Below are 71,730 nucleotides of genomic sequence, written 5' to 3'. Positions count from 1 at the left end.
ACATTTTTTCCCAAAAGAATAGGAGAAATATATGGCACACACATCTTGAAGAATATTAAAAAGAGAAAAGGGTATATGTGATGAGAGAAAAGAAAGTCTCGTACCAATAAAAAAAAGAAATAAAAAGTTTAACAAAATTTCAAGGGTTTTAGTGAGATTATTTAATAGATATTTTATACTAAAAAATATGATGAAATCCATCAAGATCCTTCTTTTAAAAAATCTATCAAAATTCATATATTTTTTAATATTAAAAGACTTTTTATAAATTATAAAAAAATCTTAATTAAATATCACAAGACTTATTTATATTATTTAAAAATCTTAATTGAATATCATAAGATTTTTTTTAAAAAAAAAATCTTTTAAAATCATTTGTAATCCTAATCCAATACACCCATTTATTCATTTAATTCTTCCAAAAAAAAACTTTTTCATTTGATAAATAATATTATACTGATACTGATATCATTTGATTTTAAATTTATATATATATATATATATATATATGAGGGCGAGCCCTGGTGCAGCGGTAAAGTTGTGCCTTGGTGACTTGTTGATCATGGGTTTGAATCCGGAAACAGCCTCTTTGCATATGCAAGAGCGAAGAGCCTCTCGGCAATGTGGTACGAAATTATATATATATATATATATTTGAAGTATATTTTATAATATATACTTTAGTTTTAGTTTTATTTTTTAATTTAATAATTTAACTATCCACAGTGTTGTTAAAATTGATATTTTATATTTACAAATAGGTTAATTCAATCTCATAGATTTAATATCAATGATTAAGAAAGATAATAATTATATTTTTACTAGCCTAAAAAGTTTATATATAGATTAATGACGTATGGAAAATATAAATTAATTACCCTATTAAAATTTTATAAACAACCTTTATTCCTCTTTTTAATTTATTTTATTTTTTTGCCGGGACTCCATCCTTTCATAATTTATTTAAAAGGAAAAAAGTTTTTAAAAAATAATAATCAATTGATACTTTGAAAGAGATAGAAAGAGAAGAGAGGAAAATATTGATATAATAGATGATGAAATATGATAATAGAAAGAAAAATATAAAAAAAAATAAGATTATTAATATAGTATTTAATATTTACGGGTGTTGAAATATAAGGACTTTATTTAAAATCGTAAAATTCTAGCTTGCATTAGTAAAAAAAAAAAAAAAAAAGAGAGAGAGAGAAGAAGAAGAAATCATTAGTAATTGATGAAGCGTTTAAGAAATGTTGAAATGGAGTCCATGGATGTTGGAGTGTGTTTAAGAATTGGGCTAGGCCTGGGCCTTTACCTAAAGTTTCTTAGAAATTGTTACGATTAAAGAACAACTTCGGTTTCTTGTTTATGCAATGTGCTTCATCAAATATGAAAATTTCAAACATTTGGGAGAAAGTCTGATATTACTGTATCAAATTATAGAATTTTTTTATTAAAAACAATCACTTTTTTATTAGTTTAAAAAAATGAGAAACGATTATTTCTCTTAAAGTAAACTCATTCAAACATGTTATAAGTCGCGTCATTACACGCATAATTTAGAATAGGCAAGTGTTTGGGGTACCTAGTATTTTTATTGGTACATCCAACAGTTTTTTAAAATACCGAAAATACTCTTATGGGTATTTTTTGGTTATAAATAACATATTAATTTTTGTCATTTTTGCAACATCTTTTTATTTTTGCAACATTTTTTTAAAAATATCGCATTCCCTTAGTGTAATTTGTTTCTGTTAACATCTTTTTGTGAGCGTTTGTTGTTGTCGATAGTGTACGTGCGTTGTTTATGAATATACGATAAAATTCGATGATTTTTCATCGTCAGAGAATAAGATGTGCATATTTTTTTTCAAAACATGAATTTCCAATATGTATATTTTGAAATTTTTTAAAAATTATAATTTATGTAGAATTTTTTTATACATTTAATTTATTTACAAAATTTGATATTTAAATGAATATTGTATTTAGATATTTATTATAGTAATTAATAGTTAAAAAATTTGGTATTTAATTGAGTGATGTATTTGGATGTTTATTATCGTGATTGAAAATTAAACAAATATAGTATTTGATTAAATGATGTAGTTAGATGTTTATTACAACAATTGATAATTAAATAAATTTTATATTTAATTGAAGGATGTATTTAAATGTTTATTACAGTGATTGAAAATTAAACAAATTTGGTATTTAATTGAATGATGTGTTTAGATGTTTTTATATATACATATATATATATATATATATATATAAATACTATTAGATAAAAATTAACTATAATAAGATAAAAAAAATACATTAATAGATTTATGTTAATAATGTATTTTTTTTACATCTGTAAATTTTTATTAAACCTATAATTTTTATTTAGAATTTATATATGTAAATAAATTAATTATTAAATAAAAATTAATTATCATAAAATTTATTACATAAAATTACATGTGCATTAAATATACATTAGAAATTTTAATGTTATATATAACAATATTAATTATTTTATAATATAATTGATCTATTAACTCAATTGATTAAAGTATCGTGTTAATAATATAAAAGTCACAAGCTCAATTCTTAATACGGATTGATAATCTGTATAAGACTTAAGAATTGTCGATCCATATCAATTTTATGAAAGGATAAAACTAGAATTTCATATATTATATTAAGTATTCCAGTAAAAATGTTAGATGTTTAAAGTAATTTCTTTTAGAACATTGTTACTTGGTTCTCTATTTTTTTTTCTTCTTAAACTCTGTACACACTGACTTTGCACCAACATAAATTATTTAAGGGATTGATCTTTATTTTAGGAAAAACCGATTGGATAAATTATAAGTCGTGACTAGATTACTATATACAAGTGGATTTCTTATTTTGGGATGTTCAAGTTGTTCAACAGGAGGAAAATATTTTTTAGGCGAAGATTCCAACGACTTACATATTATTTTTATTGACTTTAATAAAAATTACTTGAACACAGTAATGTAATCATGACTTACATTTGGTTTTTACGGAAATTGATGAAAAAGTATTGAAATAAAGAAATAAACTTACATTTGATTTTTATTCACTTTAAATTTTTTTATGATTGAGTGTCAAGAGAAGTATTATGGTGAACTTTAGAAAAGAAAATTATTCACGTGGTCTATATTTGGGGTATACAAGACATGAATAAGCAATAACTACTTGTGTGAAAACACTAAGAGGGGAAATTAAAAAATTTTCTACAGGAATATGATTACACAAAAGCTTAGCCTTAACTCCTTAATTACTTGTTTAATTTGATCACGGATAGCTTTACTAACAACATGCAAAAGTTACTTAATGTATGTTTTCACCAATAATATAGTTTTGGTTAAGGAATCAAGAGAAGTGGTTACATGTGCATTAAATGTTGTGGGATAAGCGGGTCATTTCATCAGATTAACGAGTTAGAAGGGATGGGTTGATAAATTGAATCATCTTACTTCCCCTGCCATTTTTGACAAGTTAGGTGGGATAAACCGACTTTGTCACTCCTATCTATGACCAGAGAATATTCATCAAATTCAAAGGTAAGTTTTATTATATTATTATATGTTTAATTACATTTTATGGCAGTAAATGTTGTACTTTGATGAGAAAAATATAGGAAAAATATTAACTATTAATTAATTTCTTGTTAATACCACTCATTTTATTTTAGGGAATAAAATATTTTTTGTTCTTCTAAAATTTTTGAAGTTCGATTTTAATCCCTCTAAATAATTTTATTCATTCTTTGTTCCTCTAATTTTAAAATACATCAATTTTGTCCTATAGTATTATTTAAACCTTTTTTTCTCCTCTATAAACCACTTTAAAGAGAATTCATTAAATGAGAATTAAATCTTATAATTTTTTATTATTGGAAAAAATTAATTAGAAATAAAAGCTGTGTTAGAAATTTCATGTATTGCTATCATTTTTCATCTAAATATTATCTGTTATGTATGCTCATGCCAAATTATTATGCACAATACAAAAGTCATTGCCCTAAAAATAGATGGTCGTCCTAGATTACACGAATCTTATTAAATCTTTGCATGATATGCAATAAAGTATTATTAGTTTATTTTTGTAAATTGAAATACTTAAATACATGTCATGTTAAGATGTATTAAAACTAAAAGACACCTGAACGTCTACCACTTAATAATTTCATCATTCCCATACACAAATTCATGTATAGTATTTCCATCATTTAATTCCTTTCTATATCTGGATAAAATATTCTCTATATAATTACTTTGATATTTCCCCCTCTCACATAACCCCACACCAGGTAGGTAGCTCTTTTTTTCTTTAATAATTATACCCCTTTATGAGATTGAAGATAAAAAGATGTTAAACTCCACGCTAAAGGACAGCAAAAGATCCTTAGGATACGAGAAGCTCTAATCTTTATCTAAAAATCAACGTACAATGGCCCCATTTTCAACTTTTCGGATACTTTACCATTGAATTAAACGCACGCAAAAATCTTGGAATCTCCCATTTTTTTACTCCCAAAGCCATAACCAAGGAAAGACGAGGCACTTAATTTCTTTTATACTTTTTTTAGGTGACACTATTGATTACACTTCTTTCTAGCACAAACTTTTTTTTAATATATATTGCAAGCTAGTCGTGGCATTTTTATTTTTTAATACACAAAAATGAAGGGTCCCACTATCAACTTTAAGATACTTTACCATAAATTAAACAACAGTCTTAGACTCTTTGTCTCAAATACATACAATAACCTTATTAATCATGAGTGAAGTTAGTAAAAATTTCACACTTATAAGTTACAACATAATAGTAGTAATAAGTAAAAAAAAAAAAAAACATTTAACCCAGAAGTCTTTTTTATTTCTCCGTGACCTAGACACAAGCATCTATAGCAGCAGTAGACATTTCAATTATTGTGACATAATGAGAACAGAAGTAATTAACGTGGTCTTTGATTTCGAAGCTCAGGGAACATCCCATGCACCAATGCTTGTTCCTCTTCACTGCATGTTGTCGTAGCCATGCTGGTGCTGCTAGACGCGTTCATCGATAACACTTTCCCAAATTTGTCGTTAAAGTCACCATGGTGATCCTCAATTTTGGTCAACCCTATTTCCCCTTTATTTTTTTTATAACGTTGTTGTAAATTTAATGCATACTCCAACCCTTCCACAACATCGCTCATCATGGGCCGTTGCTTCCCCTGATCATTCAAACAACTCAACGCAATCTCCAGAAACTTCTTCAAACACTTTGGGTCTATGGTACCCTTCAGAGCCGGATCCACCGTCTGATCAACATTCCCATCATGATAGCAATTCCTGAACCATGTCACCAAGAACTGCTTGTGCTTGTCCACCTTAGTCTCGATGGGGGACCTCCCACACAATACCTCCAGCAAAACGACGCCGAACGAATACACGTCGGATTTCTGAGTCAACCAAAGACTCATGTAGTACTCCGGGTCCAAATACCCGAAACTACCCTTCACGTCCGTCGTCACGTGGGACGCGTTGGGCCCCACCTTCGACAACCCAAAATCCGACACTTTTGCCACCCAATCCTTGTCCAGCAGGATGTTCGTGCTCTTCACGTCGCGGTGTATCACGCTCTGCTTGTCCACGCCCGCGTGGAGGAAGTGAAGCCCACGCGCCGCCTCAAGACATATGTTCAGCCTCCTCTCCCACGACAGCTCCGAACCGTACAAGTGGTCGCGTAGGGTCCCACGCGCCATGAAATCGTAGACGAGGATCATTTCTCCGCCATCGTTGCAGTACCTGTTGATAGATATGTATGATGTCTTTAGTTTTTTTTAAAAAAAATAATTTAATTTATCTCTTAAAAATATATTATTTGTTTCAAATGTGACATTGTTTACAATTAAAAAATCATGGGAAATGTTAGGGATTTCTGATACTGGGTTAAAATTTATTAAAAATTATTAATTTGATAGATTTTAACTTTTGCTTATAAACTAAGAGAAAGAATGATTTAATAAGAAATAAAATATATAAAAATGATGATTTAAAATAAATTCTAACGAATTTATGTAATCATGCAGAGAGTTGAGGGTGTGAGAAAGAGGATTGTTATTATTTCTGAAAAAAACCATATGAGTAGTACCCGATGAGTGAGACCAAGTGCGCGTGGCGGAAGCGCGAGAGCATCTTGATCTCCGTCTGGAACTCGTTCGCGCCCTGGTCCGAACCCGGTTTGAGGCGCTTGATGGCCACGGGTTTGTGACACGTGCGGACGTGGCCTTTGTACACGTCCCCGAAGCCTCCTTTGCCCACGATTAAACCCTCGTCGAAGTTGTTGGTGGCGGCTCTTATCTCCGTCAAAGAAAAGTTGCGGCAGCGCGTGCTCGAAGGTTCAGGGTTGCTGCTATCTTCCGCAGCGGAACCTCTTCTTACGTATCGGAAGATTAAGTATCCGATGATGAATGATAATAATAGAAACAACGATGCGGCCACAGCGGAGGCTATTATTAGAATTTTCATGCTTTTGTTGTTTGGTGTTTTGGGTGATGTTGGAGGTTGTGAGGGATTGGAATTGCTTCCGAGGTTGTTGTTGCTGCTGCTTAAGATGATGTTGATGTAGTATTCTTTTGTGAATGTTCCTGCGGGTTTGGTGTTGTTAACGTTGTCTGCATGAAGTAAAGCTGTTGAATTTTTTTAAAAGGGTGTGATGATTAGTTTTGAGGGAGAAGAGTATGAAGAAGGGTATGAAGAAGGGTAGAAGCTTTGGACCATAGGTGCTATGTGCATTTGAGATGTTGCAGCAAAGGAGGCTTTGTTACTTTGAGGTTAATAGCAAATCAATGACTACCATATGTAGTACTATCTTATTTACTTCTCTTTAGCTTATTCTTTTAGGGGTGGTCTAACTGCCTCTGCTGATAAAAATGGGTTAAATAAATTCATCCTAGCTAATTCAATAAAATTATATAAACTTTTGTGCATAGAAAAATTTAAACAAATGGGTGTAATTTTATTGGGTCACATAACATAAAATTATTTAATTCTATTTTTAGTTTAAAATAGTTAGAAAATTCCTTTTTTAATATATATATATATATATATTATCCACAAAAATCAAATACACCTACAAGAAAATTTAAATAACTCATGAATTCCAACAACTAAGTTAAACTTTCTTCATGATTAGTTGAATTTTATTGAAAGTAACAAATGAGACACAATAAATAAAAAGTAGAGTTTACAAATATTTTAAATAAATTTCATCTAATAATTGATATTTCCTCTGTCCCATAAATGAATGACTGTAGTTTTATTTGAAAAAAAAATCTAAATTGATTGATATTTTTATTTTTCAATGAAATATTCAAACATTTATTTTAATTTTGTCATATAATAAATAATATTGTTTTGGAACACTTAATAAAACACTTATTGAATTAAGAGAGAACAATGATATTTTTGTAAAATTATCCCTTAATAAATGTTAATTTTCTTCTTGTTTTCTTTGTTCTCTTGGATATTTTTGGGATGAAAATAGTATGTAGTATGTACAAAATAGTATATTTATAAGCAAGGATGAAGCCAAAAGCGTAGTAGAGGGGGGCAATTTTTTCACAACTATTTATATATTTAACTTCTAGCACAGTAAATAATAAGTTTAAAAAAAAATATTTCTTATTTATTTTATATGTAAAATTAGACATATGATTCACTATTAAAAATTAAACAAATAATAACTCAAAAACTTATTTTTCTTATACATTTCCTTTATAAGTATTTTTTATTTTCTTTTTTCTTTTTCTCTCATCAATGCATAAAATGTCCCGGGGGAGAAGGGGGAGAAGGATCCTGCTTTCCGTCCCTTGGATCCATCCCTGTTTATAAGAGTCTATCATTGGCATTTCTGAAATACCTAGTTAAGGAAAAAAATATGTATTAATAGTCTTCAACTATATATACTATATATGGCTCCAAATAATTTTCAAATAACACAAATAAATTAAGTTTATTAACTCTTTCATAAATTAAAAAATTCGACTGAATTTCTCAAAAAAAAAAAAAAAAACTCAACTGCATGTTACATGAAAACTAACTAGGATCATGAATACCTTGTAGTACATGGACTATATATATACCTCCTAATCAAGGCTCCTTATTTTTCTTTTCTTTTTTCTTATCAGTTTTCTTTATTCAATTTCTTTCTCTTTTGGGGATCGAGCTGACAACCTAAGGCGTATCCAACAAAAATTTCCTATTACTTGACTCATTTTTCATTTTTTTTATTTCTATCTCATTTCATCAATTATATACATATGTAAAGGGAAATTAATCAATCATTTTCTGAAAATAATTATTGTGAAGAGTTTGGAGGTCTAGACACCTGAGGTGTATCCACCAAATATTTTCCTATCACTTGTTTCATTTTCCATTCCTATCTCATTTCACCAATTATATAAACATGTACAGGAAAAATCAATCCTTTTCTAAAAATAATTATTGAGAAGAATAATGTTTAGTCTTACGTCTCATTTGAAGATAAGAAAGATCGACCTTGAGATCAAAATCGAGGTATCTTTTATAAAAATAAAATCATGATCATCAACCTAATATTTAAGCAAATAATACATCATATATGAGGATTCTAATTTTTTTTGTCAACAAAAGTATAATGCTAGGGCCAAAAAATTTCTTCAAAATATTTGTCTATTCTTATATTTTTCTTCAATTAAATATTTAATTATAAATTTTTAACACTTATCTTCGATTTTTACTAATAAAAAATATATTTCGTAAACAAAGTTTACCAACAAAAGTAAAATATATGTAACGCGAAAAAAGTGCCAACAACTCTTTATCCTTTCTTATTTTGTCGTATGTCTATATTTGTTTTTTTTTCTTTCAAAATTAGCAACCATTTTAATTTAATTTTTAAATTTACATTTACTATAGAACATAATTTTAAAGAATATATATCATATAAAGTGGTCAAATATTAAAATTAAATCAAGGGTTAAGATATTATGCAGTTTTTTTAGAGGCCGGATGTTAATCCTTAATTTTATTTTTTGTTGAAAGAGGGGGGTTGGTCTTTATCTTTATTAAAGTAAGAAAAAAAGTTATAAAAGGGACAAGTACCACTTTAAGTTAACAGGCAATAAAAAAAAAATTGTACGTGGAAATTAACTGGAACACATGCAAAATAGCTTTTTGAAGAAAAAGTCGTGGGCAGGTGGCAAACATTATTTTGTCTTCAACTCTTAAAAGAAAGACAGGCACGACACAAACCGATTGAAAAGCATCCGATTAATTTATCAAATATATATAATTTTTAGAATTTAATTAAAATGTGTGATAAGTATAATTAGATACTTACACTGTGATTTTATTACATATTTTTATAATAAATTTTTTGTCTAGTAATTTTTCTTTAGTTATATTTGAAATAATTTTAAAATGATTAATAATATAATATTTTTACACTAATAATACATAAAAATTAAAATCAAATTTTATTCTTCTTCTAAATGTATTATTATTGACTTATTGTCGTTGTTCATTGATAAAATTATATTATCATTGTTACAAGAATCAAAATATATTAGAAAACAACCTAAACTATGTAGAATTAATTTACCTTCTATTTGGATCAGAAATTTCAAAATTTCAAGAATTTTGAAATGTCTAAAATTTGAATTGCTTTGATTTTAATTTTCTTCATTTTTTAAATATTTTGTTTGGATAAATCAATTCAAATTTCTTCCATTTTAAATTCTTTGTTTGGATAGGGCAATTTAATTTCCTCCATATGTAAAATTTCAATTTTATATTTTAAATAGATGAAATTTTAATATTAAACTTTATAGAAAATAAACACAATCTAATTTTAAAATATTAATTAAAAATTATTTTCAATTTTTAATAATTTATAAATACAAAATATTGATAATTTTAACTAGGCTTGTTTTGTTTGATAACAATCAGTGATGTTTTTAAACCGACATCAACCAAGACCATTTAAAATTCTAAAGAATTTAAATTCTGAGAATTTCAAATGCTTCAATTTAAATTCCTTTATTTTTAAAATTCTGTGTTTGGATACAACCTCTTTCTTTAACAATCATAGAATTACCACCAAATGACAACCACATATTTCAAACCAAAACCAATAAGTCAAACCCAAATTCTTCTCTCTCCCCTAATACTTCTCCTCTCTTCAGCTTTTGACCACTATCAATCGTGCAACCACATTCACTCTTCCTCCTCCACATTTGGAAAATTCCTTCGCCAGCACAGCAACGACTTGTCGTCCACGATCAACAAGGGGATCTCTACGCTGAAGCACTCCATCAACGACCAAAACGACTTCAAAAAGAACCAAAAAGACTACAACTGCGTGATGGAGTTCAACCTCTCGGCGCCAACGTACGGATTCGACGAGGCGGTGGAGGTGGAGGAGGCAGTGGTGGCGAAGGAGATTGGGAGGGTGGTTAGGGTTTTGAGGCAAAGGTTGCCAATTCAGGATTGGTTGATGAAGATGAAGATTGCGAGGAACTGCTTCGCGGGGAGCGATTTGGTGGAGTTTCTCGTTCGATACCATGGTTGTGCTCCTTCCAAGGTACATTGAGTTTGAGAGAGAAAAGTTAAGAGTCAATTACAAAATTTTCAAATTCACTCTCTTGAAAATAGAATTTGAAATTCTATTCTTTCAACTAATTAAAATCTCTTTTAAAATTCTAAAATTTTGAATTCTTTTTACTAAAATATCTAAACAGTTACTTTTAATAAAAAAAATTAATTCCCTATAAAAAATACATTACCTAATTAAATTATCCTATACAAATACACTCTTAAGGAATTATCAACCATGGCTTAGATGATTTCATTTACACAGAGAGAAAAAATAAACAAGAAAGGAGAAAGGGTAAAAATCATACGATTGCTTAAACACACTGCCTTCAAGTCGCCAGATAGAGCTCTAGGCTTGCAATACACTCTGGAAAACTTTATTTAATAGTTACAACTAAAAAATATGCCAAAAGTTTGTAAAAAGTCTTATGCTTCCACTGGTAGAGGTGGATGCATTTTGACTTTACATCATCATTTGTATTATTTGTGGGTATACATAATTTTATCAATGTCTCTTTACAGAGCTTGAAGTCTCTTTTATCCTAAAATATTTATCTTATAAGACATAGAGACTTGGGTCTTAAATTAGGTTGAACTTGACTTATCATATATTACTTAATACCATGAATTGTCTGATGTTCGAAAACCACCAAAATTAAACATGGATAAATGTCCTACACCTTAATTGTATTACTTTCAAGTTTCAACTAATCTTAAGAGACTTTTTTTTTTATCCAAACTACATTTCGTTTAATATTCTCGGTTTAAATTAAAGGTCTTGATTAAATAAACTGTAGTTCTCATTACTTTGCCCCTATAAGGAATCAGGTAGTTTTACATGAGAAAACAAACTTTGTTTTTCTTTTTTCTGTAATCGTCTTGTTCATCCCTTAAGCTATTCTATTTCATCTGATGTATTATGCCACGAGTTCTACAATAATCATCAAATGGTACTTTATATTTTTCCATTGTTATTAATTCGTTTAAAAGCATTTCAATTTCAATCATATGAGCACTCTCTATATATATTATTTTTGTTGACAAAAAAAAATATGAGCAATTTACAAAGACATGAAACTTCTCGAAAGATTGAAAAACTTGATCCTTCATCTTCAATGGTACATACACCCACATCTCCTAGCTAGAATGATTATCAATGAAGCTAACCAAATATTGAGCACCAACAAGGGGACTTAGTTTCATCTTTTTTCCATCTTGAATTACGTACATATATTGAAGTAATAACTCCCCTTATATATATGAGCAATACCATTGTTAAGGAAAATGAGGAGATTAAAACATTGAGAGATCTCTATAAAACAACTACGAGTAAAGTATACAAGTAATTAACTTCAAATTATATTCAATTTAAAATCGGAAGATATTAGGTGATATATATATATATATATATATATATATATATATATATATATATATATATATATATATATATATAGTGACTGGTTAGCTACCTCACACTTGTTATTCTGAAAATAAGAAAAAAACTAGAGTCTAATTGTAATAATTTTTTTAATTCTCATAATCATAAAAAAATGATGAAAAAGCAGTGACGGTGCCTGACATAAGCAAAGTGAGATATATGTACTAGTATATGTTACTAGGTATATTCCACAACTGCTAGTAACTTTTGTGTTCGCTTATTTTTAATTGGATTAATTACTCTTTAATTTATGTATAATTGTTTTTAATTTTTTTATATATTTAACCTATATACTTTCTCAACTATTTAAACTAATTTCCTTCCTCCTAAAATTTCATTTAATAATTAACAAAATATATATAATGGGGATCGCTATATAAGATATATATATCATTGATTTATATAATGAGAATTCGAATTTATGACCTATTATTTTTTCCTTTTCTCTTTCAATATCATAACTATCTTGCAAAGTAAAAAATATATAATTTAAATAAAAATGAAAATATACCTTTAATTACATTTTATTATTTTCATCCAAATAATATAGAACAACAAATATATATACTAGTAATATCCTGCTAAAAGAAAAAGAAACCTTGAAAAGCACATCCACAAGTGTCTTTAAAGGTTTGTCCAAAGGTGATTAACAGGGACTTGGTGCAACTTTTTGAAAGAGAGAAGAATTTGGAATGGTGCATGATGATGATGATGGAGCTTGAGGCACACTACCTTCTCATAGCAACCAAAGGAAGCCCTCATGATGGCCCACATAATAAACTAAAAAAATTCTTAAATATCAAAAGATATATGTAACGATATATAGAAATATGATTTCATGATCATAATTCATAAGAATTGGAAAAAAAAAAAACAATGCAACGAATTAGAGTTTCTTCAAGACATCCCTCATCAAACTAGGGTTGGCAGTATGAAATTCAATCAACTCTTCGAGTGTAATGTATCCATCACCATCTTTATCTATCTCTTTCATTCGACGCTCAACTTCCTCCTGTGAAGTTAAGCCTAGCACTTTGAGAGCATCTGCAAACTCGGACAAGGAGATGTTGCCATCGCCATTCACATCAAAGCGCTTGAAAACGCGCTCACACTCTTCTCTTTCAGACATAATGATTTAATTTTCTTCACGATCGAGATCACGAGAGGAATTGAATTAATGTCATGTACTGAACTAATATTGAAATGAGTGAGATATTTATTTAAGAAGTAATAAAAAAAACAACAACAACAAAGGGTGCCTCTGGCTTGAGACTCGGTCTTGATGCTATATGATCGGATAATCTTTGAAGTTTCAAGCCATTGACAGGAATTTGTATATATTACCATACTAATTTTCTTGTCTCCAACTTTCCTTTCGGGGTTCTATGACCAATTATTGCTCGAGATTCATGGACTTTCCTTCACATACTTCTTCATAATTAACCAATTTTAGTTTTCTCTGATTTTTTTGACTAGTTGTATTTGAACCCACACAAATTGGAAATATTCTTTTGTGAGGTAGCAACCTATATGCACCTTGGGAGGCTAGGGCCAGTTTTAAGAATTTTAAGAAGGTGATATGTATAGATCTAGATTAATTAGCAATTCATAATAGAGTAGCATGAAATTGAATATAGTTGAATGGATGAGATATAGCTCTATTGAAGAAAATGAGAAAACCATTAGTTTAGCGAGAAAATGAAGAAAATTATAATTAAGTGAAAATAAGAGCCAGAAAGTGAAAAGAGGTCTAATTTGTTTGATATCCTTGAGGGTGCATGTACGCTGCATTTAAGAGATAAAAACCAATATTTTAAAATCAAACATATCATTAATAGGATGAAGGTACTGATTTAAGATTTAATGATTGAGTTGAGATTAAATCAATATTAATAAAAAAATGTTAATTAAATAATACATAAGCTAGTTAAGAAAAGAAGATAAAAATAAAGACAAAGACAAAAAAAATTAAAATTTGAAATAAAAAGTTGCTAATAGTGTAAGACTTGTGTTAATTAGGTCTTATATTTTACTTTTCTTGTACGGATTAAAATTGTTATTTTGTGGTTAATTATCTCCATTTATAAAAAAGGATTAAATATAATTTTGATCCTTCAAATATTGGTTGATATTAGTTTAGTTCTCCAATTGCATAAAAAACAAAGTTTTATAACTCCTCCAAAAATTATTTTATTGCATTTAGTACTTGAAACAAGAAAGAACATATTTTACACTTATTAAAGCTTGAACGAAAATTGTTCTATAAAATGTCCAACTAAAAAGTGAAATGAATAAAGAAAATCACCAAAAAAAACTAATAGAATCTAGTAGTAGTTGTCGTGAGAAGTGTAGCAGGTTGAGGAAGGCAACAGTTGTACCCTTCCGTTTCATCTTCTCCCAATTTGGTTGAATATTCAATTCATACTTTACTTCTCAGCAAAAAAAAATAATCTTCAATATATATTGTATCCTTTTTCATGTAAAAATAACTCTTCATGGTTCATAGATCTTTTTAACTTGAGTAGTGTTTAAGTTAAAACCAAAAAAGAAAGAAGCAAATGAAAAATCTTTTGTCGTTTAGCTGCATAGACGACAAACCTCAAGAAAATAACATGTCGTAACAAATCTAGAGAAAAAACTAAGCTTTCTCTCAGAGAAAAACATAACCATTCAAAACCACCAAGAAAGCTACACTTTCTTCCAAAAAAACACCACTAGAAACTCTTTCAAAGACAAAGATACTAAAAATTCAATCATATATTCACAAAAACCCAATGATACGTTCTGAGAAAAACATCAACAAAAAAATACCAAAAAAAATAATACTTAAGCTAAAGATGCTCTACCAAACGTCAAATCCGTTAGAAGTTAAAAAAAATCAACCAAAAGTTACAAAAAAAATTAGAATAATTAAAAAAAAGGAGTTAAGCTAAAAAAACCTTACTAAGCGTGGAGTCCCTCAAAAGTTGCGGAATGAGAAAAGAAAGAAAGTGAGAAACAATAATCATTCTGGTTTCCCAGTGTGGCAGTTAAAAAGCCAAGAACGCCTTGTCTCATTGAATGTGTGTTCATATCGCGAAACCAAATGCTCACTATCGCTTTGACAATGTGGCCGAAAATCCAATAATCTCTGTCGTTCCACTTCTACCTCTGACAATGCCTCGTGCCACAACAACCCAATCGTAGAACATAAAGTAGAGGGTGCTCATGTGAAGAAAGAGAAAGATAAGAGAAAAAAGAAAAAAGAGAAAGAAGAAGATTGTTGAGAGCACAAAGAATATTTTTTCAGAAGGAAAAAAAAACACACAACACAAAACACAGGGGGAGTAAAGGAGGCATGGGGTAGAGGACGGATATGCGTGCCATGGCGAGGGAGTTTAGGATTTAGGAAGAAAGAGAAAGATAAGAGAAAAAGGAAAAAAAGAGGAAAATAGGGACGAAGAGAAAGAGAAACACAGAGGAACGAGTAAAGAGAGAAAAGAAAGTCATATGTCATTCAATTTGATAATGGAATAGGATGGTGAAAAGCCCAAATTGCCCTTGTTCAAGTGACATGTCAACATATAGGATGTCCATTTTAGATTTTTCTACAAACTATTCTTTTATATAGATCTATTTAGATTTAGATGCATGATTATTAAACTCAATAATCATTATTCCAGGTCCATCTTATGCACAGAAGAGACTCTTCCACTACTTGTTCTACCTATTCAACTTGACTGAATTTTCCCCCCAATGAATGTTCATATTCCAAAACCTAAGATAAGTATGAATTGAATTATTATTGTCATGTGATGGCCACCTTGATATTTATTTAATGATGACCACTTCAATGATGGCCATCTAGGAAAAAACAAATTACTACTCTCATCTGATTCTGAGAGTAGTAATTTATTTTTTCCTAGACTATAAGTGTCTTTTAGTGGACACAATCTTGTTTGAGGCAAATAAGACTATTCCGGATAACAACGTTGGAACAATCTAGAAGTTTGCGATTTTAATCTTTTGTAAGATATTTTATATCTCCCTATCCACACTCTAGTATCATTCTAACTTCTAAATTTTAATGTTGTTGGACTTTGATTGCATTTGAGATGTGATGTCATGTGTTACCTTTTGACAATTTCACTCAAAGCCAATTAATTAGTGAGTTGCTTTAGTTGTGTGTTTGGAAATGAAAATTTGTGTTACTCAATAAAAGTGGGAAGAATTACTTGACAATTTCACTCAAATGTCTATAGGATTTTATGTCCACGTAAATCAAAACAAACATTAAATCAAGCTGAAATGATGACTATATGAATCAACTAATAGACGTCTTATTTTAAATGTGGTAAAAAAATGTTATTTGAAATCTGACATAAACAAATTTGAAATAATGAAATGGACCGGTGAAAAGTTCAAATTGCTTCTGTTTAAGCGATGTGTCATTAATATAAGATATCTATTTTTAACTTTTTGACGGACTATTCTTTTATCTATTTATTTAGATCTTCAAATTTTTGTTTAAAGTTATTTAGTAAAAAATTAAAAAAAAAAAAAAGAATAGAAGTGAGAGTAGGAATATAACTAGTGAGCCATGAACACCCATACCACGTTTTCATGGTTCAACTCTGTTTTCACTTGCTCTAGTACTTTCCATTTCCTTCCTGTGGAGGCAGCAGAAGAGGCAAGTTGAAGGAGTAATGGTTGAGTGCGATGAAAACGTTAACGAAGCAGCAATGTCAATGTCCATGGACCCTCGCGCGAGGCACGCACAAGCCATAACATCACACATCAAAGACCGCGCAGTGTGGAACAACCTCATAACCCACTACTCCAAATCCGACCTTTCTTCCTACGCCGTTTCTCTCTTCCAGCGACTCCCTTTTCCTCCCAACGTTGTCTCATGGACCGCATTAATCTCCGCTCACTCCAACACCCTCCTCTCCCTCCGCCACTTCCTCGCCATGCTCCGCCACAACACTCTCCCCAACCACCGCACCGTTGCTTCCCTCTTCACCACCTGCGCCGCCCTCACTGCCGTCTCTTTCGCCCTCTCCCTCCACTCACTCGCCCTCAAACTCTCTCTCTCCCAACACCCCTTCCCCGCCTCCTCCCTACTCTCCCTATACGCCAAACTCCGCATGCCCCTCAATGCACGTAAGGTGTTCGACGAAATTCCCCAACCAGACAACGTTTGTTTCTCCGCCTTGATCGTTGCACTCGCCCAGAATTCCCGCTCTGTCGACGCTTCATCGGTCTTTTCCGAAATGAGGGGTCGCGGTTTTGCGTCCACGGTTCATAGCGTGTCCGGGGTTTTACGTGCTGCTGCACAGCTTGCTGCATTGGAGCAGTGTAGAATGATGCATGCACATGCAGTTGTTCTGGGGCTTGATTCTAATGTGGTGGTGGGTAGTGCGCTTGTTGATGGGTATGGTAAAGCGGGTGTTGTTAACGATGCAAGGAGGGTTTTTGAGGATAATTTGGATGATATGAATGTTGTGGGGTGGAATGCAATGATGGCTGGTTATGCACAGCAGGGGGATTATCAATCTGCTTTTGAACTGTTTGAGTCTTTGGAAGGCTGTGGACTCGTGCCGGATGAGTATACTTTTTTGGCGATATTGACTGCCTTGTGTAATGCTGGAATGTTTCTCGAGATTGCTCCGTGGTTTACGAGGATGAGAGTGGATTATGGTTTGGAACCGAGTTTGGAGCATTATACGTGTTTGGTAGGTGCAATGGCGCGTGCTGGAGAATTGGAGCGTGCAGAGAGGGTTGTGTTGACGATGCCGATTGAGCCGGATGCTGCAGTTTGGCGAGCTTTGCTATCGGTTTGTGCGTATCGTGGTGAGGCTGACAAGGCTTGGAGTATGGCAAAGAGGGTGTTGGAGCTGGAGCCGAATGATGATTATGCTTATGTTAGTGTAGCTAATGTGTTATCGAGTGCAGGGAGGTGGGATGATGTTGCAGAGTTGAGGAAGATGATGAAGGATAGGAGGGTGAAGAAAAAGGGTGGGAGAAGTTGGATTGAAGTGCAGGGAGAAGTTCATGTTTTTGTGGCGGGGGATTGGAAGCATGAGAGGTCCAAGGAAATTTATCAGAAGTTGGCAGAGCTTATGGGGGATATTGAAAAATTAGGGTATGTTCCTGTTTGGGATGAGGTGTTGCATAATGTTGGGGAGGAAAAGAGAAAGGAGGCCCTTTGGTATCATAGTGAGAAATTAGCAGTTGCATTTGGAGTGTTGTGTGGACCTGCACCACCAGGGAAGCCGTTAAGGATTGTGAAGAATTTGAGGATTTGTAAGGATTGCCATGAGGCTTTTAAGTACATGACAAGAGTTATAGAAAGGGAAATTATTGTGAGGGATGTCAACAGATACCACAGATTTGTGAATGGTAACTGCACTTGTAGTGACATATGGTAGCATATACTATAAACATGTTTGAGGCTTGATTCCAGTGACAAATTATTAAGAGAAAGAAAACTGATTTCCCCCCATAACAGTAAGTCTCGTTCTGACTATACTTTGTGTATTTTGCTTTCAATGTTTTTGTTTGCATTTTGACTTCTTTTTAGTTAGATCAACTGATCAAGTTTAAGATCATCACAATCTTTCAAGTGAAGTCTGACTGGTGAATTGTGACTTTGAAAATTTTAGTATACAGATTTCTCTTACAACAGGATGTATGGAAATCGTGTTATTCCCACAGCTAGTTTATTGTTTTCTTTATGGTTATTGCACGAGATGCAGTTAAGGAGGCTGGGTGGGGCGGTACTCCAATTAATCTACTTGGCATATGATGAGTGGATAGCATTCTGTAACTCGAGGTGACTACGTGAGTACACTTTGTGTCTCTTGTTTCTGAAAGATTGTTTATATGAGACATGTTATTTAAATCCCGAGCTTGTTCCATTTCTTGATTGAACAATATATTAAATAGAGCTATACAGAGTTCAGAGTCCTACCTACAGAACAATTATACAAAACTACATATGCAAGTGCTGTACAAGCGAGTTTTACATCCAACACTTGAGTCATTACAAAAACGTAAATAATGAGCCATTATTTAGGAAGCTAGTCAAGGAATATGGTTTGGTAGGATTTAGCAAATAAAATGTCCTCCATGGTTAACTCCGCCCAAAAGACTCCTGGGTTCAAAGTGGGGAAGTAAATCCAGTTAGAGGTCAAGTTAATAGGACTCACTTATAAGCACATTATTATTTTATAAGAAATGCTAGTAACAATTTTTATTATTAGCTGAAATTTGTTATAAATTACAAAATTTTGTAGGCCACAGTTCTTATTTAATGAGTTTTATTCATAATTTTATTCAATAATATAAAGAGTGTATTGCCAACACTCCTCTATTCTATAATTTTATTATGGATTGAGTTGCGTTTGCGTTTGGGAAGTATATCTGTAGACTGTATCCTAAGCCCACCCCGCTCCGCCATGTAGAAAAACTTACCTGGCCAAGACAACTTAAGTATTTCCTGTCAAATTTGGAGTCAGTTGGGGCCAGTGCCCTGTAGTGTACCAACAGCTGCAGATATGGGTTTTTTTAGCCCTGTCTATGCGGGGATAAAATATGATATTTTCTTCATCCAAAATGCTATTTACACCTTTGGCAGTTTTTAATTTGAATAAACAAGATTTCAAATTGTTCTTATTAAGCTTTATTCTATAAGAAACCAAACACACTCTAAGGTTGAATGCCATTTAAGCCATTAAAATTCACACATAATCCAATGCCATATTAGCGTCAAGCAACTTGCTTTTAGGTAAATAATGATGAATATATATATATATATATATATATATATATATATATAAACTGAAAATGGAGAACAATCAAAAGCAACCCTGTATTTCAATTTTATTAGAACTTCGTCTTACTTTTTTCCCTGTTTCCACAGTTTTAATCACTTGAAAGACTTAATGTATTCATGCTTCAAATACAAAGAGATTGGGGAGAATGAAGTGGAGATCGCATGTTTTTGGAATCAGTGAGGAAGTGCTTAGAGGAGGAAAGTTGAGACTGGCATTGTCAAAACACGCCCTCATAACACTGTTAACAGCTGAAGAAGTGAAGATTTCAACACCATTTGCTGCCCTTGGGGAAAGTATTATTCATTCATTTGAAAATTGGACAGCTTATACAAAATTCAAAAATCGCTTCATACTTGGCATAAAAAATTAATTGTATTGGCTTCAAAGGGTAAAGTTATTGAAAGATGCAATATAAGTGATTGATATTCTTCCATGAATTTTTTTTGCTGAATATATTCTTCCTTAGATATTACTGCAGATTACTACTATAAAATTTCCAATAGGATAATTACAATGACCTCTGTTGAAGTTAGCGGTAAATACACCTAAATCCATTAAAAAGACTTAATTATTGTTTTATTCTTTAAATTTAGAGTGTGTACTTTTTTAGTCCTTGAAATTTAAAAATATTTTTTTAATCTCTAAATTTTGACAAATTATTCTTTTTAGTTTCTTGCATAATTAATTAAAACTTATAAAATACAAATTTTAGCTGTTAAAAATAAAATTATTTTATGGTGGCTAACCATAAAGAGAAATATGATGATTAATGTAATGAGATAAAAAGACAAAATTTAAGGTGTGAAAAAAAAATTCTGAGAGGAAAAAAATTTAGGATTACCCTTTGTGCGTCAGATAATTTGACATTTTATAAAATTAATTGTCATGATGGTATTATTTGGATCATGTGCATTTATAAATGACAATTCATTAGTATATGTATGCATTGACGCAGCTGTGACGTTAACCGCGTTATTGCGATCTTGAGGTATATCATCGTTGGCTCATTGCTTTGCTAGTTGTATTTTAAGCTTCCGATCCAATATTTTTTTGAAAAAATAAATTAAGTTTGTGGTTGGTGAATGAAAATAATAAGTATTTAGTATTGTTTGTAATTTTAGGGATCTTAATAAAATACCAATAATTATTAAAAACATACTACATTATAGAAGAAAACGGTTGATTTTCTATTCTTCCTCAACTAAATTTTTCTCTTGGGTTGTCGTAAAAAAGAATACAATTTTTCATTTGGTGTAATGGGACCGCAACCTTATTTTAGCCGTCTCATTATTTCGTTATGGGCCAAATTGATTTTAGTTTATCAAACTCATTAATTTGTGATGATAGTCTAATAGGCTCACCATCAAATTAGATCACTTTTATTAGTTCCATAAATATAAATAACTAATATAAATGATAAATATAATATGTAATTAGAAATTATAAAATTTCTAATAAGTATTAGTTTTTAAATTTTGATTTTTTAATCTTTTTTTCATTAAATTTTTATTTGACTTGGTTAAGATCCCTAACATTTTTAGTACTTAAAGTTTTGTTTGATAATATGTATTTATTTCAATAGTTATATAATTTTTAACTTTTTTATATCACATGTATTATTATAAGATAACTAATGGAGTCATAAATAACTACATTACTCCTTCAAATAATTAAAAAGTATATGAGTTCGCGAAATATAATATGTAACGCTGATATTTTTCAGATAAAATTTAATAATAAAAATTCAAAATATATGATGAGATTTGATGAAAATCACCACTCGTTTCTTTTGACAAAAAACCTTTTCGTAACATTTATCATTTCTCTAAAGATAAATGTCACTTAATTTCTTTCCAAAGGAAAGCTCATTGCTGTTCTAGTTGCAATTAATTGAGTTGTAGCCTTAGTGGTTACACAGGTATATCTAGAAAACGTGATTGTCCCCAAATTAATTAAATTGTAGGCTTTCTCCATATATATGATCTAACACCTCTCAACTTGTTTTTCTCCAAAATTCTCACGACAATTGCACCCCACAAACTCATATGATCAGATTGCTATTCTCAATCATGAATCTTCATTTACTTATTTATTTAAAATAAATATTTTAATGAAAAGGTGCATATGTTATAATATATATACCAAAATAAATCATTTAGAACTGTATAGTGAGTTTACAACAAAGAAGTTAAAAGGGTTCGCTAATGCATTTTGTTCTGTTCGTTAATTTCTGTTGGAGAAGTATATTTATGTTAGCTAGTGAGTTTAACCATAAATAAAAAAGCTGATTAATAAAATAATCATAATTCAACGAGAAACGAGAAACTAAATATGAAAAATTTAATAATACTCGGTGTCAAATTATGAAAAGGTCAAAATTCAGCATGGTTATCTGTTTTCAATTACTTATGTTCAGTATACTTGTTTATTTTTAAATTTGGAAAACATGTCAACAAAGTTAGATGCAATAATAATAATAAAAAAAATAAAAAAGTACTCTATGTGTTTTGCACGTTATAACAAATTGTTACGTGTTCGAATTTGAATGTACAAAAAAAAAAGTATAGGTCCAAGGTTGGAAAACGGGCTATATATATATAGTTATATATAATTCATGACATTTTTTATGTAAGAAAAATTAACCAATTAAAAATTACAAAATGAATAATTATGATGGGCCAACCTATTTACTCGTTAAAATGGTGGGTTTATATTACAATATTATTATTTTCTATTAATACAACTTTTTTATGTTATTTTAGCTTGTCTTGTATATAGTCTACAAAATGTGATATGGCGGGATGACTTATATAGTCTAAGCTGGGTCAAACACACTCAAAATCATATTTTATGAATATTTTGGTGGTATAAGGGGGTAAGCGGTTTTAAAAAAGAAAATAATTAAGCAGGCTGGCTATATTAATTAATTTTGGAGATTAAGTTGTAACGAGCTTAATCTAAAAAAATTGTTGTAAGCATATACTCCTTTTTTTAAAATTAACTTCAAGGAGTTAATAGATGTTAAAAAATAAGTAATTGATATATATTTTTTTTTTTACAAATCCTCTCAATATTTTATGAAGAAAATATTAAATAAAATTAATTATATCATAATGTTTTAGAAATTTCAAAAGCATTTAATACATTCTTTATTATTTAACAAATAGAAGGATTAATAGAATTAAGTATAAGGAGATTCGGAATTATTTCAAAAGAATATCAGAAGATATGCAAAGCTATAAATTATGTCTAAACACTTTTCCCGATGATCCCGTGAAAAAAAAAAAACAGTTTTTAATTACGATGATGAGATATTAATTGCGTAACTCGAATACGAGCCATGCTATGTATTTCGTTGACCGGCAAAAAAAATTATATCTAAACTATCTTTATTACAATAGCTTTCGTTGTTTAAAATGTCAAAATATCTTTGGATATATTAAAAAGTCTGCAAATAAATTTTATGTAGTTTGATGGAGATGACTCTTTATAAATCTGTACGGAATATGTAGATTTATAAAGTCATTTTGACATGTTTTAACAAATTAACTTGATGAAATATTGTGAAAAAATAACTCATCATATGCATATATTTTTCTTGAAATCCATATTTTGAATGGTTTAAATGGAAAAAGAACATGACAATACTAATTTTCTTGAGTTTTTAATGTATGAAAACTAGACAAAAGGGAGAAGCTTTAAATTTTTATGGATTCGAACTTTGACCTTAACTCCTTGTTAATTAGTTTTTAATACACACTCTTTGTTGTGAAATTTAGTTTTTCTGCTGCTGGAATGGAACCACCCCCTTCCTTGCTTATGCTTTTTGGTACAATCCTTTGCAATTTTTTTTTGAAGTTAGACGGTTGAAATACTTCCGGTCGTAATAAAAAAGCATTTGTTGCATCTTTTTGTTTTTGCTGTTGTTTAAATATGCTTAGTTTCCTTTAGTTGCTTCACTTGAAGGTGAAAACTATAGATATTGGAATTTATGGTGTAGATTGATTGCTAAACCAGTAGGAGATCCATTCATAGTTGAATTACTAGTTATAAGGTTGAAGGTGTTCCTCACGTAATGGCTTGGGCTGGTTTTTGCTACAAGTATCTCTAAGGATATTTCATATTTAGCGGCCAGAACATAACCCAAAATTCTGACTAGGCATGACCAAGTTGTAAACTCTTGCAGTTGACCATATCCTTGTGACAGTGAGTAATGAAATAAACAAGGAAATTCGATGCAACGTCAAACGGATTTTACAGATATAATTTGTAGTTGGCAAATGCTACCCTTAATAATGCTCATGCTCATGCTCATGCTCAACTCAGTCAGTGATTTAACACAGAAGCAACAGAATTGAATGATGCATACCTTAACGACAGTAGATTTTATAAGTGTTGGGTGCCATGAATTTCTCAAAAAAACAATTGTAAAAGGGACAGATCCTTGTCTTGTGTTATTAAGCTTGAACCAGTCATCTACTCTAAGAAGTATTGAAATATTGAGTCACCGGTTCATCCAATGAGCTATTGGATGAATCGGTAGAATCACACACACACACTATATATATATATAAATATTGTAGTGATTTTTGTTAATTTTGTCAAGTATGTAATCGACTGGTCAAATAAGCTACCTGGGTCAATTACTTGACCAATTCAGATAACATATTTTTTATCCCTTTCCTGCATGTCTCAAATGTTTAACATTTCTAATGCAATTTGATTTCCAATAGAACATTGATCAACAACCTTTTTATCTGGGAATTAGGTTAATAAATTATTAGGAAATGATGCAACCATTGTTGTTTGTCTGAATCAATCATGATCAGAAATTTAGCGCTTAGGGAGGGAGAGAAACTACTCTTATTCCACTACACTCTGTTAGTGTCAACGAACTAGTACATACTGATGGTCAAGAAGTCCCCTTCGTAGTTATACATATTATAAGTAATTAACTACGATAGTGATCAGTTATGATAATATGCTTAAAATTATTTTATAAAACATGGCCTAGTTCTAATCAGGAAGATATTCAGCAATCTCTGGTCAGGCCTAACTCTTCAAAAACCAAGGCATACTTGATAAAATCCCTTATTGTTCCGTAAAGGAGTCTAACTCATCTAGGAAAAGGAGTCTTGTTCCGTAATTATTTATTGTTGCATGGAAAATTTCATAAGAACGATATATATAAAATCCACATATAATTACCTATATAATTATGATTAATTTTATTCTAAAAATTATTATTAAACTATCTAACAGAAGTTAATTATATTTATACACATAATTAACAATCTATTAAGGTGAATGTTAGATATTTCTCTTAAAAAAAGTGTATGTTAAGTGTACATTCTCGGATGTACGTTTATCATTTTTTTCCTTGTAGGTTAGTTCTTCTTAAAAAAAGTGTATACACATAATTAACAATCTATGTAGGTTAGTTCTTCTTTTTTTTCCTTTTTTCATTTCCTCAATGAGAAAAAAATAAAAATTGCTCTCTAAAGTCTAGGGCCAAGTGTCAACTGACATGTTGCATCATTGAATTGGGCCATGGTTAGATAAAAACAAACATTTTTATTCCTATTACAATTAAGAATATTTGACCAGATTTTTTTTTTGGAATTACCAGAATATTTATTTTACTCAAACCTGTTATTTTAATTTTATTTACTTATTAGTATTTAGTCATATTCATCTTATTTTTATATTTTAGTCAACCCATAGATATTTAATTTGATTTTAATAATTATTTTATATCAAACTAATATTAGGATTTAACTATAGAGTATTTATTTATTTTTTTATGAAATAATTTAATTATGCATAGCTATCCTTATATGTCTGCAGTCTGCCAATTGAGAAAACAAGATCATCATGTGTTCTCAATCTTCAAAACTTCTCGAAAGGAGTTTTTTAATTTCTTCGCTCTACTTGAAAACAGTTACTTTTGAAATAAAATATCTAACAACAATTAGGTGGTGATCATGACGATTACTTTTGAAATAAAATACCTAACAACATTGAATATTCACCCACTGGGGGCTACTTGCCTACTATAATATGATGTAATTTTTCTATATATTATCTCCACGAGCGAAAGCACCTAATCAACACCAACTCAATAAACTTATATATTCATTCCGATAAAGTAAACGTAGAAGAAAACATTTTATCATCTAATCTGAAATTGTGCTCTCAATTGAAGCAATGGAAGTAACAGCTGCTCCAGTGCCTTATGTCCAAGAAATTGCAAAGGAGGCATTGACCATAGTGCCTGAGCGTTATGTTCGACCAGTTCATGAACGTCCTATATTATCTAACTCTACACCTTTACCTGAAATTCCTGTCATTGACTTGAGCAAATTGTTGTCTCAAGACCACAAGGAGCATGAACTCGACAGGCTTCACTATGCATGCAAAGAATGGGGTTTCTTTCAGGTTTGTCATAAATAAATAGAACATGGCTAGATCAAATTTTGTACTACTATATTGGATATAGACATAATATGTGTTACTTTTTAGTTTATGTAGGTCAAACCAAGGACTTTGATCATGAATTTGGTTTTTAAATTTTATGTATGATTTAGTCTATTATTTTTAAGAAATTTTCATGTTTCTTTAATAAAAGACTAAATTTATATGTTTCTTACTTTTAAAGTTCATGATCAAATTTATAAATATAAAAATACAATGATCTTAAACATGTTTAACTAAAAGTACAGGCTGAAGACATATTTTTTGCCAGGATGATTTACTTATTACTCATGTTGTAATGTTTTAGCTAATATCATGCCCAAATTAACCATGATTACAGCTAATTAATCACGGAGTGGACTCTTCATTGGTGGAAAAAGTGAAGAGAGGTGCTCAAGGATTATTCGATCTTCCAATGGAAGAGAAGAAAAAGTTTGGGCAGAGAGAAGGAGAAGCTGAGGGATATGGTCAACTCTTCGTGGTTTCAGAGGAACAGAAGTTAGAGTGGGCAGATTTGTTTTTCATGTTCACTTTGCCACCAAACAAGAGGAAACCCCACTTATTCCCCAACCTTCCCCTGCCATTCAGGTTCTTCATTCTAAATTTCCAATTTGTCTCTTGTATCAGCATGTAGAATACTAGAATTTGCCTATTTGTTAAAGTTTTGCCATGTAATTAAACATTGGTTATTTGTGTGGATAACTTGATACCTTCAATTGATTGCAGGGGTGATTTAGACGCCTATTGTGAAGAATTAAGAAAACTTGCAATCCAGATCCTTGACCAGATGGCCAATTCTCTTGCAATAGACCCAATGGAAATAAGAGAGTTATTTGGTGAAGCAGAACAATCAATGAGGATGAATTATTATCCACCATGTCCCCAACCAGAGCTTGTGATGGGACTCAATCCTCATTCTGATGGTGGAGGCCTCACCATCCTTCTCCAAGCCAATGAAGTGGAAGGTCTTCAAATAAGAAAAGATGGACTGTGGATTCCAGTTAAACCCCTTCCCAATGCTTTCATCATAAACCTTGGTGACATGTTGGAGGTAATTAATCCTTTTTTTTTTTTTTAACAATCTATTAGCTTGATAAAATAAGTTTTTTTAATCATGTTATTAGTGCAAAATATCTATTGATTTTACTGATAAATAGTTTTTGCTTGAAAACATTTAATGTCTCCCCTCTTATCTATGTTTTTTTTATCTATAAGTCTTGATCCTAATATCTTAGTTCAACTACTCATTAATTCATAAAACAGTTTAAAATAGAGAAAATAATTTTTTTTTCTAACGTTTTCAATTCTTACAAACAGTGATTAATTTGTTCTTACCTTATCAACTAATTAATTTGGCAGGTGATGAGTAATGGAATCTACCAAAGCATAGAGCACAGGGCAACAGTTAACTCAGAGAAAGAGAGACTTTCCATAGCCACATTTTATAGCACTGCTATAGATGCAATTATATGTCCAGCACCAAGCCTTGTAACTCCAAAAACACCAGCAATGTTCAAACCAATCAGCGCGGGAGATTACTTCAAAGGATACCTTGCACAAGAACTTCGCGGGAAATCTTTCCTTGACACCATAAGAATTCATGCTGAAAATGAGAATAGCTCTTAGAACTTCAAAAATGGATGGAAAACATTAAATTTTAATGTACGACACAGGCTTCTGTATTTGGCAATGCATTTACTTTTGCAGTGAAGCATGTCATTCCAACAGCTATTGTATGAGTAAATTGAGGCCATGTCCAAAAATGAGAGGCTTTTAAACAAAGTTAATAAATCATTAATAAAGATAATTATTATAAAAATTATTAAGATGGAATGTGGATTCCGGTTCAATCTCTTCCAATTGCTTTATCATTAAACATTGGAGACATTTTAGAGGTATTTGAACAAAACTATTCACAACTTTTTGTGTAAGTTGAGTATCTATCCATTAAATCATTGTAAAATAGTAGATGTAAGATGAGAATAAGGCCTTTATAAGAAGCATCTATACTTGTGATGATTTTGTTGCCTTCATACTGCTCAAACCCCAAACACCACTCAATGACTCAATTGCCTTTGCAACATACATGGTTTTGCAAATGGTAACAATGGGATTAAAAAAAGGAAGATAACAAGAAAGCATTTCTCAACTGTTTTTATTTTTTAGTTTTTATATACATGTTTTAGAAGTGATTTTTAAAACTTAATGTATTTTACATGATAAATTTATTTTTGAGTAATGTGTAAATATTGCTTTAGAGAATACTTTTAAAACAAAAAATTTATAGAAAAAAAAATCAAATATGGCCTAACATTGTGACTTTTAAATTTTTGGGAAACTATTTTTTTCCAATCAATCACCTCCAAAAATAAAGTACTTTAGAAATTAGTGTGCAGTTATTTTTGGAACCAAAATAAAGTATATTTTTTTTCTCTCTCTCCTTGATGTGTTCTCTCCATAGTCCCTACCTTCAAAAGTCAAATCATATCATATTATCATTATCATTTTCAATGAAATTCATTCTTTCAAAACACATAATAAGGACTTTTAAAAAAATATTTTTTATAAGCAAATAACATTTACTTCCCACCAAATATATCTGAAAAGATCAAGTTTAAAATAGTAATTTTAACAATTAACAAGACATTAAATCTTTCTTTTAGTCGGCAAAACAAATATATTTATATACGTGATAAAACGCACAAGAAGTGTTACAATTTGTATGTAAAAGGTGCATATGCCAAGATACCAAGCTATCACTACCTCGTTGACCACCAACCCAAAAAAAGATATAACGTATCATGTATACATAAGCCTTCACGGGGATTAAAGATATTTTTTGCATTAATTCACAAATCTAGCCGTAATGAATTTGTCTGAAGAACTATGCGTATTTAGATCGGATTAGATTAACAAAAAAAAAAAAAAAAAAGAAGGTAAGAAAAAATTATCATGGACTATATAATATATGCTATATAACCCTCCATAAAAGTAAGAAAAAAAGAAGAAGGGAAAGAGACAAAAAAGACATAGTGAAAGAACCTGGAACCTGCTCTGCACTGCACTGATGCTTATGCTAGTCCTGCCACCACTGCAACATCGATAAAAGAGAAAGAAAACGGGAAATTAGTGCGTGCAATTTTGGAAAATAAAATAAAATAAAAATATTGGAGTGCTAAATATGGATGTAGTAACGTTCGGAATCATAGTTAGCATTATCGTTCTCTTCTTAGTCATTGTTTGCTACATCACCATCGAAGGCACTTGCAAGTCACGCTCTTAACACTAACACTCTTCAATCTCTCTCTATTTTTTCAATTTCATGGCATTGGGTAGAAACAAGACTGTCCAATTAGCATTGCTTCTCCTCTGTTTGGATCTGGGAATAGCGCATCAGCATCAGGGTCACTCCCCTTCCCATTCTGGTTTCTGTGCTTCCGATGCCCATAATCACTGCGGTGATGACCATCATCATGACCATGGCCATGCGCATGACCATAATAAGGACAAGATTGATGCTAGGTCGAAGCTTCTTCCCGAAGAGTTAGCGGAGGAGGAGGATATGAAACTCTATGGCTTCGGTTTTCCCCATCACCATCACCACGATCACGATATCGAGGCTGCAGAACTATCCGGTTTAGGTATTTTCATCCATTTTCTCTCACTCACGCGCCTCTATGTTGTGTCAATTTTAACTTTCCTAATTTCAAATGCAGCTAGTGGGACATAGGTCAGTGATGATTTGATTACCAAATTTTCTGGGGAATTAGAATCTATTTATAGAAAGCTTTGAGGGGTGATGTGATTGTGGTCCTAGCTGATGTAGGGTATAGGGTTTATAGACTGATGCAGATTGCTTCGCAATCATCGTAGACTTCGAAGTTATAAAGCCTGCGTTAGTGCAATTTATAATGTAATTTTCACTTAAATTGGGGTGATTTGGCTATAACGTAAGATGTATCAAACTCACCCGACCGTAGCTATTTCCCTATGGATATTGAATTTTTCTATTAATTAATTTATGCTGTATATTATGGGATGAGTTACTAATCAGATAGAAAATTATGGAGGCAATTCTTGTATTTAGAAGTGAGATACCACTTGGTAGGATGAGGGACTGCTAGCTTAGCTCCAATTAGCTGGATTTCCAGGATGTGGAAAACTCTGTTTGTTTAACCGAGTCCTGTTTAGAAGATCGTGCTTACAGTTTTCCTTGTCCAACAGAGCTGCAATTGGAGTAATTCAACTTGAGACATACCACTTCTTCAATACTTATTCAACTTGAATGCTCTTCTCCCCCATTAAGCTTGTGCAGATTTCTGTCCATTAAAAGCAGCCTCCTTTAAGTAGACTTTTCATCTTAGTAACAGGAAATGAAAAGTCCCATTCGTAATGACATTTGGAAACTATTACTTTTGTATTTGGAGATTAAGATTATATTTTTCATGTTATCTTCTTCAGACATTTCTAATAGAATGCAATTCCCATATAACATTTATATTTTTGGATAAGAAAACGGACAACAATAGCATAAGATGTGTGCTGTTAATGCTATTCTAGCTTTCTGGAAGCTCAAATCTACAGATTGTTTCAGATTTGATATTTATATAGTTCATTTGTTTTTTTATTTTAGGCCTTTGGTTGAATGCATTGGGCTGTTCGTTTCTGGTGAGCATGGCTTCTCTTGTTTGTCTGATTATCCTGCCTGTAATTTTTGGTAAGTAATTTTTTTGTCATTTTGTACAATACAAATTATTTATTTCTCAATAGGAAAGACTTATCTACAGCATACGAAACTGAATACTCTGGTTTATTCACCTATTTCAGTTCAAGGGAAACCATCAAAGGCTGTAGTTGATTCATTGGCTTTATTTGGGGTCAGGTTTCATCTACCTACTTTCTTTGGTTTCACTATCTTGAATTCTCTCTTTATTGCTTTTCTTTCTGGTCATTTTGGGTATTATTCTTATTTCCTTGTCATGAGATTTTATACTTTATGGTTTGGAAATCGTGAGTGCCAGCACAATGCTAACTATGAAAAGTTACCAAACTACCTGCTGTCAATAACTTGGTTAAATATCTTCTTTTATTTCTGCTTTACATTTTTTGCTTCATTTCATTCTCATTGACCATGCCTTTTGCAGGCAGGAGCTATGTTGGGGGATGCATTTCTTCACCAATTACCACATGCTTTTGGTATGAAATGCATCAGAACCTGTCTTCAGTACAGTTGATGCCTTTGTTGATTGATTTTGTATAAAGTTCAATTAAATTCTTATAATTGCTAGTTTTCCATTATTTGATATCATTGGAGGAAATTATGTGTCTCTTTTCCTCTTTCTTTTACTGGTGTCTTTGTCAACCTTAGAGTATTAATGGTTGTGTTAGTTTGGTAAATTAATGCTTTGAAAATGTAAAGAAATCTGAAATTTGTTAATCAGCTCTCGAAGGAAACATGTTTGAAGTGATAGTATGACTAGTGAGACAGAAAGACTAAAAGTGTGGTACTGGTATATATATATATATATATATATATATATATATATGTATGTATGTATGTATGTATGTATGTATGTATGTATGTATGTATGTATTACTGTTCTATAATTCTGTAATCTTTTTTGGTATTTAAAGTTTTGAAGGAAGCTGAATGAGTTGCAGAGTTTTGAACTAGAGTCCCTCCTTATGTCACTTGATTCTTTTCTTTTTCTTTTATCAAATAAAAGGTTGGGGAATTTGGTATATTGATTCTTCTGGTGTGTTTTCCTGTAATTCCTATTGTCTCTTTGATACCCGCTTTCTTAATTGAGAAAAGTTTCTTCTTGACCTACAAATTTGGAAATCTACTGTTAGGTACCAGAAAGAGCTAAGAGAAATAGAGAAGAAACTGTTATGTATTATTATCAAGTATCAACCCTGTATCAAAGAGATACCTGGCTCTGCAGTATGAGAAACTGAGTACAAGTGAAAATGAACAAAAGTATCCTAGGCAATTCAAGAGTGCATAGTCTCTCCCAAAGCTTAAACTAATTCCTGCCTACACCTTCCCAGCTCAGCAGTTAGTTACTAAGTGGGGTCTTGCTCATATTCTCTCTCCCCTGGGTCTGATCCTGTACATCACACCTATTCCTCTTCCTCATATGCATTTTTATTTATTTTTGGTTTTGGGGTCTTACACTAAGGTCAACTCTTGGGTCTAGAGAGCTATACCTTGTAGGATGTGATGACACACAGATTCGCAGGTCCTGTACTGCTCTTTATGATGATATTTGTGTTTTGGCCAGATGAAGTTCAGAAAGAGTGAGCGTTTTACTTTTGCAATATAAAGCAGTTTTTTTTTCCTTTGGAGAAGATTTTTTTTGGTGTTTTTTTATTTAGTTATTTTATTTATTGGGAGTAAAAATTGTTTGATGAATATTAGGTTTTTGTTTCAATTTAGAGAAATTTCTCATGTTCCATTTTAAATGTTTTGGTAGAAAAAGGATCAAGGATATAAGGTACTGGATGCTGTTTAGTCCATAATTTATTGTACACTTTTTAAAGGCAAGTTTCTATTTTATGTTTTGCATATAAACTGCCCAACTTGCTGTGTTCTTGATTGAGTTGATTCGTTTCAATTTCCTTCTTGTTTTCCCCCCCTATTTTGTTAAGAAGGAAGGATATGCTATCCTTTTCCTAATTCTTCTGTCCCTTTTATCTTTCTAATAATATTTTGTTTTCTAAAAAAATTGTATTTTGTGACATAATATGATTCTCTTTTACTGTAGGTGGAGAACACTCCCATTCTCATGGTGACCATGGAGATCATGACCATCATGATAGTTCTGGACATGATCATGCACATTCTTTAGCCGATCTTTCCATAGGAATATCCATCCTTGGTTAGTAGTGATATGCTTGATGTTCTTACTGATCATGTTGATTATTCACTGGCAAGAATATTATAAATTTTTGGCTTCCCTTACTTTCACTTATTAATTACATGGAATAATTCAATAAGTTTATATTTTGTTTTATTGGTGTGACACTTTTTGTGGAGAATGTGATAGAAAATCAGTTGAAGTGGTGGTTTGAATATGTGCAAAGACCACTGGAGACTCTAGTGAGGAAAGTTTATCATACAGTTTTTAGCCTATCGAAAAGGTGTAGAGGAAGACCAAGAACGCTGATGGAAATTATTAAAAAGGATCTCATGGTGAATAATATCCCTGAGATTTTGGTTTTTAACTGATTCCAATGGTGTCTTGTGATCTATGTAGCCAACCTTACCTAGTAAGATACGGTTATTTTTGTCGTTTTCTGTATGACAGCATCAAGACAAACCACTTTCATAGCAGTCAGACAAAAAGGTTGGGACAGGGAATTTGAGGTTGAATTTTCTGCTTAAAGCCATGCTTTTAGCTGTGATTGATCTCTTTCATTATATTCGTCTTTATATTTTTCTCTCAATTTTCTTTCATCTCTATATTTCTCTAGTCATTTTTAGTCTTCAGAAAGTAGGACTATGCAGGTGGGTTCTCTTAGAATCACTATTTTTTACAATTTATATGGTTCTTGCAGCTGGAATTGTACTCTTTCTTCTTGTGGAGAAGTTAGTGAGGTATGTTGAAGAAAACTCAGGAAGAGCTAATTCATGGACACATGGACACCACCACCATCACCACAATAGCAAGGAAAAATTGAAAGATGATAACAGTTCTACTGCCAACTTTCAGTCAGAATCTAATAATGCAAAAGAAGAGAGATTGATAGATGAGAGAAAAGAAGACGATCAAGTGTCACTTGACTCCTTGAAGGGAGATAATCCATCTCAATCTGAAAGCTCACTCAGAAAGGTAAGATGAGTTCTGGTATGTCACTTCAGCTGACTGAGGTTGGAATGCACCATTTGGTTTGGTTCGAACCATTGTTGATGTCACACATATGTTATGACTTTTATTAGTAGACATTGCCGTTTAGCCTTCAGATGTTTGACCAGTTGTGCTGGGAATGCAATTACTTATAGGATAATAATATATGCAAAACCTGAACAGCTGGAATAGGATGGTTACACATGTTGTATAATGCTCTATTAGACATTTAGTTTGAATGGAATATTGGAGGGGATGAGAAAAAATTATCTGACAAATGATATACATGTGTCACAGAGAATTGGAAGCAATGTGACCAAAGGTGATAATCTCGACGATAATACTGTAGATAGTGCCACATATAATGTAAAATCTTCAAATGTTAAGGAACCAGTTAGATCACCAACAAGTCTTGTGTTTGGTTATCTCAATCTTTTCTCTGATGGAGTGGTAAGTTATATTTTTTCCTTTGATTGGCTGTCAATTGTAATGAAGGAAAGTTTTTGATGTATTCATGCAAAATATATTAATATTGCAGCATAACTTCACCGATGGAATGGCTTTAGGAAGTGCATTCTTGCTTTATGGATCTGTTGGTGGCTGGTCTAGAACTATGTTTTTGCTGGCACATGAGCTTCCTCAAGAGGTTCAAATTCATCTTTATTCTATCACATGTTCAGTTACATAGTATTATGCTAATCTGCAGAACATTTTCATCCCATTTTTGGGAATAACTTAAATTGTAACAGGCAACTTCCTGAAGGCCTGAAAAGTTTGTTTAATTTGACAAAGTGAAGCAAATATGTATCTTTGTTAACATGACGTTTATTTTTCTTATTGCCTAATTTATTTAGCTAAAGTTCATATAGTGCTTAGATCTTTTGATAAGAGAAAATTAATACCAATATGTTATAACTTGCAAAATTATGGTGTCAGAATAGCCAAACACATGATTCACATGATGACACTGAATTAAATTTATCATTATAATTTATTTAGCTAAAGTTCATATAGTGCTTAGATCTTTTGATTACTTGATTTTGATAAGAGAAAATTAATGCCTATATGTTATAACTTGCAAAATTATGGTGTCAGAATAGCCAAACACATGATTCACATGATGACACAGAATTAAATTTATCATTATAATCTTCTTCATCGTGTATTTTTTTACAAGCATAAGGTACTGTGAAACTTCATTACCATTGTTATGCAGACTTCATCTGGTGACATTTATGCACATATATGTCTTCATATATGTCTGCACATATATGTCTTCATTAACATTGTTATACAGATTTCAATTAGCTATTATATCATCTTTCCTAAAAAAATTGTCACTACTCATCTGGTTACTTTATGAAATATGTCTCTCATATTTGACTTGTCGTCCATTGTTATGCACATTCCATACCATGGATCTGAGTCCATGTTATGATTCTTTTAAGCTGATGTTTATTTGAATCTTATACATTTTCAAGCAATGTTAAACATTCTAGGTCCTCTGAAGCCTTGAGACTCTTTCTGCCTCTGATCAATCTGGCATGAGAGCTGCCAGATCTTTAAGGCCTTAACGACACATTCAGGGAAATATAAGTTGAACATTCAGTTCTATCATCTCCTAATTGAGGAAGCAAAATTGCAGCAAATGATCGTATTTCTGCGATTTTGGGTTTCATGCTTTGTTATTTTCAGCTTAGTATTTTGTTCTTTCTTTTTTATCTGATTTTTCTGTCTCGATTTTGTTTATTGTTAACATGTACATTCCATTGGTATTATTGGTTTCAGATCTTACTTTTGTTCCACCTAAAGTTTTATGCTATTTGTTTCTTCCACATACAGATTGGTGATTTTGGCATTCTGATAAGATCTGGTTTCAGCATACCAAAAGCGTTGTTCTTCAACTTTCTGTCAGCACTAGTGGCACTTGCGGGGACTGCATTGGTGAGTGTTGTCTTCAATTCAATATTTCAAATAAGTGAGTTGTTTAGTGGATCAACAAACGGCTTTTGCACACAATTAACATTGAAACAAAAAAAATGTAAATATTGACAATAATGTGTTAACAAATATTGTTGTAAATGAGCGCAAGAGAAATAAAAGGGTAATCAACTTAATATTTCTGTAATAAAAAAAATTCAATTGATTTCTTCTTACTAAATCAAAATGAGCTAAAAATGAAAAGAGAGATTCAATATACCATAGATTACTATACGGTAACAAAGTGAACACTTCTAAACTTTTATGGAACTATTATAAATTTTTTAATATTGTGTTACTCTGAGGAATTTACAGATTGTGTTAGGACTTGGATAATTACAAGTGTCACGTCTTACATACATTTCAATGTCCCAGATTCCCTTTTCTTGATTTGCTTCCCTTCATTGTCATTATTATTATTATGCCCAAGAGTGAACGTGGAATGAAATAGAAAACCACTGTTTCTTGGTGTAGGCTCTGCTGTGGGGGAAAGATCCTGGACAGTCATCTTTGATTGAGGTAAGGAATGTTTCATAACGAATTTACTGGTTGATTGCAAGATTGATTTTAGCAATAATTTGTCTCCTTTTTGACAGGGATTTACAGCAGGTGGATTTATATACATTGCAATTGCGGGAGTACTTGCAGAAATGAATAACGGTGGGAATACAACATTAAGAAGTACTGTTGTCCAAATAATCTCCCTGACCATTGGCATGGCTGTTGCCCTTGGTATTTCCCTTGTAGAATGAATGGAAATTGGTCTCTATAGGACTTGCATGTCTTGATTCCTGATTTGCCAATTATTTCACAAAAAATATTCCAACCAGTTTACAAATGTTCTCTTTATATTTTTGCTTTATGCTAAACGGTGAACCCAGAAAAGCTTGTAGGGAGGAGGAACCGAGAGAAAATGATGGATCAAACAGAATGGTCAGGCTTTAACACCAAATGATTCCTTACTCCCTAACAGAGTGAACTTTGTACAGTACATGTTTTTTCTTTTCGTCGTTAATACTAACCTATCACAAGCCGTTTGTCTTTGTCAAACTATGTATTTTGTAACATTTTTCTTTCTTATGAGCTGTATAGCAGTCAAAATGCTTTCCTCTTCTGATGCACGTTAAATGAAGACACTGATTGTGTCTGATGGATTTTGTACCTTTTTTCTTCCGTTGTCTTTATGTTTTTGGTTTTTGTTGTCTTTTCTATTTTTTTTTCTCTTTGAATGGAAATTGAGCCTGCACGCCTACATTTGGATGGGCGGTTGATCTTATATGAAACTCGCAATTATTGACGTGCCTAGTTGGGGACATAAATTTTTTAGAGATGCTAGCAATATAACACTTTGTACTACACTATTTACTATTGTTTAAAATTTGTCAGACATTAGTAGTATAAAATTATGAGGGTTTCATTCATTAAAATTTGCTAGCATTTCTCCAAAAATTTTACCTTAACACCATAAGTATTTATCCAACATGCCTCTGCACGATGAATTGTATAATATGCACATTTGCAAACACCGAAGTATAAAAATATCTGGAATAAGTAGAAAACATGAGGTACATTTTTTAACGACCCACACATGATGAGTAGTACTTGGGGTCTTGCTGCTCCAATGTTTTTTTTTTGTTGCTCTATTGAAGCTTACTCAGCTTATAACCAGAATGCATCCCTCGTTACGTACATGGAATGTTGTGATGGAATTTATTTCTCTGTTAAGACTCAAACTTGTCCAACTGCTGAAGCACCTGAAAGATGGTGATATTTTGGGATGGTAGGGGAGGAAGAGGTGGCATTCTCATTAATGGAGTCATCACAAGGTCTCCTCCTTCGTGTGTGAGGGTGTGATGCCGCTTTCTTACTCCTCGAGCTGGAGGCTCTGCGTCCATGGTGGTCGTTCTTTCTCCATTCACCACGACCCTGGTTGTCTCTACTCTTTTCTTTGAGCTTTCTGCAAACCTCTTTTCATGCATCCTTTCATCCTGCAAAAGTAATGTAGATGTCAGTTTCTTCCCTAAACTTCAGAGTGAAGTTCAAAATGCATTTAAGTACTCCTTTTACACTGCGTTTTCTGAGGACCTATGGAACAATCAGTGATATCAAATATCAAGAGGGGAAAACTCTGGTTCTTATCTTCCTTAAAAAAAAATCCAGACCAACCAGTAATTCATCATTCGTTGGATCTGATTATATTTAATTTAATTAGCTTCAATTATTTATTGTTTTTTTGGTACATTTGTTTTTTCTTTTTGTACATATTGTTTAAAGAATAATTCTAAATCTTTCTATACCTTCCTGTAAGATCTATTTACTAAATGCAGAAAATATTAAATGTTTCCTCTTTATATTTTTAAGATATTAAGTATATTAGCTAGAATCAACCTCTAAAATGTTTGACAATTGACATGGATATCTAGAAAATGAAATCGAGTGATGTTGTATCTATAGTTCTATACAGAATATCTTTTTACTAATTTTTAATATTTTACAAAAAAATAGTAATGAAAAAGTAATTGTGCTTGAATATCTTAAGAGAATTAATAAAAAAAACTCAGCAAAAAAAAAGAGAATTAATAAAAATAGATGTTTTAGAAGTATGGAGAATCATTTAATAAAAATCAATACCTTGACGAACACCTAGCTAGTTATTGAGAAACACATTATGACTGCTGTATACCAGATTCTTTTTTGTTTCAAAGCAAACACCTAGATAGATTAGAAACACATTATGAGAAATATCAGCAAAGTACTGATATAGAATTCTTTTCTTTCAAAAGCTTTCCTTCCTGTTCTGAATGATTTTCTACGCTGTACTATATACCCTAAAAAGTCATTCTCCACATCTATGCTGCAATTCAAAGCTAAAAAGAGAAGCTCTGGAGGGTATACCCCTAGCTGGTCCAGTATATGTGTGTTAAAAATAATGCAGGCCAATTTTTATTTTTTTTTATGTTTAGTATATCAAATTCTAGTGTTTTAATTTATACGGTCTATAAAAGTACACCTCCTGAAACTTTACATGTCGGTCCCTTTGCTAGCAAGAGACGATTATGAGAATACAACTAGAGGACAAATGCAGAAATACAAAGGAATCAACATATCATACATATGTCATGGACATGATGGGAATAAAACAAACATAAACGAAGTTGCATTGTTTTTTCTTACCATGCAAACATCATATGATAAGATAAGTGAATAACTAATTAAACCATAAATTACATATATAAATGCTTACATTGATAACTGAAGACTCGGGCATTGGGCATTTCACGGGACGATCTTCATCTGGTGGCTCCATAGGGTGTTCAACTGGGCAGAAATCAGTGCTTTTATCAGCAACCCCTTGAAGATGATGATGCACTTCCATGATGATACTGTTTTGTTCTTGTGTTGCACTGGTCTCATCTATCAAGGGAAACTCGCTCTCTTTTTCGTCCTAAAAAATTTACAAGAATTGTTTTTGCATAAGCACCAGTGCTATATAGAAGAAGAGAAAAGAAAAAACAGCAAAGATTCTTGTCTATTAACACATTCTCCAATCAACCATTTTATTAATGTAGGAGTTGGAGAGAGAAACAAGGGGTTTGAGGGCACTTACAAAATGATCCTCCCCGCATGAAAATCCCATGAACATATGAGCTCATGCCAGAAGCTGAGAAAATGTTGGTTAATTTGTCTGTCTGTTGTGTGTGTTTGTGTCTGTGAGAGCGAGAGAAAGAGGAAAAGATGGCAAAAGAGAAAGACAGCATAAAAAGGAGGAATAGAGAGAGAGAGAGAGAGAGAGAGAGAGAGAGAGAGAGAGAGGTGGCAATGTGGGATCACCTTAAACAGTTGAATACGAAGAAAGATTCCCATTGGGATTTTGCCACTGCTTTTAAAATCTTAACCTTTCGCTTTCTTTGTTTTATTTTCGTTTTTAATTTTTATATGGGTCCTTGTCTCTTGACGAATCAGAGGCATGGCTTTTCTTTCTGCTTTGCTGCTTTTTAAGAAGGGTAGCAGTGTAGTTTGGTTGAAAATGTTGGTACCACTACACTTATATAAATCAACTGATGTAGGCTTATTTGATCTTCGTCAGTAGTCTTAGATTTAAATCTTAGTATTTAACTGTGTTAAATATTTAAAGAATGAGTTTTATCGATCATGCATATATAATCTGACTCGGAACATGATTTATAATAAAGAAGAGAAACACTTAATGGTACAAACAAATACTGCACGAATTTGACGAAAACAGTTTTTGATAACATATCGCGGGACTTCTTCTATCAAATCCATTTTTGTTTCAATATTTTTTTTAATTTAAATTTATCCAATGAAATGTAAACAAATCCTTTCGTACTTAATGTATTCGTGCTGTTTAACATTGCTCAATACAAAATATGTGATCTAGAAAAAAAATGTTGATGTCTCTTTCTCTTTCTCTCTCCACACACTTTCTTCTTTACTTGGATTTTGCAGGAAGGAAATAATCAACAGATTTTGTGCTTGCTGCTGCTGCTAAGTTACACACACCCCATATATCCATCGTAAAGAGCAAAATCAAATTAAGCTTCGAAAATGAGGTGTGGAGAAAGAGAAAGCGAGAGCCGAAAGCAAAAATATCGCGTCATTGCTGTGACTTTAATTAGTCTTCACACTTTTGAAGTAGCCGTTCGTTTATTTCGATGTAACATTCGTAAAGTAGTACGTAGCATGTAACAGTTTCAACATCAAAGCTACATTTTACATGTATGCATGCACTAATAATACTTTTCCATAGTATATGTACGCATATGAAGATGGTATAACTTTAGGATTTTGTCATGTATTTCAAGTTGTATGATGCCACTGCATAAATTACAAGGACAAAGGTGCATCTGGTAGGGAAGATCTGCAGCAGCTTCTAACGTACTAACTTTATTTTCCATATATTTCATTTTCTCTATCATTTCCTTCCACTTCATTTTCTTCTTATTTTTCTTTTCTTTTTACGTACATCATTTATTTTCTCTCTTTTGTATTTCTATCCTCTTTTTATCATCTATTCACTCCATTTTGAAAACCATATATAATATGTCCATGGTTAAGCCAATTTTTAATTTATAATAAGAAAGAGTTAATAAAATTTAGCTACATATAACATAAAAATTAACTAGGATCATGATGGTCCCAAACCATAAAATATTTCTCTATTTGAAGTATATGTTTATCAACACATAATTTGAAGAGTATTAGCTAGTAACATACCTCTAATATATATTTTTCTGATATGTTATTAATAATTAAAATTCATTAGAAACTAAAATATTATGAGCGAGACTCGTTAAATAAGAAGTTTTACAAATTTTTGAAATTTCAAATAAATTTTAGTTAATAATAAGAAGAGTGTTTAAAAGAATGTGTTTTTGCAAATATTTCTTTAATGATTTATGTATTTTAGGATTGTTCGCATATTTTTTCCACGCTAGTATTTAAAATTTGGTTACTTCATATTGAGCAGTATAATTAACTTTGCTCTAATCTTAGTTAATACGAATTGCATGGCACAAGTTTGGCCTCCTTTTTTTATTATTTTAATTATATGTGGTTTAACAAAATGTTGATTACTATTGCTGAAATATTTTTCAGCCGTGTATATATATATTGTTAACTTAATTTGGCCAACATACTTGTGAGAGGGCGTCACATATTTCTCATCTCTTATATTATTCAATGATTAAGGAGGGTGTTCTTGATTAAAGATTCTTGAAATTGACGTTTTTCAAAACTTGATGTTAAGTTTTGGATTGACGTTAAATAAGCAATTTAGGAATGAGAAACATCAAAACCGAGAAAAGTTGTCTGTCGTAGCTTTGTTAAGCCGCGGGTTGGGGCTTTTGAGCAAAAGCAAGATGATAACATCATCCTTACCAAGCAAAAATCATATCGAAATTCTTTTAACTTCAGGCCAAATGATCCGTAACTCGTTGAAGCAAAACTTCTACTTGTATAATACATGTAAGTGTATCAAGTCACTATTGAATTCATAAATTAGTACATAAGAAAAATAATATTTATTTAATAAAGTAAATAGTATAAAGTTTTTTTTTACTCTATGTTCAATTAGAAAATTTCATGTATATACTTTAAATACTTTAAAAGTTATTATACCCACGATAATTTTTTATTGATTGAGGGTGTAATAAGTTTTTTATAGTAACAATATATTAAAACTAAGTTATTTAATAAATACTAATAATGTAAGTATTTATTAACTTAAAAATATGTGGTTAGTCAATGATTGATTCTCTTAAGTCCGATCTTTTTGAGTTGTGTATATAGAAAAGAAAAATAACCTTAGGTTAGAAGAATTAATTTCATGATGATAAGTGTTTCCCATTAAAGCAAGTTGGCTTGTACAGAGGATATATACAATTTAAACCAAAAAAAACACACTCAGAACCCTATAACATAATAAACTCTTGAAGGTGTTTTGATGGAAGCTTCAAGAGTAAAATTACAAAATACAAGAATAATGGACATTCTATGAGACAGAAATCACATGATCATGTAAATGTTGGAATTATTCCGATACACTATTCAATATTATATAATATTTTGTTATGAAAGAAGTTTAATTTAGAAGATTGAACAAGATGCATGAGTAATTATAATCTCCTTAATATGATTTTGGTTTTTTTTTATAAGAAATAAGTAACATTATATATTATATATTATACTGTAACTTATATTTAGAGAAAAAAGACCTAATATAATATTTTATTTGTATTGGACATTAGACCCAAAAGGCACCATAAAAGGAGCAAAGAACAAGGGGGAAACAAGAGAGTCGCCACAGTCATCAAAAGAGGGACCAATATATATCAAACAGTCAGATTCTACAACGACTCTTCCAAAGCCCATATACTCCGCCACTACGATCCTTTAAAGCTAGACCTAGAAACACCAAAGGAGGACCATGTACATATACCCACATTAATTATGTTCATACTTCATGCCACTATGCCCTTTTTTTCATTAAAAAATAATATATTATTCTACTTTAATTAATAATATTTAATTATGTTAAAATTCAATAGATTTTTATTTTCTATTCTTTTATAATAATCTCATCCAACTTAAATAAACCTATATATATTGTTTAAAACATATCTATGGTACGGTACTAGAAATAATAACCCTTCGTAACCCAAAAAATACCTGCACTGCCTTTTGAAAGACCAATTCTATTGAAATTCGCCCCAAAAGGAGTCACCCAAGAAATGAAAAGTCTATTTTGGGGAGTTTGGGGTTTGAGAGTAGTCCTAGGACCACACTACCCTTCACATGATTCCTGGCCCAAATTCAAATGAACTATAAATTTATATCACCTATTTTAACAGTGAGAGAGAATAGGAGATTTTTTTCAATCCTGTAGTACATTTTTCCTTTCTAAAAAAAATCAAAGACATTTAGCTTGCACGTACGATTAGTTGTTCTCTCTTTTTTATTTTTTGTTGTCTCATCTGAAGCCTATTATTGTGAGAGGGGGACTGAATATCCTTACCATGAGAGAAATAAAAATCCTCTAAATATTAACTTTTAAGATGACAAAATACAGTGAACTTCTCCATATCATACTTTATAGATGCCATGTCTCCAAGAATCACAGGACTAGGTTCTTTATAAACCCGTTGTAGCGACCATAGACTGATGTAACATGTAAGGACAACCATTCAATTTTCTGAACATTTTATTTTAATAAATATTTTTAATTTTATAGTTTTTAAAATAAAAATAAAGTTATAGATTGACACGAACTCAATATCTTAATCTTTTATTTATTTTTATAAACATCATATAACTCTCTTGATTTAAACATAAAAAGTTAATTATCTTTTATGTATGTTTCTTTCCTTTTTATACATTTATAGTAAAGAGTCAAATCTTACAACTAGCTAAAGAAAAGCCATGCAGCGACATTAACAATGTTTATATACATAGCCATAACATCAGACACATTCACGAAAGCAACCTAATTAAGACATGTACGTAGAGTCTCAGCATCATGGGACAAGCATAAGAATTAATGACAAACAAATTCCTTCTGGCACAGTTAACATTTGAGAATAACCTAGAAGCTTTAGTTGTGAACCACAAATAGACTCTTTATTCGTTTAATTTTGGCCAATTAATTAGTTTCTTCCAAATAGCATTTTCCAAACATATATAATAGACAACTCATCCCATAACAAAGCTTGTTTTCGACACACATAACTAAGGTAACAGCCTTACCAAAAATATGCCATGATGCCACGTGGATGTGTTGTACGTACAAAACCAACACATGAAACCTTTGTGTTTGCGTTGTTGCCCCCCTATCATCCACACGTCCCAATCACACAGACAATTCACAAATTCAAACAAACATATACAAATCTGAAGACAATAAAAATAAAGACAAAAAGTTTTCAACTAGAGAAAGAAGCAAAGGTTGAAGGTGGTGAAGAAAACACCACCATCACCTTAACCTTTGTTAATTTTCGACCAACCTCACCATCACCATCAGTATTATTTTGCAGATATCAAAATAATCAACAGGATTTTAAAAAACGTGATCGTGATTTTTAAAGGTCTGCGATCACAATTGGAATCACATCAGTTGCATTTGTCCTTGATATCAACAAACGTGATCGTGATTGATATTTAAAACCTTGATCGACAAATTAAGAGAGGGGAAAAAATGAGGGTATTTGAAAGAGCGAGTGGAGCCATCAAGGACAAGAACAGCATTTGGGCTGCAAAATTCTCACGAAAGGGTCCACTCCACAACCCTGATTTAGAAACCGTGGTAATCAAGGCAACGAGCCACGACGATCACCACATAGATTCAAAGAACGTGCAAAGAGTGTTCCAGTGGTTACGAACTTCACCCTTGTACCTGAAGCCTCTCGTGTGGGCCCTCTCCATGCGCATGCAAAAGACTCGAAGCTGGGTCGTGGCGCTCAAAGGCTTGATGCTCATCCATGGCATTTACTGCTGTGACATTCCCGTTGTGAACCGCATGGGGAGGTTACCCTTTGACCTCTCAAACTTCTCCGATGGACACTTGAGCCCTGCAAAGGCTTGGAGCTTCAACGGTTTCGTTCGCGCTTATTTCGCCTATTTGGATCAGAGGTCATCGTTTGTGTCCTCCGAGGTTAAGCAGAAGAAGAATGTTAGTAATAACAAGAAGACGGAGGAGGTGGAGGAGACGTTGATGGAAGAGCTTGAGAAGCTGCAAAAGTTGCAAGGGATGATTGACATGCTTCTCCAGATCAGGCCAAAGGATGAGAATTTGAACATTGGTTTGATTCTTGAGGCTATGGATTGTATCATAGTCGAGGTTTTTGGTGTGTATAGTAAGTTTTGCAACAAGATTGCAAAAGTTTTGGTGAGGATATATGAGGTTGGTGGGAAGATGGAAGCGAATATTGGCCTCCAGGTTCTTCAGAAAGCATCGATTCAAGTGGAGGAGATATCTTTGTTCTTTGACTTGTGCAAGGATATTGGGGTCCTCAATGCATCTCAGTGCCCTAAGATTGATAGAATTTCACCGGAAGATATTCAAGATCTTGAGAGGATAATCAATGGTGCTTCTTCCAAGAAGGGTTGTGGTTTTGTGGGAAATGATGAGGATAATAATAAGGCCATTGTGGTGAGAGATTGTTCTTCCACTGCAATGGTTTCGCAACAGGAGGAGTCAGAGAATGGTTTAATGACCGTGATCACGCAACAATGGGAGGTGTTTGATGATGATCATGTAATCGTTGGTGCTAAAGGAATGGATAATGTATCTAATAATGGTGCAAAGGATATAATTGGCACCACAACCAACCCTTTTGAGGAATCATATAGCATCGTACCTTATGTTCCTGTTCATCACCATCAAGCTCTTCCTGATCTAATTAGTTGGTAGAATCATAGAACCGAGGTTTATGTGTCTTTTGTTTCCATTTCCTTTCACTAGATATTCATTGTGCTATATTAATATACTACTGAGGGAAAGGAAATATGGGAAAGTGGAAACCAAAGGGGTAAAAGTTCTTTTGATGCATTAATTTCTCTGTTCCACATTAGCAGAAGAACTTGTGAATCCCCCTTTCTCCAGCATTAGGAAGTTTTATGACATAAATTTATGTTCTTATTGTTGTTGAGATATATATGATAATTAGATATTGAAATTGCAGAACTTGCGTTATAATCTATTTTTATTTTTCTTCCCTTGGATGTTAATTAATTAATTAGCTTGTTATGAAATTTAGCATTTTAAAGTTTGGATACTCTAGATCATGGACCTAGATAACACCAATTTAATTTTTTGGCTTTTTTCTGAAAAATGTGATAGATCATGCTCTTGGCGTAGCAGTATAATATGGGGATAGGGGTCACTATTATATAAGATTCAATGGAGATTTTTCGATCATGATGGGATAGTGACGATAGTCTTTAGAAACAAAAGAACATAACTGAACAATATTAAAGCTTAGTAATGCCTTTAAGTTAAGACACATGAGCGTTTAAGCAACCAATGGTTATATATAACCTTCTAACTCTGAAGAATAAGAAACATGAAGCGCGATTCTCGTGAGCATCTCAATTAATGTGCAACAATGTACCACTCATCACTGTTTGGAATGTTACAATGAAGAGAGATGGTGTCCTTACAGATTCTGCAATATATTTTATTAGAAGCAGTTGAGTCTTCTAACCAGTCTATTTTCAGTTTTGGGTGATTATTCATCAATTAAATCACAATGCTATAGCTAGAGTTGATGTCCAAAGTTATTCAAATTTTATAGTAGTGATCATGTAGGGGTTGAGTTGGGTTTGTAAAAATAATTTGTAAAATTCAATCCAATCACTAAATCATAAGTGGACCCAGTTCATTAAAGAGTGTGCTAAAAAAAAGTGTTGTTAGCATTTTACATCAAACTTGTTAGTTCTGAAATTTTTCATTTGGTGGAACCCTAGTATTTAACTAGCCCTATTATTCGATCTTAAGTTTTTCTTATAATAAGATAAGATGCATCGTGACCAAATTCAGGCCACAGTGGTGGTGGTTCTACAATAATCTCCACAGAACTACCATTGTTATCCCTTTTGGTACTTCTTGTACTCAGCAATAATATTTTTGGCTGTTTTCAAAAAACCATAGGAAGAAAAAAAAAAGGAGAAAGGGAAGGTAAATCCTACAAATATGCAAACATTAGAAAAACGAAGAACATTAAAAGAAAAAATTGAAATGAGAAAGAAGTTGCTTTGTGAAAAAGTAATAACAATAAAAATGGGGTCAACAATATTATAGTAAAGTATATGAGGAAAAATCGTCATTATAAACTTCAAACATAAGTGTATTAAAGGAATTTCATACTCACATTTGAATATAGTTGAGTTTAGATAGTTTGTTGCTTTCTCATGTATAAAAAAAAATACCCACATTTGAATTATTATAATTGTCGCACAAAACCTTAAGGTAGTTACAAATAACTCCCACGAAAGATAAAAAAATTAGGAGCCTAATTAAAATTTCCGGTTTGTATTATTAAAGACATGCAAGAATATGCATAGATAAAGGTTAAGATAATGTTACAATTAGGAAAGACAAAGATGAGTTTGATCCTCACGAAGAATAAATTAAATCAAAGTTTTGAACTCGTATACTACTATGAAGAATCACATAGATAATATTTATTTATTACAAAATTACAACCCTTTCGCAGTACTTGTAAATACTACCATCTCGGTTGATCTACACCAAAGACTATTTTTAGTTAATAAGTAATAAACACACTTTGGATAGTTTGATTACATTTAGGAAAGTAGAAAATAGCATGGTACAGAGTGCAACGACATCCTTTCTCGATTTCTACTTGTTGACATCTATTATTTGCCTTCCTCCATAGTGTAGCAAGCAGGTTAACATGCCTTCCCAGTTGCAGATTTAAAATTTATTTTTCCAAGTTTGACAATATGCCCTCTGAAAGCACTACCTAATGTCTAGAATTAGGATACTTTCGCACTTTCCTCTCTTGCTCTATCAATAAAACCACAAACTTGACTAGCCAAAGTTGAAGACTGCGGTGCACCTAGATCTAATCAAAGATCCCTCAATAAATGAAACCAACCTAGATTAAGGAAGAGAGATCTGTTGGTTCAAATTTCTCCTCACTGATATTTCTAACAAAACTAATAGATTAATATTTGGTAATTAAAAAAAAACCTAGATTAAGTATTACCTGAGAAAGGAAAACCTAGAGAGATAAAGTATTTTACACATTTCAATTATTCTAGAAAAAAGGAATACCTGATCAAGGCAAGGTTTCTCAGCCAAGGTATTATGACAACACCAATTTGAGTGATCCTCTTGAACCAACATTCTAGCTAATTTGTTCGGTTGGTATAGAAAATCATCACTAGGAAAAAAAACAATTTTATTCTAAGGGGAAATGGAAAATTGAGCCAAAGTAAAATCAATAAGACATCAAAGTTAACCATTGGATTACTTTGGATACAGTTTAAGCACTACACTAATCAAAATGATTAACTATATGTGGAGATTAGCTCAAGGATGGGGATTGAGCAAATGAGCCCCTTTATTTTATAGCCTCCACCAAGTAAAGAATGTTACACAGAGAATAAGGAACAATAAATGTAGACGCATTAAACCATCGATTAACCGAAATAGTTAAACGATGGTAATAAATACACACAAAAAATGATAGGAAAAATTACACACACAAAAGGTGAAGTCTAATTTTGAACAATTTCAAGCTGATGACTTGACATGCTTGCCTTGCAATCATACCAAGCTAGGGGCTGCTATTAAGGATTGGGCTTAAGCCTAATCCGTATAATAACTCTCCCGGGCCTAAACACTAAGGCATCTTGACTTCACAACTGTTGACCAAGGTCAACGCTAGTGTTACAAAAATTAACTTGCACACGTAATAAATGCAAATGAATATCTTAGCTAAGAGTAAAGTTATCATGTCATCACCAAAATAGGAAATAACTACCAATGAGAAACCTTTATTTTCACTAATAAACATGACAATTTAACTCTAAAAATATGTCTTATATTTCATTTATATTATATTTTTTATTTAATTGTATATTTTTATCATTTAACTATTATTATTTTGTAAATTTTATCATCTAATTTTTTTTAAATTTTATCATTCATGTTTTTTGTGTGTATATTATCACCATATTGGTAACAAAATGATGTTTTTTTTTAGTATAACACATCAACATCAATAATGCGTGCAAAAATAAAATTTATTGATTAATAATAGCATTGAATATATATATATATATATATATATATATATATATATATACATTAGAATCAACAAAAAAAAATATTTAAAATAAAAAATAGTATTTATTATAGTTTTCTTGTTAATAGTGTCATTATTTTATTATCTTATTTACAACAAAAAAAATTGTGAATAACTAAGTATTTTTCTCAAGAATGGTGGACCAATTACTAATTCACAAAGATACTAATAACCATAAAAATTATTAAATTAGAAAATATTTATTAGAAATAAAAAAATTTATTCTCCTCTCATTTTCTTCAAAATCGAACTCTGAAAAGTACCCTTTAAATAAGAACATTTCCTTATAGTACTTTATATATATATATATATATATATATATATATATATATATATATATATATATATATATTTTGAAATGGAACCCAAAATTAATTCAAAGCATATAAACTGTTTGGGTGGAAGAACTAAATGAAATAATAACAATGCTTAAAAATGCGAAATTTTTAAAGCTCGTGATGTAGTTTTCCCATAAAACGTTTTATAATCATGATTATACAGTTTTGATAGGAAGAATCGCCTTTTTCTCATGAGATAAATGCCAATGCAACTTTAATTTCTGAAGAAAGCCCCTCTCTAGCATTATAATTTCCACTTGTTATTTTTCCTATTTTTCATGTGACTTTTCGTGCAAACGGACGTTGAATAAAAGTAACCCTATAATCAGCCAAAAAATAAAAAAGTAAACCCTATATTACATTTTTTTTATGAAACCTTTTTATGATTGATGTGGCACATATATAGAAGACAATAAAATGGTTAAAGGCACCACATACAAAATCATAGAAAATTGATCAATAAAACACAACCACATAAGATTGCTGATATTCAATTCGTGGGTCGAATCACAAATTTCTTTTCGTGAAAACGGGCAATCTCGAGCTAACACCGAACGAACAATCACGTGTAAACGCTCTTAAAAGGATAAAAGGTGAGTCTAACAATGAAATGTCAAAGAACAAAATCTGAATACAGTTGCTTGAAATGATAAATCGTTTAAAAATGTTTTAAGACATTCAATTATGATGGGAAGAGCGAAAGAAATATAAGATTATTAACTCTTAAATTACTGCTCTCTTTTTTTATTTCCCACTCAAAAAAATTACTGCTCTTTATTAGCCACTAGATAACTGACTCTTAATTTAAACTACTAAAAAAGCCTCTCCCTCTAAAAAAAACTGGGCTTATCCTACCATTTGTTTTGTTAGGCATCATAATCTTCTTTCAACTCCTCTATTTCAATTACATTTTTAATTTTTCGGGTCAAAAACCTTTTCCATCATTTCTATTAACTTGTTTGGCACAAATCGATAAAATTACTATTTGTCACCTATTTTCACTCATTTATTCTCTATTCTTTTTTAACCAAATACCTTTAATTTCTACATTATTTCTCATCCATTTTCACTAATCCTTTATTTCCATCTACCCTATTCCTCTCCTCCCTACAAACAGGGCATAAATGTAGCCGAAAGCTTTCCTATTTACAGAATGAGTCTATACTTTTGGCCAACATTGCCAACTATTTACCAACACGTTATTAGTATTTCTCTATGAAAGATAGCTATTTAAAATGGCAACCTAAGAAGACCAACTTCCGAATTTTGAATTGGTATTAGCTGACTTAATGCCACTACTGCCTCACATGAGCTAACTAAAATAAGGGGCAATTGGCATTCTATACAGAGTAAAAAGATCGCGGGTATCTAATCATGCCACTTGTCTCCATTTATTCAACTCATTGTTATACTTTAAAATTTAAGGTATAGAAAATTTGCTGGACTGCAGAATCACAAGGCATCTCAGACATGATTCTTGCCTTCCAATTGTGTTATGGGGAGAAAATAAATTTGAAAAAAATTTCAGCTTCCGGTACAAATGATATAGCTCAAGCAGATTTTAGGGAACAAGCTCTTAATTCAATTATTTCCCATTATGCCTCTAGACTGATCAAAACAGGACTGAGAAATAGATAAATATGAAGGCCGTAAAATGGTATAGAATCATGAAGAAACAGAATACATGACTAATTCAATGGAGAACACCACTGAATTAACCCACATGTATACAATGGTTTGGCAATAATCCCTATCCTACAAGTCCCAGGTTTTAATCTCATTGATATCATAGAGGTTGTGACTATAATAGAGGAATAGGCTCTTACCACCATCATGCAACCTCTAAAACATGGGAAGGACTTGTCAGGCTTAGGTAAAACCAAGGTCTACAAGAACTGCAACTGAAAGATTATGCACGCCTAATGAAGCACACTTCAAGTCGCATCCACTTATAGGATTGTTAATGAACCATACACAACTAAAAAAACTGATGGGCAAAGTCAAAGAAACAAATGTGTAATTAAAAAACCAATAAGCCAAAGGAATGATGAAAAATTGATCCATAAAAAATCATAGCATCGAAAAATCTTGACAAGTTTAAATTAAAATGTGAAGGAGAATTATCCAAAGCTAGTCTGTCTAGTTATAACTCATCTACATAAAATGTTGATGCCATATAACATGGTTGTCCCTTATCACATAAAAGCCGAAGAGGGAAAAAGAACAAAAGAACCGGAATATCCAAATTTTAGGTAGAAGTACCACGACAGAAAAATCTTGGATAACAAATAACTCAACATCTGTGTGAAAGATCACACAGGTGTATATACAGGTGAAACAGACCAAATGTCATGTGTCTCAGCAGAGCACCTATCTACCTGATAGTGACAAACTTGTTGGTGCCATGTCTGGCCCAATGAGTCTTCAGATCAATAGGGTTAGCAAAGTTATAACCTTCAGCTGCAAGTTTCTCTAAAACCTTTTTAAAAGCACCTTGGCTCATTTTCCGCCCAGCTATCCTTGCACCACGCCTTTTCATGCTCATTGGCAAAGGATATATTGACACATTTGTGGTGCAACAAGCCGATTGCCAACCTCCGCAACCCCATCGATAACACTGCTGAGGAGCCCCAGTACACGAACAAACTGGAATTGGTAGGTCAGAAATGTCCATATCAATTCCGTTAATTACAAGCTCCATAGTCTTCTTCGGTGGCTTCGCACGTTGAACTGGAACATTGCTATTATCCTTCGGCTTCCTAGGTTTCTTAGCTTTTGGAGTCGACAGAGCACCCTTAGTGTGCCTTTTCTTCGACTTGCCCAGTTCCTTTTTGACAACGACCTCTTCAACTCTATCCACTTTCTCATCTCTTGACGTATCGGGTGGCTGTATAATTTTCAAGTTAGGAGCTCCTGATGTCTCCGGAAGAACAGCATAATTAGGATTTGTGGGCTGCTGCATATGAAAAAACCTATCTCTCTGGTTTATCCAACTATCTCTGACATAGTTCAATGGCATTGGTGCCTCGGAAACAACGCAATCTCGAGGGTGAAAAGTTCCATTAGCACCCATTAACATAGCAGGATCCCGACCAGGCAAAAATGGCTTTGTGTCCCGTTCAGTCATACCAGGCATGAGCTGAAGGCCAAGATGTCCCCCTCTGAAGGGTTCGTAATAACCCCAATTGGGCATGTTCAACACATCATCATCCATGACAACTACACACAACACAAAAACAAAGGATCATAAAGTTTCAAAACATGCCCTTTGCATCTTCTTCCTCTTCTCTCAATGTCCATCATTAAAATAATCTTAAACAAACAAGGCAGCATATACAATGAACTAATAAAACACAAACAATCACTTCAAAAAGGAAATTAGATTCCAGATTGACAATACAGCATGCAGCTTAATTGTAAATTGAGAAAATAACAACAACCCAAAATCACAAATTCAACAAAAAAATTGAAAATGTCTGAGATTACCAAACCCAAATTCTCAAATCAGGCTCAAACAAGTCCAGATTCACCGTTCCCGAGTAAAAAAGATCGGAACTTACTCGATCTAATCGCCGCAAAACGAAAACCCCACGATCTGAACGCCACTACGATCCCTACATTTCCACACAAACCAATTACAGCACACACAAAAGACGTGCATATCCCCAATTCCCATTTTAGGGTTCCGAAATTTGGGACTAGATCTCGCTCGCAATGGCGAAGAAAAACAAATTCACAGCACAAATGATTTATATTGAGGCTCAGCGGTAGAAGAAGGACCCCATCAATTTCAAATTTTTAAGGAAAGAGAGGGAGAGAAGGGGAGAGAGAAAGAGAAAGCGCAAAGAGAGAGAGAGATAAGAGATAGGAGAGAGAAAACTTACTTGGTGGGTGCAAACGGTCTTTAGGGTTTGCCCTTCCGGAGAGAGAAAGATGAGAGAGACAGAAATCTGAAAGAGAGAGAAAGAGAAAGACGAAGAGAGAGGAGAGAGAAGAGGAAATGGGAGAGAGAAACGGTGCTAAAAAATAGGGTATGTATGGGCATATATAATATACTTTGCCACGCTCGTTTTAATAATAACTACAGAAATTAGAAAAAGTCCAAAAATACAGATTCATATATATATATATATATATATATATATATAGCTTTTGAGTTTTGCTCAGCACGAATATAGAAAGAGGGATTTAAAAAAATTAGGAGAGAGGGCGATGTGGACAACATAAAATTGGGAGAAAAAAATATGTTGGGCTTTGTATAGAACTTGCCTTGTTGATGCCAGATTGTCTCAATCCATTGAATGTGTAACTCCCTCATGTCAATCTCAATGCCTTTTTAAGGTTTATCATTTTATTTGGAGATAAATCTATAATCTAATCTATGTCTATATTTCAATCATACCAGTCGCAAGAGGTGGATCAGAAAATACTACTCTAGTATTTGGCTTTCAACTTATATTAACTAAATATCATTTTAAGGATAATATTCGTAAAATTTTGTTTAGTTATGTCTTCCTCAAACGTAATATTTTTCTTTTTTATTGCAATTATTTATAAATAATGTTATACGTTCAAATAATTTTTAAAAATATTAAAACATAAGTTACTTTATATAATTGAGCCACTTTAAATAGAAGTAGTTGAGCCACTTTAAATAGATTAAAATTTAAAAAAATGTAGAGGTTTTTTATGTAATGAATTCCTCTTTTCTTAATAAAAAAACACTCCTTTAGTAATATGTTCACTAAATTAGTCTCTAAAAATTCGAATATCAATTAATTTAGTTTATGAAATTACAAAAATGTTATTTTATTCTTTGAAATTACTAAATGTAAATCATTTTTATCTTTATTGTTGTAGTTTCAAGGATAAAATAATACAAACTTCGTAGCTTTAGGTTATACAATAATTTTTTTATAATTTTAAGAATTAAATTAATTAGTGGGTGTAATATTAAGGACTAATTAGTGAGATCATATGAGATAACAAGGTATTAGAATAAAAATATGGTGGAATTGGTGTGCAATATTGTTTTCTTGTGTTATTATGAATCACACTTAAAAAATGAAGAGAAACATTTGACTCGATTACTGAAATAAAATTATTTCTTACAAAGGATACTTCATTTAATCCACTTTAAGCTACGAAACATGAATTTATAAAAATATAAAAAATCAATAAATTACTAAGATTTTAGGTAAATAAACAGTGCGTTAACTAAAATAAAATTACTTAATAGAAGGTGTAAGGTATCAATTCTTAGTAAAAAAAAAAACTCAACTGTTTATTGATTTTTATATTTTTATAAATTACTTTTCCAAACACCAAAACAAGAGAAAAGTTTTTATTTAATTTATAATTTTTATTTTGTTTTAATATTTGAAAAAATGAATTATAAAAAAAGACTTAAATATATCTTTCGTCCTTGTAATTTATTTTTTTATTTTTATTATTGTAATTTTTTTAATCTTTATAAAATATGTTTGTTTTATTTTGTGTCCTTAAAATATTTTAAATAACATTTAGAACAGTAAAAAAATGTTTTGCACTGTGCAAAAAATTATTTAAAGCAATTTAAGGGGAAAAAAACATAAACACATTTTTCAAGACTAAAACTAAAAAAAAAATTACAAATATCAAAGTGAGAAAAACAGTAAATTATAGGAACCAAAAAATTATATTTAAGCCTATAAAAAAATCAACAATTAAAGTTAAGTCAGTGATAGAGATTTTTCTGGTAATAATTTAACTCCAACTTAATAGAAGAAGAAACTAGTAAAAGGAATGAAGTTGAAGGACTTGGCATGAATCCAATAAATTAAACCAGAGTTTTAATTTTTTGTAAACATCATGTGATGGCATTTTACAGGATTTTAACTAAGATTCTAGAGCTATATGCAAGAACATTAAGTTTGAGCAAAGGTGCACTTCCATGAATACAATCCATGTCTAGCATTAACAAAGAAATTGTTAAACAGTTAAACAATAAAGGTAATCTAAATTCAAGGCTGAGAAAAATGACTTTGGAAGACAAATAGTTGCAACAGACAGCAGAAAATATTCCAAAAGCAACTAGACTGAGAATTAACAAACAATTTTTTACCAAAACTTTGGCTCTGGTAATTGACTTGGTTTTGGAATCGATAACATAAATCTCTTCAAAATCTAGCACAAACTCAGGGTCACCCTTCCTCCTATATTTGTAGTGTTTTGGCTAGTACACCTGTAACAGAAAACAAGTCCGATGAGGGAGACATTTTAGCGGAAGACCAAAGAAGAGCATCATTTCAGTAACTGTGTTAATTTCTTTTTTCCAATGCTTGGACTTATTGCCACAAATTATAATAAATTTCCCTCTACTATGATACCTATAAGGAAAGATGTAATAAACAACTACCATTTTTAAGGAGATGGGTAAAAAAATCCCCCATAGTCAAAGCCAGATCAGAATTTTCACAGCTTGTAGCAGGTATTTATGCATTAAGACAAATAGAACTGTATTTACCAGCCTCATTAGTTCGTATCTTGTTCAATCATCCATTATTCCTAAAACCTTGCCTTTCAACACACCAACTAAAATGAAGCAAGGAAGTTATATGTATATCTATCAATGTTTCAACTCAACTAGCAATATGGAACGTCATCTCCCAAATTAAAAATGACAAGTCAAGCATACCCATTATAGTTATTCAATCAAAGATGTACAAATTTAGTTCCATCCCTTCTTGCCAATTGCCATATAAACCCGCTACGTCTAAATCGCTCCCTTCAATCATAATCTTATCCGTTGTCCTAATTCCTAAAACAGCAGTCCTTGTGAATCATGAATAATTATTGTGTCCTAGGTCCATAGGAAGATAACTTCACTAAGCTCAATGGTAATTGATGAAGCTCATGCAGATGGCAGCACTAATTCCTCCAATCTCACCCTATACTACCAAGCTAGAAGTGGGAAACAACCCTTTCTTGGATTCTGTTCAATAATATTTCACAACTCTTAGACAAACTAACTCTAAAGCGTGCAATCAATCTTTCAAGAAGTCACATATACTTTTCCTATAATAAGTATCCATATTATATCCCCAATTTTTCATTCAAATTGGTAAGAAGCACAGTAACTGTATAATTCACATGTTAGTTGCGAATGAAGAAGTCGCATTAGACCAGGCAAATCCTACAACTGGGTCAATCCTAGTAGATTTTTCTGAACATTTAATTGCAAGAGAACGTTGATAAGATAATCTTTAATATATATTTTTAAATATTTTTTATTATTGAATAATTTTTATATAAATCTTATTAGACATAGAGTAAAATTATATTATCTAACTAAACTCATATTTAATCAAACTCTTTATCATGTAAATAAGATTAAGCTTAACTTTATAAACTTGTTTATTTTTTACAAAATTTTATAAATAATTAAGTTTAAGTTTTATAAACTTAATACAAGGTTCTTCACAAGAATTTTTTTTAGAAAATTATGTTCGAGAAATTGTTAGATACTAAATATAAATACCTCATATAGCAAAAAAAAATTGAATCTTAGTTTACTACCTAGAGTGGAAAGGAAGCCTCCCATGGAGAGGGAGGGGTCACATAGGAGGAAGTTATTTTAAAAGGTTTAAATACTTTATTTGTCTATGTAATTTAGTGTTTTTTTCATTTTTGTTCTTGTTATTTTTTTTTGTTTAAGTTTTTGTAAAATGTATTTATTTTGTTTTTCATAAAGCTTTTTAGATAATACTCTGAAAAGTAAAAAAAAAAATTAAAACAGTAAAACAAACGCTATATAAAACACTTTAAGAATAAAAAATAAAAAAATATATTTATTTTGAAAGGAATAAAGCGAAATTTTTTTACAAGGACAAAAAAGAAAAAAATATTAAATTGCAGGGAAAAGATAATATTTAAGTAATTTTAAAATTGAGAGACTAAAATAAATTTGGCCCAAATTTATGGAAAAAAATATTTTCCTAAAATTAGAAATTCGGCACAAGGAGGTGTTGGGCCATTGAATCTCAGCACTGAGGCCGAACAGTCCCAATTCATGGGCCACTGACGTGACTTGACTCTTGAGGTTGAAGAGGTCCATCCCCCAATCAAAACCATTTCTTCTTCTTATTATTATCCGAGTTTCTGGTAATATGTGGTTTCTTTTGAATCAAAACTTATTTTCAACTTGGAAGTTTTAATATGCTTGGAACTTTATCGAGGTGGTCTTCTAAGTCTAACAAAAGTCTAAGTGGACTTATGAGTGAAATGAAGTGCAAAATGGTTTTCAACTCAAACTTCACATATTCAAGAGGCTCTTACCATCGTGAGCGCAAGCTTATCACATGACCGTAAAAGCTTTTCCACAATTAAAAGTTAGGACCACCAAGTTACAATGTAGCAACATCACTATCATATTGCGGCAATGCTAAGATCAGAACTTTTTAGTCGATTTTATTACTTCCACCAAGGTTTTTGATTGGGTATGTGTATGAGGGATTGCTTAGTGTAGTTTTCTTTCTTTCAAAAAAAGAAGTGCAGTTTTCTTGTTAAATGAATGCTCTCTTTTTGTTCTTTTTATCTACCAATTAACAAGTACGTGTTCTCCCCTCTTCCTTGCCTATCTTGTATTATCATTCATTTTTTCATGCATGTATTTATTTAATTGGTATGCAACCCGATGTACTCGTACATGTTAAGGTCCAAAATAAGGTCAAATTGATCGGGGAGCAAGGCTTTCTATTTTATAGAATATCTTTTTCATAATCTAGCTTACCATTCCACCTGAATATCCCAAAGTTGGCCAATGAGTTACTTATTTTGATTCATGATAATACGGAGGAACCAATTTCAAACAATTAACACAAAAAAGTGTTTCCGAAAGGCTAGTTGCCAATATGAATGACGGAAAGTTCAGAGCCTGAGATGGATCCTATGTTGAAGAATGAAGATGCCACCATTTGTCTATCAAAAAAACAGAGGATAAGGTGCAATAAAACACCAAACAAACCACACTTGCTAATCTTTTTAGTTACAATTTAGGTGTTTCAATTGTGACACCCTTAAATCGTTTTATTTCGGTAGGATTCAAAGCTATAACAAAGAAGAAATAAGGAGATTAAATGCATTGAAAAAAGGGGAAAATGGAGAGATCATAAGAGGATGATTGCAAATGGGCAATTTTAAAACCGATGGAAATATTGATTTTGAAGGTACTGCAGTGTGCCATCGTGACAATGCGTTGTAGTTGGGTCCTACTATCCTAATGCCGAGTAAAAGGGTAATCTTATTGAGATTCTCTAGTTTTACAAGGCAAAAAGAAATAGCCTTGGTGAGATTCCTTTGCTCAAAGGTTGGGTCCCAGGTCTTGGTTTTCCTTCCTTTTCTATTTTGTACAATTTTTTTGCAGTCTATAATCATTCCATTGCACGAGTAACTAAACTAATCCGAGCATTGATCTATTCAAATTTAATTATTCTATATTCTATATACGTTATCTTCTAAGATTTGCTATCCATTTGCAGAGTAAAACAGAATATTTAACTGTTAAAGTGCGTCCGAGCGGGAACATTGTGCTGTGCATAAGCCTAAGTTGACCTATATGGATGGGTAAACAACACACTGGGATAGTAGCAATGATGGCTCAAGGAATTATTGGAACGCACGTGTGTGACTGTGTTATTGAAATGAATAATGTTTGGAAGACACCTACATTCTAATAATAGACACCAAGAAAGAGAAAGGAAGAAAAATGTAAATATGATCCGTGATAAGAAAAGAAAAATAGAGTGAGATGAGAAGTATCCAATAAGTGTTGTATCGAAATATTATACCAATTAGGAAATGTGATACAAGATTCTTGAAGCTTCATCATATAGTTCAATGACAGTGAGGAAGGCCAATATGTGTGGCTTTGGCTTCTTTGTTTTCATATACATACGGAACGAGGGAGAGACAAATGCAAGGAGTTATAACAGCAACGAGACGCAAGAGCTACAAGAGGCATACATAGAAAGGAAAACATGGGGAAATTATTGGAATACAAGCGTGATGTGAAGTCCCACGTAAAACATGTCAAGCTTCAAGGGCGTCAAGGCAAGAAATCAAGAATAATTCCATGAACGAGACAAAAACCAAAGCTAAGTGGAAGAGCAGCCAAACTAGTTTACACTTTACACAGTAGCAGAATGTGTCAACAGAAAACACAAGAAAAATTGAAGGATTTGTAGTATTGGAGAGCTTAAAAGTGATGTTGAAAGGACTTCAAAGAAAAAATAGGATGCCTAAATCCCTTAGTCTAAAATACACGATTGACTCAAATATAGAGGAGTATATATATATAGTTGCAGGACAAATGAATTGAATTCAATAATTCATTACATGCATGAGAATCAAAAGAGGTTATATATTTATATTCTTGAACATTTTAGGAAGGAAGCTACCATCCTTACACAATCCCATAAATAAGTTGAAATGTATATATGGCCAATCATTTCTCAGGATAGTGTTAAAGACACAAAAAATAGCGCATGCAAGGTTGAACGTCACATTCATCCTTCTTTTCACATGGTGTTAACGACAAGAAGGTCAAATTAAGTTAGCTTCACATCATTAAATCGGTCCTTTTAATAGGGTGCCTGATGCAAATATGCACCACAGTAGTTGAATCTGACAAAAGGGTATTATTCTCTGACCCCAAAGTAATTCAAAATTTGGATGCACTGGTGATTTTTATTTTCGTGCTTGTTTAGGCATAGGCCCTGATCTGAGAAGCTTGAAACTTGAAAGAGACGAAACCAGAGTGGTGTTGAAGAGAGATTTGGATAAGGATAAAAATGATAGAAATGATTGATTTGGTTTTCGTGATACAGTACTTTATCATTTATTATAATTATAACTACATAAAAGACTCAACTGAAACGTCCCAACTGGCGATAATCCACGAAAATATGCAAGAAAAAATATATTCTTCAATTTAAAAATAACCATGTTTTGCAAAATATTCTGTAATGTCATTGTATGGAAAAATTGTGACTAACGTAGATGTAGATAATTGATCTAAATGTAAAATACCCTGACAAGTAGAGAGAGCTTTAAATATTCAAGTATCATGTTGTGTGAGAAGCAAGAAACAAGAAATTGTTGTTACTAAACATTCGGTTTGCCGCTAATAGAGCTGATAAAATTGGTCTGGTCACCCAACAAGTTGGTCCGAACCGGGATCTAAAGTTAGAGGTCAGAATAGAGCCAAATCAATTTGGCTCCGCCACATCAGGTGGAATAAACTTATTAAAAATTGACCCAAAAACTATTCAACCTATTTGGTCCAGTATTTTTTTTCCTCTAAATTAAATAAATTTAGACAAATATATGGACCAATTTGATCCAGTTCGAAATGTTAAATAAAACTTTCATCTCTATAAAATTTCAGTTTCCTAATTTAGTCTCTTCCAATATTTGCTCATCTTTAGTCTGTTATTTATTTTTAGTCGTCAATATTAGTTTCTTGGAGATTAAAAATGTTTTTTTTTTTTTTGCTGAGTGAGAGATTAAAATTGGTATCAAAAGGAAAACAAATTTAACCCACAAAAACTAATATTAATGGCTATAAACAAAAAGCTTAAAATGATTTTTTTTTAAAAAGAGTAAAATCTAAAATTTTAGAGAAATATAAAACTTACGTAATTTAGAAAGTACATTACACCATTTTAGTTAAAACAAAAAACAAAATTTGTCCGAATGATAGACATTACTTTTTAACTCGAGTAAATGAGTGTCCTCCCTTCATTTTGACTTATCTATCAAAACTACCATTGATTTTTAGTAAATTTTAATCACATCTATCTTTTTCTTTTTTATTTCCCGAGTTATACAAAATGAGTAAAAAAAATAAGTAAAAGTGATCAAAATGAAGAGTAGTGGCTTGGATTACAAATAAAGAAGACATTTTAGCTGACTAGGGCAGGAAAATATTACCATGCACATGTTGGGTAAAGTTCCTCAAGTTTTTTTTTTATATAAGAAATTTTTTCTCAAGTTGAAGTGCTTCTATTTCGATTTGAACGCGTGGCATAATTTGTGTCTTGCAATATTCCGGCCCAAATGACGCCACGATAGAATAACATACAGCTTGTCGAAAAGAACTGAGTATAGAAAATTAGAAATAGTTTCAAAATTAGGGGTGCCATAAGAAGTTGATTCGGGCGATTTGAGTTGGTTTATTATGAATTGTTTAAAAAGTGAGTTAATTTAATTTGGCTCACTTTTCTGTGACAAAAAAAGTATATAATTTAGCTCAACTGCTCAAGCCACCATAGGTTGATAGGTTATGTGAGTTGAGTCACGTAATTTTAGAAAAGTAAAAACATAAAAGAAAAATAGAAAAAAAATAAATACAAAAGATAGCAAAAAATATAGGAAAGCTCAAATACGAAAAATTCAATAACATATATAGTAATTTAGCTCAACAGCATAAAATAAAAACATCAACGATAAAAAAAAATGAATATATATATATATATATATATATATATATATATATATATATTGATGTAATGATTTGATTAATTAACTTGCATTTTTACTAGTCGGAAGTGGTGTGGCTGATTTGGCATTCTCCTTACACTAGGATGCAGCACAACATCTCTATAATATATTTTCACTCCAAAATCGGTGGAAGTGTTGAGTCTGGCGCCCTATTGGTTGGCCAATGCAGCTGGTAACTGAATTTTCATTGTACCACACTATATAGAGTTGGTCACGGCACGCACATGTCACGTGAGAGTGTATGATATGATCTATGAGGTGACGCAACACGCATAACGTTAACGGGGTCCTTGGCCGACATGATATATATTCATGCAAGCAAATTACAGTGCCATGAACCAAATAATGACTATGCTGTTGTTTTCTTCTTATTATGTGGTTGGATGGATCCGAGATGAGGATGTTTTTTTTGTTCCTGTCCAAAATTCCGCGTGTGGGGGCTCTAACTTTCAACCAAACGTTGATTAGATTGGGTCAGCCCCAAGCAAAAGACACACACACATGACACATGCACCCCTTAATCTCTCTCTCTCACTATAGAGGGAGCTTTATAAACAAGACTTGCCTTCAACCTTACCTGCTCGAGGTGAGGGGTCAATGAAACAACAAAGCAAGAAAGCTCGTGGCAAAGAAAAAGCTAGCCCCAAAAAAAAGCCTTAAAGAAAGCTGATTACATAAAGCAATACCTTTTCTCTCTCTCTCTTTTTCTATCTTTCTTTCTTTCTTTCTTCCTTCAGTTGTGCCACTATCATTCCTCCTCATCATCATCTTTCCATACGAGTAAAGCTGAAAAACCCGCTATTCCAACCTCTCACCACTTGTACTAGTTTTGAGAATTTGATCGTGTGCTAACATATAGTCCTCAAATTAAAGCACAAATATTTTTCCACCCATGTTAGACAACAACAATTGCAGTGCTTCTAATTCTGGTGCACCATCTTCTTCTGATGCCGCCTTTGCATTATCTGAAAATGGGGTGGCTAACAACAAAAGGAAAAGAAGACCCGCAGGCACACCCGGTAAAGTTTTTTCCTTTTACATAGAGGATGTTGTGTTACAAGTTTTTCAACTTTCAAGCTATTTTTTTTTTTTTTGGGTTTCTCTCCAAAGTTAATTTCTTTTTTCTTCTTAGCAGATCCAGATGCTGAGGTTGTGTCTCTCTCACCAACCACCTTGCTGGAATCTGACAGATACGTGTGTGAGATCTGCAACCAAGGGTTCCAGAGGGACCAGAATCTTCAAATGCACAGGAGGAGGCACAAGGTGCCATGGAAGCTGCTAAAGAGGGAAACAGCACAAGGGGGGCATCAGAAGAAGAGGGTGTTTGTGTGCCCTGAGCCAACTTGTTTGCACCATGACCCTTGCCATGCCCTTGGGGACCTTGTGGGAATCAAGAAGCACTTCAGAAGGAAGCACAGCAATCACAAGCAGTGGGTCTGTGACAAGTGTTCCAAAGGGTATGCTGTTCAATCTGATTACAAGGCTCACATCAAAACCTGTGGCACCAGGGGCCATTCCTGTGACTGTGGCCGTGTCTTTTCCAGGTTAATTACTTTCTTTGTATTTTGTTTTCTTTTCCCTCTTAATAATCCCCGCTTCTCAGTTCTCACACATACACCTGCGTGTGGTGTTTCTTGTCCATTATTCCAAGTTCACACCTTTCTCTCTCTTTCTTGGTTTTTGTGTTTTTTTTTTGCTCCTCAGATTCAGCCCCCTGCTCAGCAATTGTTTTTGCTCTCAATAACAGAAACCAATTTACTACTATAACAATGATTATTATTATTATTTTACTACTTAAATTATATATATAATTATACTACATGATTATGGTCAAACCCTAAAATTCTAGGTACAAGGATGATGGTGCAGAGAAACAAAATTTTCGAATCTCAGATACCTTTCATGTGAAAGATTTCCCATCTTCTAGAGGTTATTAATATATTAATATTCTAGTTTGCAACTTCAAAAACATGTAAGTTGAAAATTTTCAAAGTCTTAATTAAGCATCATGTTATGAATATATTGCATACATACACTCAATCCATCTCATTCTGGCTTTGCACTAAGAGTTCTATGACAGCTTTTGAGTTCTATATCCACACTTCTATTGATAAACCAAAGACCCAAATAAACCCATATCTAGGAGGGAAAAGTTTAATTTTTTTCATTCTTTTTTTTTTTTGAACTTATGAAGACTCCATTAATTAGATCACTCTGAGTTATTTTATTTTATTGCACTATTCAATTTAAACATGACCACAGAATCCATATGGACCAGAACCAGATCTTTGATTAATTATTTTTTATGTAGTTTCATGCTTGTTTTTAAAACACTTACATATTAACAAGGTTTTCATACATATATATCCTTGTTTGACCAAGTTTTTTTCCCTAGCCAATTATATATTCAGAGACAACAAGATGAAGCCACAGCACATATATCATAATGTAATCTATTTTAATTACCTAAACGTTTGTCCTTTTCAGGGTGGAGAGTTTCATAGAACACCAAGATGCATGCACTGTCCGGCAGCACCGGCCAGAGTTACAAGCACTTCAACCAGCATGCTCTTCAAGAACAGCTTCAAGCGCAAGTCCCTCTAGTGAGGCAAATTTTAGCATAGCCCCACCATTGCAAGGACTTCCAGTACTGCCAAAACCAGCTGAACAACAACAACAACCAGCAACAACAACAGTCTTATTAACTTCAGAGATACACGGTAACAAGTCCACTACCTCGCATAACTTAGAACTTCAGCTCTTACCCTCCTCAACAAACTCTCAAGCAAAACGAAATACAAAGGAAAACTATGGCTTGAAACTTTCAATAGGCTCATGTAGTAACGACAAAGGGAATAGTAGTGAACCACCAGAGAGAGCATGTTCAGAAGCACATAGGAGCCCACCTGAAAGGAATAATAATAATAATAATAACAATGTGAGTGACTATTCCACGTTGGAAGTGGCAAGGTTGCAGGAGTTTGCAGGAGAGGAACTCAAGTTGGCCATTGCAGAAAAGGCTTATGCAGAAGAGGCTAGAAGAGAGGCCAAACGTCAAATTGAGATAGCTGAACTTGAGTTTGAGAATGCCAAAAGGATAAGGAAACAAGCACAAGCTGAACTTTCAAGGGCTGAAGAGCTGAGAAAGCAAGCCATCAAGAAGATAGGTTCCACTGTTATGGAAATAGCATGTCATACTTGCAAGCAACAGTTTCAGTCTTCAACTGTTGGGGTGCCATCATCAGAAGAAACCTCCATTGTGATGAGTTACATGTCCTCAGCCACCACAGAAGGAGAAGCAGAATGAATGACATATACTGTGATCAGAACACAATATTGTGCTAGGAAAAGAAAGAAAAGACAAGCTTTATTCTGCCTAAGGGAAAGATATGATATGATGTGATGATGATATTGCAGGAGTTTACATGAAGTTATATTGTTCTTTTTTCTTATTCATTTTTTTCTTTAATGTTTTCTTCTCTCTTAGACTAGGTGAAATTTGTTTTATTTTAAAGAAAGTTCATATTCTTTATTATAATATTTTTATCGAGATGCAGTGTTTATGAGTTTGAGAGTCTGAATGTTGAAGCTTTGTTTAAAGGTGAGTTGTAACTTGTTTTTCATGATCATTTGACACATTCATCCTTTCATTTGTTAGTTATATGAAAATTAAAACTCAAGACCATGCAAAGTTAGCTTTACCCTTGTGTCTAACCTAATAAATGAAAGGCAACTTTTACAATTATTGTAATTAGAGGGGTACTGTATATTATTTCTCTTCAATAATAATAACTACATATTAATTCAAAATACTGGCTGGATTCCACTTAATTATTTGGTGGCTTAAATTGTAACGAGAAAACAAGTCATTTAAACAGCAATTAATGTAGATTCTAATTCCGGATTAGAGTAAGAAAAAATTGAAACGAGAGAAAGGATATATCTCTTCCAGGGTTGGTTAATGATTATAATTGGAAATACCCGGTATATATGGATTTTTCGGATTACACATTAGAGGCAATGCATGCATGTGGTGAGGGAAAAAAAGAGAGTTGTTTATTAGTATTATTTTTTCAGAAAAAAATGAAGACATTAAATGTTATTAATGTTATAGGAGTGAAGTAGTACTATGTTATGGATACATGTCAGGTTGCCTTATACAAGTTAACAGGATTTAACTTAATTGGTTAAATAAGATATATAAATTATTGATTTATTTATGCAGATAAAAAAAATGGTTGCCTTGTACAGATGGATCCTTTTGGTAAATATTAAATGAATGATATGTGACATTCATCCGGGTGAATGATAGCAATGGGTTGGGACCATTTTATTTTTCTGCAAAGGAACCAAAACCAAAGGGGGGGGGCTAAACAAAAAGGAATAGAGGGAGAAAAGGGTGGAAGAGGGAGGGGTCGTTTTCATTGCATAAGCGATCCTTTTAAATGCATATATATAAAAATAAGGAAAAAAACACGGCATGTTTTTCAGTGCCACAGTTGAAATGGTAGTGGACAGGCATTCGTCACTCTCAACATAAACAAACGCACACAAGGCTCTAAAGATGCACATGCTTTTAACAGGAGACGAGGGAGGGTTGCAGTGTCAGCGCATAGGGCTGGTACAGTAGCTTTTTCATTAATTAAGGTGCAAAATAGCATGGAATCCATGCCACTCTTTCAAATTTTAAACATTTCTATTTTTTTTAAGGATTGTCTTCAAAGTGTAACAATTGGGCGTTTGTGGATAATTTTTCCTTAAACAAGGACACTTGAAACTCCGTAAAAAAACTCCACAAAATGTGCTTATAAGTTAAAAGTTTGTGGATCATTTTTCATAATTTTAGGTTACTCTTTAATTATTATAACTTAATAATAAAATAATCTCACAAATTTAATAATAAAATTAATTTTTTATATTTTTTATATTCAAAAATTAAATTTAAATTTTTTAATAATTATTTATTTGATTTTTATAGTTTTATCATTTTTAATTTTTAATTTTTATAGTTTGAAAATGATTTTTTTAATTTTTATAATTTATATTTTAATTCTCTTTCTTGTTTTTAAAATGATCTTTTTAGTCCTTGTCATTTTTCTTTTAATTTTTTTTTAGTTTATATAGTTTGAAAGTGATCTTTTTAGTCTATATATTTTATATTTTAATTTCTTTTTAATCTTTATCATCAAATTATGAGTAATATTATCAAATACAATTGATTATAAGAATATTAACAAGTAATTTGTAGTAAAAAAAATAGTTGATAATTTATAATAAATTTGTAGCTAATTATTTTTATATTTTTTTTGTAATAAAAACTAAAAGGTAATTAAAATATAAATTATATGAATTAAAAAGATCACTTTCAAATTATAAAAACTAAAAAAAATTAAAAACACAAATTATAAAAATTAAAAAAATCACTTTTAAACTATAGAGATTAAAAAAATTAAAATAAATTATAGGAACTAAAATAATCCCTCTCCAACTATTAGAAATTAAAAAGTATAAATTATAAAATTATAACTCATTTCAAAATTGGACGTTTCTCTTTGGGGATTCGAGAGGAACTTTGGTGCGGTCGAACTTTAAAGAAAGAAAAATTAGGTTAAGCTTTCCCTTAGAGTCAATTATAATATTGACCTTTATTTTTTGACTTTATTATTAAGTTTTAAATTTTTAATTTCAAACTCATACTACTTTTTGTACCATGATAGACACGAAGGTTGCTTAACTTTATGACCAATGCATATTTAACTATAAAATGGTATTGTATTATAGTTGTAAAAAATATCTATAAATGTTTTTTAGATAATAGAGGGAAAAAATAACTATAAATGAACATGCATTTAAATCAGAAATGAACCAGTATGGCAGTTTCAGTATAAAGTAAAATTTACCTAATTTGTAACCGGAAAACATCAAATAAGTTTTTTGACATTATATTTCATACATACTTTGCCTTCGTTTTAGTTTTTTCTGCTGTTAATTTATTTATTATAATATTGTTATAGTATCATTTGTTAAAAATATGATACTATAAAGTGTATCAATTAAATTAAATTATAAATGCTTTATATTTTTAAATTTTAATTAATTTTTACACATAAAAGTTTTGTAATAATTACTCTAGCCGGTCTTATTTAAGATGATTTGTAATCACTTAATAGTGCAAAAAGTTATAGTCTAACAGTGTATCAAAATAGAATTATCTTTATTCATATTTTTATTATATAAATTATTATATTACTACATTCTGAAATAATAATAAAATAAGAGTATATATAATTATAAAATAATATAAGCTATCCGTTATTATATTAACTGTTAGTGTAAACTATAATCCTTTAACTATTTCTTTACCAAAATATTAAGTAATAATATATTTAATAAACTCTACGTAATTAACATCATATATGAATAGAAAAATACATTTACTAATGCATTGTATAGTATAGGTACAAGTCTAGGTATAATAATAAACAGTCAGAAGAATTTAAAAATGAGTGCATAAAAAGATATTAAAATAAAATCAACTTATTTAAGAACCACAATTAGTTTACAAGTTTTTATATAAAACTTTAAGAAACTACAATTTGAGTTTATCTTTGGTACATTCATGTATGTATATCTTAGATTAATTAAAGCTTTATAGTGTATCAGAAAAGGAGGAAGGAAAAGTGGGTGTGTGGTTTGGTGATTGTTCTTTGACAATTCAAACCAAAGCAAAAGCGAAGAGGGTGCTCCAATCCAACAGGGTTACCCTGATAATGATATCTAGTGTCTGCTTGGACCACGTGCACCTCTTACCCCACCTTTTAATGCAACCCTTCCCTTTTTGGCTCTCAATGGTAGATTGCTACGCTCCAAGACTTTGGCTCTGTATATATTCTCTAGATAGCTACGGTACAAGAATCCTTTATCTTTCAACTAGTTTTTAACAGCAATGCGTATTTCAGGGGCTATCATTCTAATCCATGGCACCTTCAATAACTCAGGAAACTGTGATAGCAACACAAGTTTTTCGTACCCTGCTGATTTATACTTTATTTTTTGGCTCTACCTAAGGTGATCAAGTACCAAATTAAGTGCAATGTTTAAAAACTCGATGCCAAAAAGTCATGATTGTTGTTTTTATTTTTATCCATTACATTTATATTATAACACATGTCAAAACAATTTTAACTAAAAATCAAACATGTAGTAAGTGTGTTTGGATTTTCATTCTAACGTCTAAAAACCGTCCGTTCATCTCATCAAGATAGAAGCTTTTCCATTTGGATGGGTTAATGTGTGATAATTGCAATTCAAACACACCCTAAGTGTGTGTCTCTACGTAAATTACCGGATATAAGTAACCAGCTTGTTTATCTGTTTTAAAAGTTTTAACTATCTGGTGTGTTTGGATAAAAGTTAGGTATGTAACTCGTGTTTAGTTTCTCTCAAACAATGAGACAAAATGCTTGCTTCTAAATTTTGTGCATTAAAAAGTGTATTTCTCCGTTTGACAAGCTTTAACCTGTAGTCTAAACACTCTATAAATAAATTCAATTCAGACATATCTAGTCTGATCCGTTTTAACCCCTACTTGTTGTCTTTTTTTCTTCTTCGTGTGAGACCACCTTTAATAACAAACATGCCATGCCTACCGACAACAGTAACACCATGGCTGCAACAAGACCAGCATCGAGCCTAAGAAAATTGCAAAGAGCATTTTCTTTGCTTATAAATCTTCTCAAGCTTGTCATTTTTTTTCCTTTTGTTTCTCACCCTCTTCTATTTTGTGACGGAGATATTTTTGAATTATTCTCCAGATTTGTGAATTTGACCTGCTATTAAGCCTATTATATTTTAGCAATAAATATTATTTAAAAAAATCTTTATAAAGAAATAATAACTATAACCTGGACATGTACTAAAACTCAAAATTCATTTGGAATTTAATTTAGGAAAATATTTATAAAAGAAAAAAATTTCAATAAAATATAAAATATGAAAAGAGAAATACAAGTTTATGTGAAGAGAGAGTGAGAGAACGAGAGAGAAAATGGAATAACATAACATACCACGTGGTGCATATGCGGACATCATTAGACCGTATTCGAAAAGAGAAATAGATGAAAGTTTAATGAATTGAAAAGTTAGTGATTAATTAACTAGTTGAAAATTATTAGGTGAAAGTTGAGAGTGATTAAATTATCTTATTAAATTATACGTATTAAATAAAATTATTTGTTGAAATAGTTAATAAATGTAAAATATTAAAAATAGACATGCTTGTGTAATAATATATCTGTATAAATTTTTATTTCAATTTATGGATGAAATATCTTTTTGGAAAGTATAATTCAGCCTTTTGATTAATTTTAAACTCTTATATTTTATTTATTTATTTATTTAAATATCAATTATTTTAATTAGATTTTTTTATTTATTATGTTTTTATATTGCATATTCTACTATATGTAAAATATTTTCAAGTAAGTTTAAAATTAAAAAACAACATATATATGTTTAATTAGACATCATACTTTTTATTTATGTTGATTAATTAGTATAACGTTTATGTTGATTAATTAGTATAACAATATGTATACGTATATGTAAATGTCTGAGTAATAGTGTTGTCATACTAATTGAATATATCAGTATCTTGAAGAACAAAACTAAAACAATAAGTGAACTATTTATTATTAATGGATTTTATTTTATGTGATCAAATTAAGTAAACTCGTTAGACAACTAAATCAGATGATATGAATTAAATGAGTAGATGTTAGTGTAGATCCATTAGGAAATAATGGAAACCCTATTAAATTATGACACTATAAGAAGACTATGGTCTCCCAATATACCGAGTTGTCACACATAATTTATCTTTTCTCTCCCATTTGAAGAGTTACAAAAGTCCTATTAATGTATAAAAATGTTCCAATTGAAGAAGAACCATGAAATCACCTATTATGTTACTAGCTAGTTATTCATTGTTTCTATAACATTTAGTAACAGATCATAAAAAGAGTGCATAAATTAGAAATTATCTACGAATTCAGATTCTGTTGTGTTTATTTGATCAAACATTATAGATCCACAAGTATTCCTACAACTCTTTTTGATAATCTAACACAATGTGTTTATGGTGATTATTAGTATTTTACACATAAAATAATTTAAAAGATACTAAATAAACTTTTAAAGCTAAGCATACTTGTTTTAACCAAATCAACTCATCATAAACAATTCAACTAATTTATAAATTACTAAAATGACTTATCAAACTTAACCTAAAATT

General features: G+C 31.6%; 8 protein-coding genes across 12 annotated transcripts; 5 read left to right on the top strand and 3 right to left on the bottom strand.

The window, feature by feature from the left end:
* Positions 1 to 4,794: 4,794 nt before the first annotated feature.
* Positions 4,795 to 6,880, bottom strand: LOC100792589 (receptor-like protein kinase FERONIA). The gene is made up of 2 exons (XM_003532639.5): positions 6,163 to 6,880; positions 4,795 to 5,816 (listed from the first exon to the last, which is right to left on the bottom strand). The coding sequence occupies exons 1-2, from the start codon at positions 6,537 to 6,539 to the stop codon at positions 4,979 to 4,981; spliced, it is 1,215 nt and encodes a 404-aa protein (XP_003532687.1). The 5' UTR covers positions 6,540 to 6,880; the 3' UTR covers positions 4,795 to 4,978.
* Positions 6,881 to 16,598: 9,718 nt separating this feature from the next.
* Positions 16,599 to 20,341, top strand: LOC100792064 (pentatricopeptide repeat-containing protein At4g33170). Of its 3 annotated transcripts, none has more exons than XM_014778791.3 (3): positions 16,599 to 18,576; positions 18,825 to 18,901; positions 19,991 to 20,341. In XM_014778791.3, exon 1 carries the CDS (start codon positions 16,773 to 16,775, stop codon positions 18,495 to 18,497), a length of 1,725 nt encoding a protein of 574 aa, XP_014634277.1. In that variant the 5' UTR covers positions 16,599 to 16,772; the 3' UTR covers positions 18,498 to 18,576; positions 18,825 to 18,901; positions 19,991 to 20,341. The 3 variants fall into 3 exon arrangements, with proteins under 3 accessions (XP_014634277.1, XP_006585069.1, XP_006585070.1); XM_006585006.4 differs by having other exon boundaries at positions 18,825 to 18,909; XM_006585007.4 differs by having other exon boundaries at positions 18,732 to 18,909.
* Positions 20,342 to 26,009: 5,668 nt separating this feature from the next.
* Positions 26,010 to 28,197, top strand: LOC100786574 (protein SRG1-like). Its single transcript, NM_001254069.2, is given in 4 exon segments — positions 26,010 to 26,342; positions 26,719 to 26,966; positions 27,105 to 27,429; positions 27,738 to 28,197. Coding segments are annotated over 4 exon segments (1,071 nt in total). The 5' UTR covers positions 26,010 to 26,111; the 3' UTR covers positions 28,005 to 28,197.
* Positions 28,198 to 29,377: 1,180 nt separating this feature from the next.
* On the top strand, positions 29,378 to 37,258 carry LOC100786061 (IAA-alanine resistance protein 1). The gene is made up of 11 exons (XM_003531082.3): positions 29,378 to 30,019; positions 31,012 to 31,095; positions 31,206 to 31,255; positions 31,523 to 31,574; positions 33,146 to 33,259; positions 33,939 to 34,213; positions 34,526 to 34,678; positions 34,767 to 34,874; positions 36,071 to 36,172; positions 36,683 to 36,727; positions 36,805 to 37,258. The coding sequence occupies exons 1-11, from the start codon at positions 29,701 to 29,703 to the stop codon at positions 36,958 to 36,960; spliced, it is 1,458 nt and encodes a 485-aa protein (XP_003531130.1). The 5' UTR covers positions 29,378 to 29,700; the 3' UTR covers positions 36,961 to 37,258.
* Positions 37,259 to 37,739: 481 nt separating this feature from the next.
* Positions 37,740 to 40,061, bottom strand: LOC100785535 (uncharacterized). Its single transcript, XM_003531081.5, has 3 exons — positions 39,816 to 40,061; positions 39,453 to 39,653; positions 37,740 to 38,196 (listed from the first exon to the last, which is right to left on the bottom strand). The coding sequence occupies exons 1-3, from the start codon at positions 39,849 to 39,851 to the stop codon at positions 37,930 to 37,932; spliced, it is 504 nt and encodes a 167-aa protein (XP_003531129.2). The 5' UTR covers positions 39,852 to 40,061; the 3' UTR covers positions 37,740 to 37,929.
* Positions 40,062 to 44,591: 4,530 nt separating this feature from the next.
* LOC100785000 (putative clathrin assembly protein At1g25240) lies at positions 44,592 to 46,375 on the top strand. The gene has a single exon (XM_003531080.4). It carries the CDS (start codon positions 44,922 to 44,924, stop codon positions 46,134 to 46,136), a length of 1,215 nt encoding a protein of 404 aa, XP_003531128.1. The 5' UTR covers positions 44,592 to 44,921; the 3' UTR covers positions 46,137 to 46,375.
* Positions 46,376 to 52,053: 5,678 nt separating this feature from the next.
* LOC100791533 (protein BASIC PENTACYSTEINE2) lies at positions 52,054 to 53,942 on the bottom strand. 3 transcript variants are annotated; one of them, XM_014778792.3, is made up of 3 exons: positions 53,783 to 53,942; positions 53,385 to 53,512; positions 52,054 to 53,117 (listed from the first exon to the last, which is right to left on the bottom strand). In XM_014778792.3, the coding sequence occupies exon 3, from the start codon at positions 53,110 to 53,112 to the stop codon at positions 52,273 to 52,275; it is 840 nt and encodes a 279-aa protein (XP_014634278.1). In that variant the 5' UTR covers positions 53,113 to 53,117; positions 53,385 to 53,512; positions 53,783 to 53,942; the 3' UTR covers positions 52,054 to 52,272. The 3 variants fall into 3 exon arrangements, with proteins under 3 accessions (XP_014634278.1, XP_006585066.1, XP_006585067.1); XM_006585003.4 differs by having other exon boundaries at positions 53,459 to 53,512; XM_006585004.3 differs by lacking the exon at positions 53,385 to 53,512 and having other exon boundaries at positions 53,783 to 53,939.
* An 8,884-nt stretch (positions 53,943 to 62,826) lies between these two features.
* On the top strand, positions 62,827 to 66,008 carry LOC100791007 (zinc finger protein SHOOT GRAVITROPISM 5). The gene is made up of 3 exons (XM_003532636.5): positions 62,827 to 63,457; positions 63,574 to 63,982; positions 64,926 to 66,008. The coding sequence occupies exons 1-3, from the start codon at positions 63,331 to 63,333 to the stop codon at positions 65,743 to 65,745; spliced, it is 1,356 nt and encodes a 451-aa protein (XP_003532684.1). The 5' UTR covers positions 62,827 to 63,330; the 3' UTR covers positions 65,746 to 66,008.
* Positions 66,009 to 71,730: the final 5,722 nt, after the last annotated feature.

The sequence above is a fragment of the Glycine max genome, chromosome 8 (genome assembly GCF_000004515.6).
Source record: "Glycine max cultivar Williams 82 chromosome 8, Glycine_max_v4.0, whole genome shotgun sequence".
Lineage (NCBI taxonomy): Eukaryota > Viridiplantae > Streptophyta > Magnoliopsida > Fabales > Fabaceae > Glycine > Glycine max.
This window is presented reverse-complemented; position numbering and strand designations above follow the sequence as displayed.

What these genes read in the sequence shown, in the direction of transcription:
- LOC100785000 (XM_003531080.4), top strand. Translation starts at nt 44,922, where the DNA reads ATGAGGGTATTTGAAAGAGCGAGTGGAGCCATCAAGGACAAGAACAGC.
- LOC100792589 (XM_003532639.5), bottom strand. Translation starts at nt 6,539, where the DNA reads ATGAAAATTCTAATAATAGCCTCCGCTGTGGCCGCATCGTTGTTTCTA. An exon ending in CACTTGGTCTCACTCATCGG is followed by an intron (nt 5,817 to 6,162) that starts GTACTACTCATA and finishes ATCTATCAACAG; the next exon opens with GTACTGCAACGATGGCGGAG.
- LOC100791533 (XM_014778792.3), bottom strand. Translation starts at nt 53,112, where the DNA reads ATGGATGATGATGTGTTGAACATGCCCAATTGGGGTTATTACGAACCC.
- LOC100792064 (XM_014778791.3), top strand. Translation starts at nt 16,773, where the DNA reads ATGGTTGAGTGCGATGAAAACGTTAACGAAGCAGCAATGTCAATGTCC.
- LOC100786061 (XM_003531082.3), top strand. Translation starts at nt 29,701, where the DNA reads ATGGCATTGGGTAGAAACAAGACTGTCCAATTAGCATTGCTTCTCCTC. An exon ending in TATCCTGCCTGTAATTTTTG is followed by an intron (nt 31,096 to 31,205) that starts GTAAGTAATTTT and finishes CACCTATTTCAG; the next exon opens with TTCAAGGGAAACCATCAAAG. An exon ending in ATCTTTTCTCTGATGGAGTG is followed by an intron (nt 34,679 to 34,766) that starts GTAAGTTATATT and finishes TTAATATTGCAG; the next exon opens with CATAACTTCACCGATGGAAT.
- LOC100785535 (XM_003531081.5), bottom strand. Translation starts at nt 39,851, where the DNA reads ATGTTCATGGGATTTTCATGCGGGGAGGATCATTTT. An exon ending in CATGCGGGGAGGATCATTTT is followed by an intron (nt 39,654 to 39,815) that starts GTAAGTGCCCTC and finishes TAAATTTTTTAG; the next exon opens with GACGAAAAAGAGAGCGAGTT. An exon ending in CCGAGTCTTCAGTTATCAAT is followed by an intron (nt 38,197 to 39,452) that starts GTAAGCATTTAT and finishes TTACTTTTGCAG; the next exon opens with GATGAAAGGATGCATGAAAA.
- LOC100791007 (XM_003532636.5), top strand. Translation starts at nt 63,331, where the DNA reads ATGTTAGACAACAACAATTGCAGTGCTTCTAATTCTGGTGCACCATCT. An exon ending in AAGACCCGCAGGCACACCCG is followed by an intron (nt 63,458 to 63,573) that starts GTAAAGTTTTTT and finishes TCTTCTTAGCAG; the next exon opens with ATCCAGATGCTGAGGTTGTG. An exon ending in TGTGGCCGTGTCTTTTCCAG is followed by an intron (nt 63,983 to 64,925) that starts GTTAATTACTTT and finishes TGTCCTTTTCAG; the next exon opens with GGTGGAGAGTTTCATAGAAC.